This window comes from Mya arenaria, chromosome 16 (assembly GCF_026914265.1).
Source record: "Mya arenaria isolate MELC-2E11 chromosome 16, ASM2691426v1".
NCBI classification, from domain to species: Eukaryota; Metazoa; Mollusca; class Bivalvia; order Myida; family Myidae; genus Mya; species Mya arenaria.
Genome location: NC_069137.1, coordinates 21,938,871 through 22,010,959, shown reverse-complemented (window position 1 = coordinate 22,010,959; position 72,089 = coordinate 21,938,871). Strand labels below are relative to the sequence as shown.

General features: G+C 34.7%; 4 protein-coding genes across 4 annotated transcripts; all 4 read left to right on the top strand.

Annotated features, from left to right (window-relative positions):
• Window positions 1-4,334: 4,334 nt before the first annotated feature.
• On the top strand, window positions 4,335-10,174 carry LOC128222437 (uncharacterized). Its single transcript, XM_052931435.1, has 3 exons — window positions 4,335-4,487; window positions 7,915-8,041; window positions 9,173-10,174. The coding sequence occupies exons 2-3, from the start codon at window positions 7,925-7,927 to the stop codon at window positions 9,836-9,838; spliced, it is 783 nt and encodes a 260-aa protein (XP_052787395.1). The 5' UTR covers window positions 4,335-4,487; window positions 7,915-7,924; the 3' UTR covers window positions 9,839-10,174.
• Window positions 10,175-14,411: 4,237 nt separating this feature from the next.
• LOC128222259 (uncharacterized) lies at window positions 14,412-27,030 on the top strand. Its single transcript, XM_052931217.1, has 3 exons — window positions 14,412-14,470; window positions 24,469-24,595; window positions 24,854-27,030. The coding sequence occupies exons 2-3, from the start codon at window positions 24,479-24,481 to the stop codon at window positions 26,066-26,068; spliced, it is 1,332 nt and encodes a 443-aa protein (XP_052787177.1). The 5' UTR covers window positions 14,412-14,470; window positions 24,469-24,478; the 3' UTR covers window positions 26,069-27,030.
• Window positions 27,031-32,991: 5,961 nt separating this feature from the next.
• On the top strand, window positions 32,992-39,975 carry LOC128222263 (uncharacterized). Its single transcript, XM_052931223.1, has 3 exons — window positions 32,992-33,092; window positions 36,826-36,952; window positions 37,911-39,975. The coding sequence occupies exons 2-3, from the start codon at window positions 36,836-36,838 to the stop codon at window positions 39,078-39,080; spliced, it is 1,287 nt and encodes a 428-aa protein (XP_052787183.1). The 5' UTR covers window positions 32,992-33,092; window positions 36,826-36,835; the 3' UTR covers window positions 39,081-39,975.
• Window positions 39,976-54,198: 14,223 nt separating this feature from the next.
• LOC128222266 (uncharacterized) lies at window positions 54,199-64,440 on the top strand. The gene is made up of 3 exons (XM_052931225.1): window positions 54,199-54,282; window positions 61,235-61,361; window positions 62,455-64,440. The coding sequence occupies exons 2-3, from the start codon at window positions 61,245-61,247 to the stop codon at window positions 63,580-63,582; spliced, it is 1,245 nt and encodes a 414-aa protein (XP_052787185.1). The 5' UTR covers window positions 54,199-54,282; window positions 61,235-61,244; the 3' UTR covers window positions 63,583-64,440.
• The last annotated feature ends 7,649 nt before the right edge of the window (window positions 64,441-72,089 follow it).

Sequence of the window (72,089 nt, the reverse complement as noted above, 5' to 3'; positions counted from 1 at the left end):
GTATGCTAGAAAAAATATCATGTGTGTCCGTTCCGGATAGAAAAATCCGACACTCGGGCACGCTGCGTAGCCGGTAACTCGTCAAGCCTCGTAACCTGGCAACGCAGGTGGTCTCGGGTCGGATTTTTCGATCCGGAACGGGAACACATGACAGATATTATCAATATAGTTCACTAAATACTTCAACTAGGACACACAAGGAATGAAAGGAAAACGTCTGTCCTATGGCCATGCAAATAGTTCACCTTGTGTTAAATATCAAGTAGTTCCGCTACAGTTGACAATGTATTTAATATATTCACAAACATGTACAATAAATTAATAGTGTATATATTATAATATACTAAAGTATGGTTAATAGTGAGATTAAAAAAGCGTGGCATTCATACACAACAGAAATAGCCATTTAACCTATTAGCTTTCAATCGTGTAAATAAGAAAACCAATAAAACTGGCCTGCCAACTCTTCAAGGTTTGTTTCATTCATTAAATCAGCTTAGTTTTAACGTAAAAGTGATATAGTCAGATTGAAACAATTCAATTTGTTAAAATTGTGCTTCTCTGGTCAATTCATAAACATATTTAACAGAACTGATTAATTTTATAGTATGCAAAAGGGGATCTGTTATCATAGTCTATATGCCAAAGTGATTGGCCCTCGCCTCGGAAAAATGGGGCAACAAAAGAAATGGACAACAATCACATATAAACCGAAATATTCATGAAAATATGTTGTGTTTCCATATGTCAGATGACTCCATAATGCTAAAAAGCAGAGAGAAATCACTTTGAGATTTTAAATTTCAGTACCAGTTTAAAGGCTGTTAACTTTGCTGCTATATAATAACTCAGATTGAGTATCTACAAAATGTAGTGGAACAAATCACACAAGACGTGTACACAGTTCAATGGTTTAATAATGGGCTTGTGACCTCAGAAGGTCTTTAGCTCTGCCCTATTTTCTGGGGATCTCATCTCAAGAAAAGCACTGACCTTGGCTGGGTCAGCTTTCAGTCCGTCAGCACTAATGCTGTGACCATAGCATTTGACCTCTGCCACTCCTATTTGACATTTATCGGGGTTAAATCGCAAACAAGTCTGTCTGGCTTTGTCCAGTACATTCTTCAAATTTCGGTCGTGTTCTTTCTTATTGTTTCCCCAAACAAGAATATCGTCAATTATTGACGTCACGCCACATAAACCCTCAAATGTCTCGTCTATTTTTCAATTGAAAATATCTTGACTAGACCGGATTCCCATCGGTTACTTTGTGTAACGGTATCTTGAGAACGGACTATTAAATGTCTTCAAGTAAGATGATTTTTCGTCAAGTTCTATGGACCAATAACCTTTGGTGGCGTCTAATACACTTAAGTACTTAGCGCCGGACAACTTTGACGTTATGTCATCTATTGTTCTCATCGGATAATGAGGTCTTCGTATGTTATCATTGAGAGCATTAGGGTCTAGACATACCCTTTATTTGCCATTTGGTTTTTCAACACATATCAGGGAATTGACCCACTCTGTAGGTTCTGTAACCTTACAAATAATTTCCTTGGCCTCCATGCTATCTAGCTCACTCTTTAATCGGTCCTGTAAACCAAACGGAACTTTCCGCGGGGGGTGGGGGGGGGGGCAGACATCAGGTACAGCATTATCTCTCAGATGCAAGGAGCAATTTCTGGGAATAACACTATGCCCCTGAATAGCTCCCCATATTCTTGCATAACAGCAGATTTGTTAAGAGGCAAACTTGCTGGCCGTTTGTTTACAGAAAATGTCAGTTCAATTAACTACAACAAAGAACTTTGTGTTTACGGACCTGTTTTTGTAATGACATGTCAGGTGAACTTCACCCAGAACCACCAATTTATCACCTGTGTAAGCAGTTAATCTAGTGTTGGAGGGCTCTAAGGGGAATTTCAAGTTCAAGCTTTTGAAAGTTTTGATTGGTATGCAGTTTATTTGCGACCCAGTATCTATTTTGCAATCTATTTTAGTTGTGTTTTTTGAGGTGCCAATTAACAATTTTACAAATGGTCAGGTTGAGAGGTACTCACCGTATGCACATAGAATGCATCACTGTAAAAATCTGAGTAGGCAGCTTCCTCACTGATTTCATGCACATTGAGTCCAGGGGCAGTGATTACGAACAGTCTCAAGTCCGAGTTCGGACTCAAGACTCATTATGGAAAAACTTCATTTCATTGTAATGTTCCTTCTACCAGAGCATTGATGGTAAAATTTGCTAAAATATATTCATATTCGAATGTTTTACTATTATTAACATACATTTTTGTAAAAGAATATGATTTTTTGGTTCTTCATTAAAATGCTTTTCTGAGTCTGAGTCTAGATTTGGACTTGAGACTGTTCGTAATCATGACCCCAGATTTGCACACTTTAGCAAAATGGTCAAGTTTTCCTCATTTATGACATGTCTGTCCTTTTGCAGTGCAATTATTGTTAGATGTGTGTTTATTATTGCCACAGTTCAAACACTTCGACATCCTGTCAGTTCTGTCAGTGTGTTGGTCCCTCCTATCCTGCGTTCGTGCGGTCCTACCTCCAGGGCCTCGTCCGCGAGTACGTTGACGTCCACGGCCACGTGGTCTGCTGACAACGTCCACCTGCTGCGTTGGTTGCTGGCCAATGGCACTAGCCTGTGTCTGGCCAAGCTCGAGCGTGTGCGCTATATCCAAACACCTCTCCAGCGTTAACGCCGATCCTTCCATGATAAGTTTTTCTCTGATGTAATGTTGGCATACATTTAAGAGAACAGCACTTTCCCATTGTTTATATCTTTCTTATTTATAAATGATTTGCTGGCTGCATGTCACTATTTTGATATAGTTTACACGGACTGCTGTTAAAGCTGCGCTCTCACAGATTGAACGTTTTGACAACTTTTTTTATGTTTTGTCTTGGAACGAGCTAATTTTTGCGAAAATCAATGAAGACCAGCTATATAAGACTGCCGACAAAAAAATTAGATCGCAGATTTTAACATTTGAGTTCAAAACTTGATGTTTTATGCATTTTCTTAAACCGTTAGTAACGGTTTAGGCCATAAAACATTAATTTTTGAACGGAAATATGAAAATCTACGAGCTGATGTTTTATCATTAATCTTATATCATTGGTTTGCAAATATTTACGCCAATATTTCCTCTTTCCAAGACAAAAAAAATACGAAAAAGTTGTAAAACTGGTATATCTGTGTGACTGCACCTCTAAGGCGTGAAACTCACTGTCCACCATCAATTGAGTCATATACAACTGTATATGAAGCCACATTTTTGATAATTAGAAGATATTTTTTTTTTTTGCCCTCAAACATTTTGTTATTCAACATTATATATGCATTTTACATTTCATAGTAAATTATTACATAATACAAATCTTACAAGCATGATATACCAAAGCAGTTAATTTATGTACCAGTAATCAGCAATAGTTGAAATACTACGAATGAACATATAAACCAAGAACGACTGAAAAAAGGGAAGAGAAAGAGAGAAAAAATATCAAAGAACATGCATGTAAAAAGTGCAGAAGAATTGATGAATTCAAAGGTTTTAAAGACAAAACACATGACATATATGATGTGCTTAACATATAGTTTTTAACAATATGAAGGTTAAACTGTATTAATTGACTACAAAGAAGCATTTTTGATGAGTCAAAACTACACATGCTTAGAATTTCTTCTTAGATAAAAACCATATTTCTATCTCTGATATCTTGCAATTTACAAATTACCAAAACATGCTCAACATATTTATGCCCTCCCGCCCCGGAAAACAGTTAAATTGGTTAATGTATGTAAGATAGACACTGAGCAATCACGCGTTCTTTATGCAGCCTTGAAGCCAGCTCACGTGAAAACAACTAGCAAAGTTACAAAAGGATCCAACATGCCACAGGAAAAATCCCTCTGAATTAACGTTTAAACGTCTATTAATTAATTTAAGGTCAATAATGATATGAATTTGCATCATCACGTCAATAAACAACGTCACACGCTCATTTTGGTGAAACGTACAAACATTGCCCTTTTGCATTGCACTGTTTCAGTCACTTACACTTACTCACATACAAAAAAAAAAAAGTTTTAGAGAAAACATCATTATTGTGTTTCTGGATATAAGATAATTATTGTTTATTCACAACATCTATTAGTTTTTCTTTCAGTCACTTCATACAAATAAATTAAGGTTTTATTAGAGAAAAGATCATTCTTGTGTTTCTGGATGTTAGATATTATTTGTCCACAACATCTATTAATTTTGCTTTACTCGTTTCTTTCATTTCGTTCATTGCAGCTCAAATCCTACTTTCTTAACCGAATTCTGTCCCAAGGCTGCGTATATACCGAAGGATTTGTTGAAGCCGCTTCATTGCAGAGAAATCTCAGTTTCTTGGACAGACACAGTTATAAGTTTTGCTGGAAATCGGAATTTAGGTGTGAAACCGGTATCCAGGTAAGAGCAACAGAGATGATGATTTTTGTTTTTCATTCAGTTTAAGTTATAATGGAGTTTGTTCTTGCAAGTTCATTTACATGGAATAACATAGGTATAAAATTATTATTTTTTAATGTAAAATTATAAATAACGAACCAAGATTATATTATCAAAGGGTTAACAAACAGCAGGCTAATGGGCTTAATATTCACGATTGATTTGTTTTTCTTTATTTGCATATTTGTACAACGCTCTTTGAGTTAATACTATATACATATTGCATGGATTCCAGTGCGACAGTAATTACAAATAGTGCTTTCACCGTTACTCATTTTACAGGTTAATTAATTTATGCTGTTATTACTGTTGTAACAATTTAAGGGAGTCTAAAATGTAGCAAATACAATATTGATACGCAACAAGTTGCAAACACCGTAATTTACAGATTTACAACACATTTAAATAAGCGCTTTCCAGCGCTTTTAAATAAGCAGACTTTGGAGATCATACTCTTTTCTTATTTTTTAAGGAATTTTCCTTTATTAATTCATGAAAAATATTAAACATTACAAAAGCCAAATCATCTGGTAATATATCAGTTTTATCAATAAAAAAATGGTCATAAAGTACGACAATGTTAATTTGGATACGTCTTGTTTTAGATGATATGAACCAATACCATGATCATTATTACGAAAGTTCCGTCAGTCATAACATAGGTGGAAACATTTGCCACAATTTGGTGAAGTGTTTGCTGGTGTAAAGTATATGTATATAATCAAATTCCTTTACAATTTATAACATGCGTTGTCAATATTTACTGCTAAAGAGACTTGTGTGTTCATGATTTTCCTAAAATAAAATATAGGTGGACATTATATCGGAAATAAATCATTTTACCGGAGAAAAGATCTGAAATCGTGGATAGAGGTTTCGCTTATTCGTTTTTCTAGTAATGTGTCGTGTAGATCTTCGAACAGATAGGGTTTAAACTTGAGATAACCAGGCGTTCACAATGTAGAAATTTGTTTAATTTGAAATGATAACAATTCCGTCAATGAAATCGAGTTCACAGGCTTTAAAAAAATCTCTAAAAAGGCTTTAATGCCCGTTTATTTAATGACCAATTCATAGGGAATTACTCATTTGTCCAGAGCATGATCGGCGACTATGACCTAGTAATAGGTAATAAAACCGCGGTAGATATCTGGCAAAAGTAAGCTAGATATATGTAAGGTCACTTGAATTATGTGACCTACAAATCTGAAAGCTTCATTTTGGAATCCGACCCAAAAGTATTCTTATTTCATTGTGACATCCGATCAACACGTAAGCCAGTTCCATTAAAGCCCCATTAAGGCATCCGACCCACATGTACTCTTGCTCTCTGAAAGCTTTATTGAACCCTCCGACTCACAAGTACGTACGCTAGCTCTCTGACAGCTTCATTGCGGCTTTCGACTCACATGTACGCTAGCTCTCTGAAAGTCCCATTGATGCATCCGATCAACACGTACGCTAGCTGTCTGAAAGCTCCATTGAGGCATCTGATCCATCTGTACGCTAGTTTATCAAAAGCATCATTGAGACATTCGACCCACACGTACGCTAGCTCTCTGAAAACCTCCTTGAGGCATTCAACCCACACGTACGCTAGCTCTCTAAATGTTTCATTGAGGCATCTGACCCACGCGTACACTAGCTCTTTAAAATTTCCATTGAGGCATCCGACACACACGTACGCTAGATCTCTGAATGATTCCTTTAGACCTTCGACCATCTAATAATCGAGTGTGTTTTATTTTCAGAAAACTCAATCACCTCATTGAGTTATCCGACCAACCCACTAGTAAGATATGTCTCTGAAAACCCATTGAGGCATCCATCCCATAAACTATCTAGTTCCCTGAAAGCTCCATTAAGGCATCCGACCAACATGTAAGCTTATTTTTTGAAAGCTTCATTGAGTAAGATCCACAAGAAAGCTAGTTCCCGGAAAGCTCAATTGAGGCATCCGACCCACAAGAAAGCTACTTCCCTTAAACCTCCATTGAGACTTCTGATCCAAAAGAAAGCTAGTTCCCTGAAAGCTCCATTAAGGCATCCGACCCACAAGAAAGCTATTTCCTTAAAAGCTTCATTAAGGTATCCGACACATAAGTAATTAGTTTCCTGAATGCTCCATTGAGGTATCGACCAACAAGTAAGCTTGTTTAAAAAAAACACCCGTTGAGGCATAATATCAACAAGTAAACTACTTCCGTGAAAGCTCCATTGAGGCATCCGATCAACAAGTAAGCTATTTCCCTGAAAGCTTCATTGAGGCATCTAACCCGCATGAAAGCTAGTTCCCTGAATGCTACATTGATGAATACAAACCACAAGTAAGCTAGTTCCCTGAATGCTACATTGATGAATACAAACCAAAAGTAAGCTAGTTCCCTGAACGCTAAATTGATGAATACAAACCACAAGTAAGCTAGTTTCCTGAACGCTAAATTGATGAATACGAACCACAAGTAAGCTAGTTTCTATGAACGCTAAATTGATGAATACGAACAACAAGTATGCTTGTTTCCTGAACGCTACATTGATGAATACGAGCCACAAGTAAAGCTTGTTTCCTGAAAGCTCCAATGAGGCATTCATTACTAAAATAAGCTTGTTCCTTTAAAACTGCACTCTCACAGATATATCGTTTTTACAACGTTTATTTTGATTTTTTGTCTTGAAATGGCCAGATTTTTGCGTAAATATCTGCAAACCAATTATGAAAGATTGCTGACGAAAGATCAGATCGCAGGATTTCATATTTCCGTTCGAAAATTGATCTTTTATGGCTTAAAAATGCATAAAATATCATTGTTTTAACTTAAAACAAAACTCTGTGATCTATTTTTGTCAGCAGTCTTATATTACTGGATTCCATGCATTTTCGCAAACATTGGCTGGCTCCAAGACGAAACATAAAAAGTTGTCAAAACGTGCAATCTGTGGGAGTACAGCTTTAAAGCTTCATTGAGGTATCCGACCCACAAGTAAGCTAGCTACCTGAACGCTACATTGAAATATCCGACCCGCATGTAAGCTAGCTACCTGAACGCTACATTGAAATATCCGACCCGCATGTAAGCTAGCTACCTGAACGCTACATTGAAATATCCGACCCGCATGTAAGCTAGCTTCCTGAACGCTACATTGAAATATCCGACCCGCATGTAAGCTAGCTACCTGAACGCTACATTGAAATATCCGACCCGCATGTAAGCTAGCTACCTGAACGCTACATTGAAATATCCGACCCGCATGTAAGCTAGCTACCTGAACGCTACATTGAAATATCCGACCCGCATGTAAGCTAGCTTCCTGAACACAACATTGAGGTATCCGACCAACATTTTATATTATTTTTATTTTTTATTATGTATTTATTTATTTATTTCAGGCAAATCATCATGAGGCCAACTCTGTTTTACCTGATATTGTGTTTGATTGTCGTAAGGCCCATCCAGGGATCACGTTTGAGCAGACTTGAAGATGATGTCAAAAGTCTTAAAAGCTTTATCTTCAGGGTAATCTTAATGACATTTCAATATTTGGTCTCCATGAACATATTTTTTTTATCTACAACTCAAGACAATTTACGCAAGTACTGTTTCTGACGCTTTACGTTTCAATAAGTAATTATAAAATGAAAAAAAGGATGACGGTATGAGTCCATTTTGCCAACTCAATGAAATAAATTGCTATGTAACTGTATAACAAACATAATTATTCAATCTCGTATACTTCCTTAATCAATTTTAATGACATGAATTGTAAAAATATGCCACATGCTGGAAATGAAGTAAATCGTTTGTCATTCCAATACTGCGATTACATTCGATTTTTCACTGGCCAAAATACGAGATATAAAAACATATTAAGAATACAATCTTTATGTCCAGCCAATGCAATTGCAGATATGAAATCACTAAGTACAAGGCTTGATTGACAATTGCATTGTTCGCGGGTGTTTTAAGATCAGTCCACTGTCAATCATCCGATTCACACTCCCAGTGTCAGATTTTGCGTTGACAATGGGTCAGTCAATGAGATTGTATTCTTAGTCAGTTCGATGACATGAAGTAAAATATGAATGAATAAGAACGGTTCGTTCGCTACGTTCACTCCGCCCGATCTAAATCATCAATATTGTACTTATTATTAATATAATTTTACATCTGTTTATTGTGTAGCATTGAGTTTTATATTTAATTTAGGTTAATTGCATGTTATGTAATTATGTGACATCATTATCTAGTAATAGGAAAACATCGGTAAAAAAAGATCTGCATCCTGATTCAGAAACAATCGCGAATATTACGCTATTTTATAAAATAGATCTGTGTTAATAAAGTGTGTTTATCTTGCTATTATAACCACAAAAAGCATAATCGGAAGCAATAAATATCTATATATCAATATGTAAACATATTACATCTATGACTCCCAAAGAAAATAGAAAATGACTAGCTTTTGCAGCTCAGTCAATGAAATATATTGAATTATAGATAACAAAAATGTCCTCTTTATAGTCCGTTTTTTAAAAACCACCTAAAATAACGAAATGAGGAAATTTGGTAAAAGTCTAACAAACTGTAATCATTGTAATAAACAAACAATGCATAAGTTAATTTAGTACGAGTCACATGATTTTTCAGGAGCTATCATCTATTCGAGATGAGGTCAAAGAAATTTCCAACAGAGTCGACATTTTAGAAAATACCACGGTTACGCACGACCTCAGCAGTTCTAGCAAGGAAATGGACATTACTTCTAACAACCTTGGTGATAGAACTGGAGAAAGTGGCAAGCAACTCGAACGTGCTAGGAACAATGAAGGAAGTCATGCTGTAATAGCAGAGGTTCAAAATATGCGCAAAGCTTACGCAAATGACAAAAAAAACTTACATCAACTGAAGCAAGATGTTAAAGGCAAACTGAGAAAGCTTAAAAAAAAGATAACTAGCCATATGCATAATCTAAATGCAGACGTGCAACACAATATCGAGTACATTCATGAAAATATATCGCTGGCAAACGTTTCTTTGTCCGAGTTCATCAACGGGTCTATTTCAAACGTTAGCATGTTTTCGGACAATATCAAAAAGGAAATAAAAACGTTTCTTGAGAACACCAGGCACGAGCTTACTTTACAATTTAATAAAACGGAATCAAAAATAAAACAAAACATTGTTTCCACATATCGCCAAAATGAAAACAACCTTGAACGTTTCCTGACACTTGCTGATCGTAATGTTAATCAAATGATTCTTAAAGCAGATAAATCTTGCATGTGTTTATGTCACAACCAATTGTCAAAATAGAGATAATATGAAGGTTTGTGGCAATAGTATTAAACACGTTTTTACACTGTCAATATGTGTATATTTATATGCAATTAGCAACAAGTGTAATTTGCATTTTATAAACAGCTCTTATGTTTGTAAAAAGTGTTGTTAGACATACGTCTCTCCCGTTATTGTTTGCTTTGTATATTTCCATATTGCTTGTTTTGTTCTATGAAAAAAGCTTCGTTATTATATCGCCTTTCGTATTTTCTTATGATTTCATGTTATGATGAAGTTATTTTTTAAAAAAGTTGTATAATATACTTGAGAACTTAATTTGTTATTCGGAAGAGTAATTAAAACTAAAATGTATTTTCTGTTCTACACATTTTAACTGTAATGTATGACATTTTAACTGTAAAACTCAGAAGGTTTTTCCGAACACATTTTAAAGGAACACACTATAAATTTTGTCTAACACGTTTACAAGGCATACGCCCTTGACATTTATACAACACGTTCTTAAGACAAATACTCTGAGCATTGGTCCAACATGTTTAAAGGCACACAATGCGGATTGTGAATATATCTCCCATAAAAGTGCAAGTTATATAACCACTATTATAGGAAGTATAATTTTATAAAATTAACCCTTTTTTCGGGAAACACTCCGACAGTCATCACATGCACTAATTCCTTTGAAAAGACTATGGGACCATTTTGGCATCATATATGGGAAACAATGTCGTTCTTGTTGGCGTATTTGGAAATTGAAAATGCCAGACAGCATTTGTATGAATAATAATTTAACCACGAATAATGCCGCTGTATGCATAATATCTCAGGCATGCATATATGGTGAAATCGAAGTTTGCTTTGGGTATTTGGAAACATGATCGATTTATGTATTCATATCAATGATTAAAGCATACTTTTTCACTCCTAAAGGTAACTTTGACCTTGATACCAATACCGTTAGCAGTCATCAATGTTTCTTGGTTATTGATCGGAAACCATTTAACCCATTAACGTTAAAAGTCATGTACGTCTAATGTAATTGATTGAAAACCATTTTATGTTTAAAATTACTTTTACCATGACTCTTGACCTCAATATCATTAAAAATCATCAACGTTTCCTTGTTATTTATTTAAAACCATTTCACAACATAAGATAACAGTGATCTCAAAATCATGAAAAGTCATGTACGTTTTCGGTTATTATTCTAAAACCATTTACCAACCTAAGGTAACTTTGATCTTGACCCAACATTGTTAAGAGTCATATACGTTTCATGGTAATCTAAAACCATTTACTAACTAAAGAGGACTCATTAAGGGTAATCTACGTTTCTTGGATATAGATCGGAAACCATTTCACTACTAGAGGTGACTTTGACCTTGACTCTTAACCCAAATATCATTAAGGGTTATCAACGTGTCTTAGTTATAGATCGGAATCCATTTCAAAACTAAAGGTAATTTTGACCTTGACCCCAATATAGTTAGGAGTCATATACGTTTCTTGGTTATTGATCGGAAACTATTTCACAGCGAAAGTTTACTTTGACCTTGACCCAGAATACGTTAAGGGTCGTCTACGATTCTTTGATATTGATCGAAAACCGTTTTGCTACTAACGATTGCTTCAAACTTGACTTGAATCTTTAAGGGTCATTTACGTTTGTTTTTTTCTAAAACAATTTCACTGCTAAAAGTAACCTCGACCAAGGACTTTAACTTTAAATCGTTTAAGGTCATATACTTGTTGATGCCAACCTTCTTGTGAAATTTCAGACTCTTCGCTTTACCCGAAATATCGGGTGTTTATTCCAAGTCTGGAAAACTACTGATGAAAAACGACAAAAATATTACCATTTATTAAAACAAGCGAGGTACACAGTAAAACATATGGTTCTTATTTACAAATGTTAATAATTAAATGTGAAACAGCATTTAAGATGAAGTTCATTAATTTTATCTTTTAAAGACAAAATTAAATATAGATACAGTATGATTTGCATATTAATACACAATAAAGGATTTACATATTTAGTATTGCTGTTCATTGCTGTACAAAAGGGGTTTACCAGCATACATGCACTGACCAAATGTTTTCTTACACAGATGAACCGAAATTCGTAGTAGTAGTCAATGTTTGTTTTCACACTCACTATCTGCAAATTTTCTCTGCAAATATTATCGATCTTAAACGCTATAAATAATGCCAACATGATTATTGAATTATTCAAACTTCAGTGACGTCACTTGCCCAATCGACGGCATATACACTTTATTGTTATAAAACCTCATTTGACCAATCAAAGCCTCAGTTTTCTAGAATCCGAGGCATTCCGAAGATGCTGCGTTCATTGAAATATGAACTTAATTTAAAAGAGCATGCGTTGATCTAAGGAGTAGCAATAGGGAAGTAAATGTTTAAGCATGACAGGAATCAAGAACAGAGAAAGCAATGGTGAGATAAAACTTAATGATAAAAAAATGATGACAATTTGAATGATGTAAGTTGCAACAAAATAACTTGTATAAGTATTGAAAAAAATCAATAATTGCAAATAATAATTACATTCTAAACTATTAAATGGTTTTAATGATTTTTAACGAAGTTTACAAATTAACATAAAATACACACTTTTCAAAAAACTTTCATGTCAAAATACTAATTACAGGTAAACAATCCACCAATAGGATACAGAGATTTGTTAACGCGTTTTAGATAATAACATCAACATTATTTCTATGTTTATTGTTAAGTGATAAGCCATGATAATATTTTTGCATTGATACATTATTTTAAGAATACCATAATGACGCTACCACAAAGAATTTCAATCGAAGACTTCCTATCCAAGACATTTACTTAAAAGACAAGAAGGACGTACATTAACTGAAGCAATATGTTAAGGATCAACGGAGATAGTTTGAACAAAAGATAACAAACTATATGGAGAATCTGACTGCAGACCCAACATCTTGGTCATTCATGAAAATATATCACCGGTTAAAGTAACTTTGTCAGAGTTCATCAATGGATCTTTTTCAAACGTTAGTATGTTGCCCGACAACATTAAAATTGAAATGACTGAGTTATTTGTTAATAGAAGTGAACAGCTGCTTAATTAAATTGGAGCGAAAATGAAACACAACATAGGTCGACAGAATAAGGGTGAAATTGAAAGATTCATGGCACTCACTGATCGCAATGTAAAAGGAATGTTGTCGTTTTCAGTCTGATCAATTCTTACTATTCGGAAATGCCGAATCATAAAAGCAATTTATCATTAGAAATACAATCATTAAACCAGAAAATAAATCACGTTGAAGTGAAATTATTACGAGACATATCATCAAGCAACTTTTTAAACCAAATTACCCTTGTAAAATCATATATTTTAATTCGGAGATGCTCTTTGTACATGTATGACCTCTTTATTAATCTTATCACTGTTCTGTTCGAAATAGTGTTGGAAGACAAATGATGATGATGTTGTTGTTTTTGTTGTTTTTGTTGTTATTGTTGTTGTTGATGATGATGATGATGATGATGGTGACGATAAGGACTGAAACATTCGTTTTTTTGTTATATGCCTGAAGTCTATGAAAGGACATCAATGTATCCAGTGTACAAGAAACATCGATATATTGGTAATAGTATTAAATTTTGACGCTGGGTGACCCCCATACAATGCACACAAATAATCATTTAATGCCTAAAAAGCCCGTTTGTAATATTTTGTGTTTCATAATAATTGATTTTCCTTCTCTTATTATAATACCCTTTCAACCGAGGCCTAACAAATATTGGGTAACCATGCATCCAAAATTTATAGTATTGTAAAAAGGAAACGTAAATTGTAGTTTCTTCAGAAAAGTTGTCTAATTTCAGTGGTAGATCTTTATAAACTACCGGAACGCATATACTAAACACGTTTTTTTAAAACAGCTGTGCTTATAAACCATACTTTTAAAACAAAATCCTAGAGCTATTATCCGGTCAGGTTTCGAACGAATTCAACACAATAATGTAAGAAAATAAAGTTCTTGATATGCCTGTAACACGAAAATAGTTGGTAAACAAGATATTTCGGTTATTTCGTTCAAGGCTGTAACAGAAACAAACCAGCGTGCAAAATACAGATGATAACTGCGTCTCATGAATCTACCTTGCACGTGTTCATCATTTATTCTTTCTAGCAGTTCTCACGAAGACAACATCCTGGTAAAATTGCAAAAATAATCCAACATTCAAAAAAACCAGCTCACCCTGTATTAACGTTTACAAAATTCAAATATACTTCTGTCTGAGGTCAAGTTTGATATCAAATTAATACACGTGCAGTAATCAACATTTCACGCGCGTTCGGTGTATTCTACGTTCATTTTTACGTAAATGGATATTCTAAGGGTTTTAAAAAACGATATATGTTTCCGAATGATAGATAACATCCACAAAAACACTGTCAACTTTTTGCATTATTCGTTCATTGCAGCCTAAATCCTCCTCGTTAACCGATTTTGTTTGTCTCAAGGCTGCATATATATAATGCAAGATTTGTTGCAGCCGTTTCATTGCAGAGGAATCTCACAAATCAACTGTTCAATTCTCTGGTGCTAGAAATAGGAATCCAGCTGTGCATCCGGCATCAAGGTAAGAGTATAAGTGATGACGAGTGTTATTTTTCAATTACTTTTAGTTTAATGGAAATGTGTTCATGGGGGTGTTTTTTTACTTTGAATAACATATGACATTTTAAAAATATGTTAGTTTAATGTAAAACATTGATAATGAACTGAGACTGTTACAATCACTCTGTTATATGTTCGAAGGGTTAATGCACAAGAGGTTAACGGGCTTAACATTCATATTGTTTTTTATGTATTGAGATGACCAACGCTCTTTCAATAAATATTTTGCAATTAGGCATATTATTATTCTGTACAATACAGCTGTATCCTGCTAATTAACTGACGAACTGAACTGATTATAATATGCTTCCACTTGTTTATTGCCAAAATAAAAACATGACAAAACACACACAAACAAATGCATACTTCTTATGTAATAGTGTTTTCATAAAACATGTATTTATTTCGCGGAAGACTTTACGTCAGTTTTGACATCGTTGATCCAAATAGTGGCCAAGATTTATTTCAAAGTACTTCATGCATCTTAGTGGCGGAATTATTATCCGGGTCTCCCTCTTGTGTGAGTATGCTAAAATCAAAAACCATAAAACAAGCTTTTTACCTAGGCAATATTTCTTTTTATAAAAAAATAAGTTTATTGTTTTCTGTGATAACTCTTGGATGTGTAACTTTAGACATGCACATAGCCTGGTCGGTTTCAATTCAACCGGGTCTGGCCTTTTTCTTTTCTCGGCAGTGGAACATTTCAAAAAAATGAATCGTTTGCACATATCATCGTCGGATACCCCATATACACACTATGCAATGCTTCGTTGTGTACCGTGGGCATTTTGGCTAGGAAAATCTCGTAATTATGAAAAGCTAATAAGGCAGTTACATTAGTTCCGCTAAGTACCAGATGCTTTTTGGTTGAAAAATAATCTGGCGAATGCCGGTGTTGAACCGGGTCCGCCTTCTCAGTACAATAGTAATTGGCAGCAGACAAGACCAGATGGCCACGAAGGCTACTGACACTGACATGTTATTGAACAATATTTGAGTGTAACATGTATATCCATTGGAAGAAGAGTTGTCTCTCCTGCCTCATGCATATTTATTGAAACAAGATTTTGTCATTCGATTGTCCCACGGTATGTATGAAGTGTAGCGGAAGAAAGTATCGTGTTTGCCGACGAATTGTACATATAAACTTCACTGTTTTATTTAGTTCTTTATTGATTTTTATATCTTTCACTAATTTGGGTGATATGTACCTTTGAGCTTTAAGTCTTCATCAAAACAGCCATTTGATTTCTTTGAGTTTAGCTATAACGCAAACAATCGACGCGGGCAGACTTTAAAGCTTCTTAATACAATACCCATAGCCTCCATCATACACAGCCAATGGCATTATTTATAACATACATATAAAATGTATTAAAAAAAATAAGTAAGAGGTACAAAGTGGCTAACATGGTTACAGTAGATACTTACAACTTTATTTAGTCGACGTTTATTGTATTTTCTATTTGCAATAGCCACGGTTCCTACAGTCATTACTTCGAAGTTGGGGCATTTATTAAAGTTACGGTCAAGGCTTTGTTGATATGAAATACATCATTTTTTCATCATTTGATGTGGAAATTATTTTAGAAACAACTTAATATCTCGCTGAAGAAATAATCTGAAATCGTGGATAGTGGCTTTGTATTGTAGATATTTAGATTGTTAGCGATTGACATTGACTTAAAACGAACTAGTCATTATTTTGTGCGTAAATGTATCATTATGTTTTAGTATCCTTAACCTTATTTGAAATGATTCCATTTCCGACAATTGGACGAAATTGAAGACTTTTAAAAGAAAAAGACTGCATGCAAACGTATTTGCTCTTATAAGGAGTCTTCCATTCTCTTAGAATTGTAAACTTATAGTTTTCCCCTAGTTTTATATATTATATATGTATTGTTCAATGTTTCTTGGTTATTATTTTTGTGTGTGTTCTATGTCATTGGCATTGGCCCTGTGCCATTAAACTGGGATTATGTTTAAACTTTCGACTACTGGACTTGTTTCTTGTTTTTCATACAAGTATTGTTGTAAAATGTGTTTCCTTTTTTGTATTGTGAAAGTGGCTGAAGATCCCCATAAACACTTGGTGTGCTAAATTGATCACATGAACGCAATTTACGAAAACTGTCCTCAAACAATTTATTAATAGATAAAGCCTCGCACAAAGGCTGTTACATAAAGGATATTGTTATAGTACCGTGTAACCTTCATCTATTTGGGGGGGGGGTAAGCAATCGGAACACCTCGGCAAGTATTGATGTCCATCTCTAAGCAAATCGGAACACCTCGGTCTGTATTGTAACGATTGTCTCGAAGCTTGACGGAAAAGGCCGAATTGTTACGATAGAGGGAGAGTTGGTATTTAAACTCAAAATTTTCAAAAAATGATAATCATTCTTTATAAAACCCACTGAACTTCACATTTTATCGTACAACGTGAAAAATATTAAAATGATTGTTCTGCAGTTTATGTACGGGTCCCTTAGTTAGAGTAATTCTTGAGTAATATCAAATAACTGGGCGCCGACTAATGAAGTAAAAACAACTGATTAAGTAATATATAGAACTCAACTACCAGATAAAAACAACACATACAATCGAATGAATTAAGCGGTGCAACAATGCTTGCTAAGGAAAACTACCATAAGTCATTTAAAAACAGCCATCTGACATAGTTTGCCTTAAAACGGCAAACACTCGTATTAGCCGACTTTAGTCCGTATTGGCCAATTTTTGGCAAAAATTGTCGTCAATTGTTATATATAAGTACTAAGATTGTTAACATTTATCTATGACGACGAGTGAAATAAAAAACAATATTGCACTGACATCAACAAGTTTTATTTTTGTTTTATACATTTCTTACCCCGCTTGAGACAAATTTTCAATGACAGGGCCTGTGAATAGCATCCCTACGTCGGAAAATGACCGCTTCGAAATACGCGACAGAAGGACCATTAATATAAAAAAAATAACAATCATTGATGTTCATGTTTCCAACGTCCTTTTGATTTCATATTGAATTAAATATTTCAACAAAGTTGAGGGATAAGCACATTTTCTGACAGCAAAAACAAAGATACTTTCCCTTTGTACAACTTAGTTGCGTAGTACTTCATACATTCAACCTTGTACGGAAACATTGGATTTTAAACAACTGAATTAAGTGTTCCTTCATTTAATTAATAATATTTCTAAACATTTTTTGGACACAATGAATAATGCCTTTTAGATATGGTTGTATGTGTCCTTCACCGTATATTATAATAAGAAAAGATGCGACCCTTGTCATAAAGTTAGCACTGTTCTATTGAACAGTAATTTTATCTATAAACGAGCTTCATTCGACAATCAAATTGAAAATTTACCCAAGTGTTTAAGTCTGTTTTCCGGAATGTGCCCAAACTGCTTATATACGCCATAACGTCTTGTTCTACAGTTAAATGAGAGACACGCTGAAATTTAGCGAAAATATAAAAATAATCTGTCAAAATCTGAATTTTAACTGAATGGGTTTTAATTTCCTTTCGAAAAGATATGCTTCATTAGAATGTACAGTGCATGTGGCCTTATGCATAAGTCTATGCTTTGTCTCGATCGTGGATGCATGTCGAAACCAGCAAACTCCCAGGGAAAAACAGAATCCATGAATGAAAACTGTAAATCAGGTCCAATTCTCAAGGTAGTTATTAAAATTTTGTCAGTACGCAAATCTTGTTTCTGCACACACAAAATCATCTTAAGATGAGTTTTAACCCGGAGTTTACCAAATATTGAAACAAAGTAGCTACGCCAGAGTGAATATTATCAAATGTTATAATTTCACTTCAACCATAGTGAATTAATCAAGTTATCATGCACCAATATGTTCAATTCTTTCACTCATACTCATGAACTTTGATTTCATTCTCTGATATGCAAGTGTTGACAAAACCAGTTCATAAGTGTTGCAAAACAAGAAAACATTTAACAATAGTTTGCAAAAACACGCCAAAGACTTTCTCTGCGAACGTTTGCGTTATCTTTCTAAAACAGCTGCTTCAAGTTTCAATAATTACCGGACAAATTCAACAGAACTGATTTGTTTTCGGAACGATGTTGCGTTTGTATCAGACTGAAAGTATCAAATTTAAGTATATATTGATTACAAACAGAACGATGCCAGATTTTCTTCCGATTTGCAAACTGCGTAAAATGGCTCTTTTATTATACAGTCAATGTAGAGTAAAATATTAAGTTTGTAAGTGAAATATCAGACTTAAATACAAGTTAACTAATCAATCATCAACTGAACATTGCGTGGACATTCTGGGTCCAGCTCCTGATATTATGCTTTGTCTAGCGCCTTTAATAAATCTGATCATTGAAGAATTCCAACTATCAGATACATGTTACTTAAAATAAGCATTATGAACAGCTGCTTTATGGTGTGTTTGGTAAAAACGCGACCGTTGATTATTTCTAACCGTTAAATAAAAAATGCCTACAAAATTCCAATTATTAATAATAATAATATAGTATTCATAAAGAAAGGCCTGGTTGACTTGTCGGGGAAAGTTCAGATATTGGAACATTTAAAAATAAACAATGGAATAATAATAATAAGTACATACAATGTAGTTTATATTATATTTATCATATGGTGTTGTTTTTTTATTATTTAACAAAAAGTCTTTCTCTATACATTTAATACATTAGTTATAACGTGTCTAGTGTTAAAATGATGTAAGAGAATACCAAGATGGCCACCATTTCCCTAATAGTGTTATTATATAGTTGTCGTACTGTAGTGCAATGTATTGTAACCGGCATTGTGTAGTGATTTACAATTACTATTTACATGATGATTGCAATGTCAGCAATTAAATAAAGATTGCGTTAATAATAGTAGTTAATTTGGTACATGATGAATGCAATGTCAGCCGTTTAATACAGCTTGAATAAATAGTAATAGTCAATTTAGTATATGATGATGCAATTTCAGCCATTTAATAGAGCTTGCGTTAATAGAAGTAGTCAATTTGGTATATGAGGATGCAATGGCAGCAATTAAATACAGATTGCATAGAGAGAAGTAGACAATTTGGTACATTATTATTGCAATGTCAGCCGTCAAATACACCTTGCATAAATAGTTGAAGTCAATTTAATACATGATGACTCAATGTCAGCCGTTTAATACAGCTTGAATAAATAGTAATAGTCTTTTTGGTATATGATGATGCAATGTCAGCCATTAAATACAGCTTGAATAAATAGTAGTAGTCAATTTGGTACATGGTACAATTCTGATATTGGCGAATTTACATTTATCAACACTAATGGTTCAAGTCTGGTAGATTACTTAATATTGAATCAATCTGATTTCGAAATAGTTAAATTGTTTAAAATATTGATCCCTAATGAGTTGTCAGATCACTCACCGATCAATTTCCATCTCGTACGTAAACCACCAATCGTATTTAATCATCAAAATAATAACTCCGCCCCCGAAATTACTATCAAATGGGATAATTCACGCATCGATGTATTTCGGGACCAATTATTGGGTAAAAGGCCATTACTTGACCAGGTGACTGCTAATTTACATAATAGGTCCATTGATGAAACGGTTACGTCATTTACCTTACTTATGCAAGAAAGTGCTCTTGATGTATTTGGAAAGCCAAAAAATGTTCATAAACAATCAAATCTAAGTACAAATAATATTAAAAAGAAAATATGGTTTAATAAGGAGTGCTATGAGGTGCGCAAAGAATTTAATATATCTAGAAACAAGTTTTTACACAATCGGAATGATGAAAATAAAATGGAATTTCTGAATAAAAAAAGAACATATAATAATATCAAACGTAAACAAAAAAGGCAATTTATGCGCACTGCGGGCAACTGTATCAGTAAACTTGTAAAGGAAGATTCAAAATCATTTTGGAAAATTATTAAAAAGCAATATAAACAAAAGGATAGTGACCCAACTGGAGTGACACTAGATAATGTGTATGATCATTTTGATACTTTATATGGGATACATGTAACCAATAATCATACGACGCCTACAAATACAACTATTTACGATGATGATTTAGATATTGAGTTTACAGAATCAGAAGTAGGACGCTTTTGAAAGAGTAATTCAAAAAGTCCCGAAAGTGATTTACTTATATTTAAAAACTCTTTTGACATAATTTCTCTATTTTTAGTAAGTTTCTATAATAAATTATTCAATGATGGTGTATTCCCAGGGAATTGGGCAGAAGGTATTATAATCCCAATATTTAAAGGCGGGGCTCATGAAGCTAAGAATTTTCGAGGTATTACGCTCAATAACATATTATCGAAAATATACTCAAAATTACTTGTAAATCGACTAATAAAATGGTCGGATAAACATGATACACTTATTGACAACCAGTTCGGTTTCCAAAAAAATAAATCGACAATTGACTGCATATTTGTATTACACGCCCTTATCACAAAATCTCTTGCGAATAAGAATAAATTATATGTTGCATCTTTAGACTGGGAGAAAATCTGACCGGATTGATAGGGTTTTATTATGGAGAAAACTCTTGTCTTCAAATTTAAGTACAAAATTTGTAAAAAAACCTACAATCTATGTATTCTGTTGTCAAATCATACATAAGATACAGAAATGAAAGGTCTCCTCCAATTAATTCTAACATAGGCGTCAAACAAGGGGACCCGGCTGGTAGCATTTTGTGTCTCTTCTTTCTAAACGATATCTTAGAAAGTATAAATAGCAACTTAAATGGCATATTAGAAATTGATGACCTGAAAATATTCATGTTATTATTCGCTGATGACGCGGTGGTTTTTGCAAATGATCCTAAAACCTTACAATCGATGTTAGATGACATCGAAAGATACTGTAACACGTGGGGTTTGCGTCTTAATGTAAATAAAACAAAAGTTTGATTTTTGAAAATGGTCGCCTTTCGTTATACGACTTTAATTTATATAACTCTAAGATCGATGTTGTTTCTTCATTAAAATATTTGGGTGTACATCTTTTTAAACATGGAAACTGGAATCGCACTCAACAAAGAGTCGCCCAACATGCATCGTTTTCACTCCATAATTTATTCGTCGTTTACAATAATCTGGACCTTCCAGTAGGTAATAGGGTTGAATTGTTCGACTCGCTTGTTTTACCAACACTAAATTATGGGGCAGAAGTATGGGGCTACCATGAGGGACCGGATGTAGAAATTTTGCACTTGAAATTTTGTCGGAAAATATTAGGTGTGAGACGCTCTACAAATCGCGAAGCTCTGTATGGTGAAGTTGGTCGAATACCGATGTCAATACACAGAAAAATACTACTAATAAAGGACTGGATAAGATTAGTTACTTTAAACGAGAACTTCTTAATATATAAAACATAAAATATGCTAAAAACGATACTAATAACGAACTTAACTATAAGAAATGTAACTGGGCATTCAGAGTTAAACAGATTCTCTATGAACACGGGCTTGGCTATTTCTGGGAGAACCAGTTTAATATGTTTATCGATTTTAGTGTTATAAAACAGCATATACTAGATAATTATCACCAAAGCTGGTATTCATCTATAAATAACTCAGGACGTCTTGAAACATATTGTCTTTTTAAACATACATTTCGGATAGAAAATTACCTTTATGATGTAAAAGATTCAAAACTTAAAAAGCAATGTCAAAATTTAGAGTTTCATCATATGATCTACAAATTGAACGTGGTAGATACGTTAATACACCTAAATCTCAAAGATTATGCATCTACTGCAACCAAAGAATGATTGAAAATGAATATCACTTTTTACTAATATGTACGAAATACGCAGACTTAAGAGCCAAATATATTAAAAGATATTACTACACGTGGCCAACAAAGCAAAAGTTTATTAATTTGTTATCTAACAATTCAAATAAATCTCTAATTAATCTATCAAAATTTATATACTATGCAAACATCTTATGAAATTAATAAGTATGTCATTGTTTGTATCCATAAACAAATGTTTTGCTCTTCTGTTAAAACAATTTGTGTCTAAATCCATGCCTTGCACATGTATGTATTTTGTTTTTGCTATAAACATGTCTGATATGTTTAATGCAATAAAATGTTGAATTGAATTGAACATGAGGATGCAATGACAGCAATTAAATACAGATTGCATATAAAGAAGTAGACAATTAAGTACATTATTGCAATGTCAGCCGTGAAATATAGCTTGCATGAATAGTAGAAGTCAAATTAGTATATGATGAGTGCAAAGTCATCCATTAAATACAGCTTGCATTAATATTAGTAGTCAATTTCGTACATGATGATTAAAATGTCAACCATTAAATACAGCTTGCGTTTACAGTAGTTGCCAAATTTGTACATGATAATGTCAATGTCAGCCATCAAAACTGCTTGCATTTATTGTAGTAGTCAATTTAGTACAAGATGATTGCAATATCAGCCATTTAATACAGCTTCCGTTAATAGTATTAGTCTATTAAGTACATGATGATTGCAAAGTCAGCTATTAAATACAGCTTGCGTATATAGAAGTAGTCAATTTAGTACATGATGAATGCAATATCAGCCACTAAATACAGCTTGCATAAATTGAAGAAGTCGATTTAGTACGTGACGAATCCAATATCAGCCATTAAATACAGCTTGCATGAATAGAAGTAGTCAATTAAGTACATGATGATTACAATGTAAGCCATTTAATACAGCTTGCATTAATAGTAGTAGTCAATATAGTACATGATGATAGCAATGTCAGCCATTTAATACAGTTTGCATTAATAAAAGTAGTCAATTAAGTCCATGACGATTACAGTGTAAGCCATTAAATACAGCTTGAATTAATAGTAGTAGTATATTTAGGATATGATGTTTGCAGTCAGCAATCAAAACAGATTGTATTAATAGTAGAAATCAATTAAGTACATGCTGGTTACAACATCAACCATTAAATGCAGCTTCCACTAATAGTAATAGTCAATTAAGTACATGACGGTCGCTATCGCAGCCTATCAATACAGATTGCGTTAATAGTAGATGTTAATATAGTTAATGGCGATTGCAATGTCAGCCATTTAATCAAAATTGCATTGGTAGTAATACTTACGTGAAAAACTACAGAAATAAGCTCAGTAGCAAAAGGTTTAAACGTAAACCCCGTTTAATGACACTGGGTAAACGCCAAAGACACAAAAACAAAAACAAAATATAAACAAGAAACATGGAACAACAGCACAAAAATCCACAAACCGCACAGTGCATATATACTTTATCAAAAACTAGGTATATTTATCAAGGGTTGTTAGGTACCGCCTTGGAACGGTCAGTAAAATGTAAATTTACTGGGGGTTTAAACCAGTTTGTGTACACAACCTCATTCTTATTCCAAAAATCCCGAATGAAGTATAAACGTAAATGGTAAATCTTATGGAAGTATGCATTTACTTAAGGAAACATCACCCCCGTTTAATTGCACAGTGTAAACTCCCTAGACATAGAACATATAAACAAAAAATCACAAAACAGAAACATGGAACAACAGCACAAAAACTCCAGAAACAACTCTGTAAATCTTATTCTAGTAATAGTGTTGCAATTCCCAGTAAATGGATGGAAAGTAAACAGTGTTGATCTTACGTATGCACAACTTACAAAGTCGTTATGAAAATTTCTAACGCACGGTTTCACCTTTGTACGGTATGTTTAATTGAGCCAAGTCGACAAAAATATACTACTTATTTATTGAATGTTTTAATACGCCAAAAAGAGAAAAAAGTAATAACAGTATTTGGGAAGGTTTACATTTGCATAACCGTAACAGTTGAATTATATAATATTATGGACCCAATCGGTCTAAAAAATGAATGCATTTAGCTTGTTATATAATAAAAACATCTGTTGTTGATTTTTTTTCTTCAGCAGAACCGCCATGATGCCCATCCCGTTGTGTTTGATGTTCGGCCTAATTGCATTGAGGCCCGTCGCGGCGACACGGCTAAGCAAATTGGAGGAGGACGTCAAAGTTCTTAACAACTTCATAATTAAGGTACACATAATATCATACTTTTGCCGTATTAATTGAATACCCTCTTATCAAAAGAAAAAATACAATTGAAATAAACAACACTATGTAACAGATAAACATAAAGCTATACTTGTATCGATTATCATATTAAGCCACTAAGAAGGATGCCATGATTATATTAAATAACCGGATATGCATTTTTTTTATTTTGGAACACAAATGCAAGCAAAACCAGATTAGATATTGTTCAACAGTGCATTACGTGGAAATGTTTTGCAGGAGTTAAGACACGTTCGAGATGAGGTTGAAGCAATCTCATACAGAGTCGAAATTCTGGAAAAATCCACAGTAAAGCACGACCAGAGAAGCTCTAACCAGGACATGGACATTACTTCTCATTATATTAGGGATAAAACTAAAGAAAGTGGTGTGCAATTTGAAGACGATAGAAATAACGACGCAAGTCATGTTGTACTGGCAATTGCAGGAAATATTCGCGAGGCTTACTCGAATGACAAAAAGGACTTACACAATCTGAAGCATAATGCTAAAGGCCAGCTGAGAGAGCTTGAACAACAGATAACCAATCATATTGAGAACCTGACGACAAACGTACAGGAAAGCATCGAGGACGTTCATGTACACATATCGCTGGCAAACATTACTTTATTAGAGTTCATCAATCGGTCTGCTTCAAACGTAAGCATTTTTGCTGACTTTATAAAACAAGAAATGGCTGAGTTCATTATAAATGCAGGTGAGCAAATTGATTTAAGATTGAGTGAAACTGAGGCAAAATTGAAAGAGAGTGTTTCGTCTACGTATCGTCAGAAGGAGGAGAAACTTCAAAGGTTCATGGCGCTCGCTGATTACAACGTTAGTGAAACAATGCTTAAAGCAGAAAGCATTGTCAGTTTAATCAGTACTAACTTTTCGGAAATGTCGACTCAAGTTACCAATGTATCTTTAGAGCTTCAAACGATCAAAAAAGAAGTAAAAGATGCAGATGAAAGGCTGTGGAATTCATTTGAATTAACTTCTAGAAACTTAGAGAAAGAAATTGCTTCTTTAAAAATATGTATAAGGTCTAACATAGAAATAACATATGATCGTTATTATTACCCATGTGTGAAAGACATCCGTCTGTCTAATGCGCGTCATTACAGTTCCGGCGGTGTCATGGGGCGTCTTGAGGTCCGTCACAATGATACATGGGGCGCAGTGAGCCACGATGGTTATAGATTATTTGGCAATTCGGATAAACCTGTCATATCAAACAACGTAAAAGTGGTGTGTAGGACATTTGGGTTCCAAGAATGTAGCTATGGAGTTCAATTTAGTCCGATAAAGGGCAATGTGAAGGTTTGGATGAATAGCGTGAAGTGTCAGGGCGAAGAGGGTAACTTTCTTGAATGTCCACACGATGGATGGGAGGTTAATGATCGGTATTATCATACCAGCGTTTTGTACTTTTTAAGAAACCGAGTAGTGTGACGTAGTATATTCACTCCCATTACCGACGTTTATAAGATATTCGTCTTGGCGTGAATGTTCTGCTATATATCTTGAATCAGATCACCGTTGTAGTACAATGTTGAACCGACCTTATACAATGAACTCATACTCTAATAGGAAACATGTCAAATATCATCTTTGTAGCATTAATAATTTATTTACTTCAGAGTATCAGTGGTGCTTGACAGTGGTTGTTATTGTAAAGGTAAATATTAAGTCTGTGATAGGTAAAACTAATTGACATCTTAATCAGGACGTTTTTATTATATAATGTTATTAATTAGGTGATTTCGTATTGACCCAGTTATTTGTCCGAGGTTTGTACTAGATAACTTGTTTAGAACTGGAATTCACTTTTATTATCTTAAGACTTTGAACTGTTTGTTGAAAATATGTGAAAGTAGAAAAACTATGTTTACGGATTATGACTGCATGTTGATTAATTTCGATCAACAAATACATCCTGTGTTAATATTATTACTAGTTACTGTATTCATATTATATCTAATATAAATGGTAACCGTTGATTAGTTTCAATCAACAAATACACCCTGTGTTGATATTATTACTAGTTTCAGTATTTATATTGCATCTAATATAAATGTTGACCGTTGATTAATTTCAATCAACAAATACACCTTGTGTAAATATTATTACTAGTTTCTGTATTTATATTGCATCTTATATAAATGGTAACCGATGATTAATTTCAATCAACAAATACACCCTGTGTTGATATTATTACTAATTTCAGTATTTATATTGCATCTAATATAAATGTTAACCGTTGATTAATTTCAATCAACAAATACACCCTGTGTTGATATTATTACTCATTTCAGTATTTATATTGCATCTAACATAAATGTTGACCGTTGATTAATTTCAATCAACAAATACACATTGTGTTGGTATTATTCCTAGTTTCTGTTGGTCACTTGTTTCTAGCATAAATGTTGACCGTTGATTAAATTAAATCAATAAATACACCCTGTGTTGATATTATTACTAATTTCTCTATTTATATTGCATCTAATATAAATGTTGACCGTTGATTAATTTCAATCAACAAATACACATTGTGTTGATAGTATTACTAGTTTCAGTTTTAATATTGCATCTAGCATAAGTATTGAACTTTTATTAATTTCAATCAACATACTCACTCTGTTTTGATATTATTACTAGTTTCTGGTTTTAATTTGTTTTTCATTCAACAAATACACATTGTGCTGATATAATTACTAGGTTCTGTTTTTACATTGCATCTAGCATACATGTTGACCCTTAATTCATTTCAATCAAGAAATACACATTATGTTCATTTTAATATTAGTTTCTGTTTTTAACTGCTTCTAGCATAAATGTTGACCTTTAAATAATTCAACTATAAAATACAAATTGCGGTATAATTATTGCTTGTTTACGGATTTCTGCTCCTTCTAGCATAAATTCGACCCTATATCAAACACAACTATTTTGTGATCAATATTTGCACCGGTCAACATATTGCAACTTGTTGTTAAACTATTGCATACAAGTATATGATATATTAAAAACAGTGATTTTAATTTTATCCATTAATTACAGATTGTGTAAACGATAGTCCTTGTTTTAGTACATGATGATTGCAATGTAAGCCATTCAACATAGGTCGCGTAAGCAGTAGTAGTCATTTTAGTAAATGGCGACTACAATGGTAGCCATTAAATACAAAGAGATTGCAATAATAGTAGTAGCCAATTTAATACATGGTGGTTGCAATTTCAGCCATTAAATACAGGTTGCGTTAATGGTAATGCCAAATAATGGTTTGGTTAGGGTTAAATTCTTTTCAAAAACAGTTCAAGTAGGTAGGCTTTTCTTTTTATATAATCCTTATTATAAGAACGATAATTGTTTTCACTGGGGAATGTTTTTTCCTTCTGTATAAAGCTTTCGTTATTACATGTGTTTATTAGAACACACCCTAAAAATCGTTGGGACAAATGTTTTTTAATAAATCAAAGAGGACGTAAACGTTCCTAATCACTTCATATTTAAGGTTCACATAAATATCATACAATTGCCGTTCTATTTAGTTATTTTTCTGTTAAGAAATAAATGTGAAATGATTGTGACACAAGGTTTTTACAATATTGAATTAATCACTCTGTCTCGTTGGCACGACATTTCGCGAGATTGTCGTGTGTTGTTGGGAAAACCGTAGTAACCGGGGAAAACCGGTTTTGTGACCACAAACCAAACGCACATCGTCTTGAAGCATTTTTTTTTGGTATTGTTTCAAATGCCTCACTTAGCGATAAAGCATCCCGCCTTCTCTTAACCACCCGCGAGTTACACCGGAGGGACAAATTTATCATGATTGGCTCGAAAAAAGAAAGAATTCACCAACGCTCGTTCTTTATCCCGCATGCTAAACGTTATCGATATAAAACACTAGCCTATTGTGTTATTTTTTTATATAAAACGTAGCGTTTGTGTATGATGTGTGAAGACTTCTTTATTGCTAGTGGGCTTGTGAAATGTTCAGTGTAAATACTATGACTCGTCTGATGACTACCGTATAACATATAGACATATTTATGTCGAACTGCTGGCACGATTTGACTTTTGGCCAACACTCTAGTAGTCTCAGGGACGATCAATCAACACACGAACATAAACAGTTATGTGATACAATATCAGATCCAAGAACAATTGTGGGCATTATACTACATGAAACTTAAACATCGCTTCTGTCTAGTAGTTGTATTTTTCCATGAGTTCCTCTGTTTTGCAATAGTTGTGACGAAAGTTCTAAAAATAATACACACTGCATCGTCAGAAACGGTTCCAGGATTTGACGCGAGAGGGGCACTTTTTTTTTTATTTGCGTACCAATAACTCAATCCCCTGGGCGAACAACCCCACCCATTTGAACCACCCCCTTGCGTACTTTGGTCTACCAACTCCCGTTAGCGTACCTTCGCTCGCTTACTTACTACGTTCTCGATGTTTACGTTATACTAGTTTGTGTGCATAATTGTCCTAAAGTGTTAAGGACGAGATTTACCCGTAGGAATAAGTATGATCATGTTATCACAAATACTCTCAGGGGAGAGGGGGGGAGGTTTACGCTCGGTAACTATAATAGGTTTGTTAAAAAAATTCGTGAAGAGAGATATATGGACACATACTCTTTCTTGTCATTGATCAAGTGTCATTTGAGCTATTTTCTTAAGTAATTGTTTTGAATGTTTGAACTGAACTAACTTTATGTTCTGTTCTATGTTCAAGCAGTTCGTGTAACCATTATATGTAGAGAATATACTTTTCAGATGTATAGGTATTTTATATTTTAAAATAATTTTCACCAATTATAAATCACATATCATGGACCCAAGATGTGGTATACCAGGTGTGTCCACGAACATTTCTGACATAACTTATACATCGTACGAATATGAAGATCGTTTCACCCCTGGCAAAATTCACCTAAACTCTTCAAGTATCTAAAAAATAATGACAATGAACTTTCAATTTTATTGCCGAGCTTGGATACGCAGACACTTGTAATGAAACCGTGAAACTTTTTACCACATTCTATTATGATTGTTAAATTGTCTTGATGCATTAACATATAATCATACGCAGCAAAGCATGTTCACCATTGTTTACATAATAGAATATGAAGATTGTTTTACCTCTGTCCCAGTTAACCATCAGAAATGATATATAAACATATAAAAGTATTCATATGCAGCAACCCTTGTTCACCATTGTTTATTGATAGTGCTACCTATGGTAGTATATACAAAGGAAGTACTTGCTACCTCACATTGTTTTGCTAAAAGATAGTCTTGTTTTTAAAATAAATTAAAAACAACAGACTGAAAAGAGCAACATAAAGTTCAGGTCTATCATGAACTAGACAAGCGCGCAAGAATTACAAACTAGTTCATAGTAGATGAATAGGCTATGTCGGTTAAATCGTTCAAGGCTGTAACAACAAAAAAAATGCGCACTGAGCAGACAATAACTTTGTTTTACAAATCTATCTCGCATCCTGGTAGTTAAAATATACAATCAGAGATAAGGGTTAGCGTTGCGATTGTGTTTTTTCGGCGACATTGCAATGAGATCAACAAAATGTTAGCTTGAGAAATTTTGTTTCAAAGCTGCACTTTCACTGATATACCGTTTTGACAACTATTTTTATATCTTGTCTTTAAAAGAGCAAATTTTTTGCGAAAATATCTGCAAACCGATAATAAAAGATTGCTGACAAATGATCGGATCGCAGATTTTATTATTTCCGTTCGAAAATTAATGTTTTATGGCTTAAACCGTTACAACGGTTTAAGAAAAATGCATAAAACATTTTTTTTTTAATTAAATTATAGAGATATCGATCTCATTTTTTGTAAGCAGTTTTATATAACTGGTTTCCATGCATTTTTGCAAAAACTGGCTCGTTCCAAGACAAAAAATAAAAAAGTTGTCAAAACGTTCATTATGTGAGAGTGCAGCTTTAAGACAAATCCTATGCGACCCTCTCGCTAAAAAAATATTACCGCTGCATATAATCCAGAATAATTGCTGATACAAATATAGACAATAGAAAAAAAAACAAATCTGTCAATGCTTAAATCAAATATGTCAATCGGCACTGCTGCTTATATCAATTTTAACTCATTTATAAAGGCAGCGAAATAAGTAAAGACTGCATTGAGGTTTATTTTAGCAAATGATCATATATCTAATTAAGCTCGTCTGATAAAGCAGCGAAATGAGTAAATGCTGTTTTAGGGTATACTGTTGTACTGGTGCTTTTTCAAAGTTAACTTATCTGTAAAAGCAATGAAATAAGTATGGGCTGTTTTGAGTGTTACTCAGAACTGGAGCCTTCCTCCAATGCTGGCTCATTTGCAAAGGCAACGAAATGCATATAGTTTGAATTTGGGTACAAACGCTGGTGCTTATCCAATTTTCTTCTCTAAAGGTATTAAAATGAGAATAGCCTGTGAATGGTGTCACAGAACTGCGGGTGATATCTTTTGCAAGCTCGTCTAAAATGAATATTGTCTGACCTAATGTATCCCTCAGAGATGATACTCATAATATATTTAATCTCGTCTATAAGCAAAAAAGAGTTTGGGGGGAAATTTAGCGCTGTTGCTCATATCAACTATAAGCTCACATTTGAAAGCATAGAAGTAAGTAATTGTTGAGAGGAATAACTAAGCAACCGAGCTTACCTCGTATGTAAAGGCTTTGAAATGAGTACAGACTGTTTTGGAGTATAAACAGCAAAAGTGCTTTTATCCAATTTAGGTCGTCAATTAAGGCAGACAAAAAATATTGGATGTATTGCGGTAATATTTAGCAATAGAGTTTATATCCAGCTTAAACTTGTCTGTAAATGTATCGAAATAAGTAAAGGCTGTTTACGGTTGAAATCAGCATATGTTTACTCTTCTGTAAAGTCAGCTAAATGAGCATCGGGTGTTGGTGAATATTTATCAAGAGTCCAGCATGTAAATTATTAGGACACTGAACATTTAGTCATACATTGGAAGGCTACGGCTCGTATACCATAAGAAAACGTTCCTTAAAAGAATTCCAAAATAAAACTTAAATAAGATTCACACCTATTTCATCACTCAGAAAAAAGTATATTTGTGTACCTTTAAAACATGTTGCTTAATACAAATCGTCTGTGCCTCTAAGTAGAACAAGAAAGAAAAAGAACTTGTTAATACCAATCCCCTAGCTTAGAGATGTCATGTGAATATGACCTTGAAACATTGTCATCAATTATAATTTACTAAGACAAACCACACAAAGATTATTCTCCCAAAGAATAGGTTTGTTGGTAAATGTATTCAATTTTGGCACAGAATAAACACTCGTTTACCATGCATCCCTGCAACCAGCACTCATGAAAACAACATGCTGATAAAGTTACAATAGAAACCCAACAATCCAAAGGAAAGTAAACAACGTCGCACACGCGTTTTGGTGAAATTGAAATGTACAAACAATGTGTTTTTCTACTTTAACTTTTACAAAAATGAAAATTTTAAGGTTTTTAAGACAACATAATAATCATGTGCAGCCATATGATATATCCACAACAACACCCTCAAAGTTTTACGTTATTCTTTCGTTTCATTTACTGCAGATCAAATCCTACTCTTTTAACCGATTTCTGTCTTTTTGTACGTAAAAAACCAAACCAGCTTAAGAAAATATTCTTTTTATAACCTTTTCCCTAACTCAGAGATATTACGTGATCGTTACCTAGCATTGCTGCCATTTACAAATTACCAATATTTATGAGAAAAAATACACAAACAAGATCAGTAGCAAATAGTTTAAACATAAACCCGGTTTAATGGCACTTGGTAAACGCCAAAGACATAGAACATTGTTAACAAACAAGAAACATGGAAGAACAGCACAAAGCTTCACAAGCAGCACAAACTCCATATAAAATAATATCCCAGAAAACAGGTATGTTTGTTAATTTATTGAAGGTCTACACAGAACAAGCACGCGTACATCATGCATCCCTGCAGCCAGCTCTCACAAAAACGACATACTAGCAAAGTGACATTAAGTATCTAACATTCCACAGGAAATGTCCCATTGAAATAGCGTTTACAAATAAAATATTATTACTATTATTTGATGTCAAACTTGATATCCTGAATGGCGTCAATGAACAACGCCGCACGTCCGTTTTTGTCTAATATACAAACAAGGGACATTTCATAAATATATATAAATTATATATAAATTATTTCTCCACAACAAATACTTCAAGTCTTTACTCTATATTTCGTTTCGTTCATTGCAGCTCAAATGCTTTCTATTCAAACCGATTTCGGCTAGGCCCAAGGCTGTATATATATAACGCAATATTTGTTGCAGGCGCTTTGTTGCAGAGGAATCTCACTAAACAAATTGTTTCATTTTGTACTAGAAATAGGAAATTAGCAGTGAAACCGTCATCAAGGTAAGAGTGTTATGTTTCATTTACTGCTTTCATGCTAGTTTAAGTGAATGTATCTGGTTAAACTTTAGGAGAGCTGCAATCAGACTATTACAATCATCAAAATACTAAAATTGAAAGTTATATGTTCAAAGGTTTAAAACACATAATATGCTTGTAGGCTGTGCATTTATGATTTATTTTTATTTATTGATTTCCACAACGCTCGAAATAATATTATAGAACAAAGATATCTATCTATCTATCTATTGGTGAGGTGTTATTGCATTAAGTGCGACCATAATCAATGAATGGTAATTGGATCATGATCGGCCTCCATTTTGCCGGGACTTGCCTCTTTTCTTATCGGGAGTGTAACGTTTTTACAAGATGCTAGGAATAGTTTTTACAATCTTACTGATTTAATTATATTCATTGGATTAACACAAGCTCCGCTGATTGGCATTTATAGTCAATAATACAACAACAACTACAGAGACAGATGCTACAAAGTCTTTAATACTCTAAAACCATCGCCATCTGAGCGTTTCTGCGAGTTATAGTTGTTGAATAATTAAAAGTCAATAGTTTCGCGAAATTTAATTGTACACATACGTAAATTGTATTTATTTATACTATTACGTATTGAACACCCCTTACTTCTGCACTCTATTCGTCTCATGGCAGAATTTTGGAAGGGAATCTTGTATTTTCATGTAAAATGTAAATACCTCAATGTGAAAGAGTGGTATTCATGGTCACAGTAGCCACATTAATTGAGTGTTTTATGTTCCTGTTGCATCAATACAGATAAAGGATAGACCACAGTTTGTCTTTGACACTTTTATCCTTTTTTCCTTTAAAGGAACCCGCTCAAGTTTTCGACCAAAAATTGTTTTCCCGATATTGCATCTAAAACACTTATTTTATCATTATTTTACTCTATGGTACAACAAAATAGTTTGAGTTTAGTGGGGTATGAACCAGCCCCGGTTAAGTCGACAAAAATGTTGAACTCTGAAAGCTCCGTTTAGGCATCAGCCAACAAGTATGTTAGTTCTCTGAAAACTCCATTGAGGTATCAGCCAACAAGTATGTTAGTTCTCTGAAAACTCCACTGAGGCATCAGTCAACAAGTATGTTAGTTCTCTGAAAACTCCATTGAGGTATCAGCCAACAATTATGTTAGTTCTCTGAAAACTCCATTGAGGCATCAGCCAACAAGTATGTTAGTTCTCTGAAAACTCCATTGAGGTATCAGCCAACAAGTATGTTAGTTCTCTGAAAACTCCACTGAGGCATCAGTCAACAAGTATGTTAGTTCCCTGAAAACTCCATTGAGGTATCAGCCAACAAGTATGTTAGTTCTCTGAAAACTCCATTGAGGCATCAGCCAACAAGTATGTTAGTTCTCTGAAAACTCCATTGAGGTATCAGCCAACAAGCATGTTAGTTCTCTGAAAACTCCACTGAGGCATCAGTCAACAAGTATGTTAGTTCTCTGAAAACTCCATTGAGGTATCAGCCAACAAGTATGTTAGTTCTCTGAAAACTCCATTGAGGTATCAGCCAACAAGTATGTTAGTTCTCTGAAAACTCCATTGAGGTATCAGCCAACAATTATGTTAGTTCTCTGAAAACTCCATTGAGGCATCAGCCAACAAGTATGTTAGTTCTCTGAAAACTCCATTGAGGTATCAGCCAACAAGTATGTTAGTTCTCTGAAAACTCCACTGAGGCATCAGTCAACAAGTATGTTAGTTCTCTGAAAACTCCATTGAGGTATCAGCCAACAATTATGTTAGTTCTCTGAAAACTCCATTGAGGCATCAGCCAACAAGTATGTTAGTTCTCTGAAAACTCCATTGAGGTATCAGCCAACAAGTATGTTAGTTCTCTGAAAACTCCATTGAGGTATCAGCCAACAAGTATGTTAGTTCTCTGAAAACTCCACTGAGGCATCAGTCAACAAGTATGTTAGTTCTCTGAAAACTCCATTGAGGTATCAGCCAACAAGTATGTTAGTTCTCTGAAAACTCCATTGAGGTATCAGCCAACAAGTATGTTAGTTCTCTGAAAGATACATTGAGGTATCAGCACAACAATTATGTTAGATCTCTGAAAGCTCCATTGAGGTATCAGGCCAACAAGTATGTTAGTTCTCTGAAAGCTCCATTGAGGTATCAGCCAACAAGTATGTTAGTTCTCTGAAAACTCCATTGAGGCATCAGCCAACAAGTATGTTAGTTTCCTGAAAACTCCATTGAGGTATCAGTCAACAAGTATGTTAGTTCTCTGAAAGCGCCATTGAGGTATCAGCCAACAAGTATGTTAGTTCTCTGAAAACTCCATTGAGGTATCAGTCAACAAGTATGTTAGTTCCCTGAAAACTCCATTGAGGCATCAACCAACAAGTATGTTAGTTCCCTGAAAACTCCATTGAGGTATCAGACCAACAACTATGTTAATTCTCTGAAAGCTCCATTGAGGTATCAGATACACAATTATGTTAGTTCTCTGAAAGCTCCTTTGAGGTGTCAGACTGACAAGTATATTAGTTCTCTGAAATCATCATTGAGGTATCAGACCAACAAGTATGTATATTCTCTGAAAGCTCCATTTAGGTATGAGACCAACAAGTATGTTAGTTCTCTGAAAGCTCCATCGAGGTATAAGACCAACAAGTATGATAGTTCTATTAAAGCTCCATTGAGGTATCAGACCAACAAGTATGTTAGTTCTCTGAAGGCTCTATTGAGGTGTCAGACCAACAAGTATGCTAGTTATATTAAAGCTCTATTGGGGTATTGGGCTTTCAGACTAACAAGTATGTTAGTTCTCTGAAAGTTCCATTGAGGTGTAAGACCACCAAGTATGTTATTTCTCTGTAAGCTCCATTGAGGTATCAGACCAACATAATTGTTAGTTCTCTGAAAGCTCCATTGAGGTAAAACAACAACAAGTTTGTTATTTCTATGACAGATCTATTGAGGTATCAGACCAACAAGAGTATTATTTCTTGAAAACCTCCATTGAGGTATCAGACAGACAAAAAGTATGTTAGTTCTTTAAAAACTCTATTGAGATATCAGACCGACAAGAAGAATTTTAGTTCTATGAAAGGTCTATTGAGGTATCAGACCAACATATATGTAAGTTCTCTGAAAGGGCCATTAAGGTAACAAACCAACAAGTATGTTAGTTCTCTGTTAGCTGCATTCAGGTGTCAGACCAACAAGTATGTTAGTTCTCTCTTAGCTCCATTTTGGTGTCAGACCAAAAGTATGTTTGTGCTCTAAAAGTTCCATTGAGGTATCAGATCCAAAAGTGTGTTTGGTCTCTGTAAGCTCCATTTAGGTATCATCCCGACAAAAATTGTATCATATCAACAAGTTCACTTGCTCTCACAAGTACCCTAGCTCCCTGAACGCTACATTGAGGTATCCGACCCGCATGAAAGAAAGCTATCTGCACGCTACATTGAGATATCCGACCCACACGTAAGCTATCTCACTGAACGCTACATTGAGGTATCCGACCCATAAGTAAGCTAGCTCCATGAATGCTTCATTGAGATATCCAACCCACACGTAAGCTAGCCCCTTGAACGCTAAATTGAGGCATCCGAACCACAATTTATGTAGTACCCTGAACGCTACATTGATGAATACGAACCACAAGTAAGCTAGTTCCCTAAAATCTTCATTTAGGCGTTTTATATTATTTTATTTTGTTATTATTTTTTTATCTATTTCAGGAAAATCGCCATGAGGCCAACCCTGCTTTACCTTATAGTGTGTTTGATTGTCGTAAGGCCCATCCAGGGGTCACGTTTGAGCAGACTTGAAGATGATGTCAAAAGTCTTAAAAGTTTTATCTTCAGGGTAATCATATTGACATTTTAACTCAATCATATGAATTACTATGTTACTGTATAACAACCATATACCGTATACTACCTAAATCAAGTTTAATGACATGAATTGTAAAAATATGCCACATGCTGGAAATAAATTCATTCGATTGTCATTCCAATACTGCGTTTACATTCGATTTTTCACTGGCCAAAATACGGGATACATAAAACATACTAAGAATACAATCTTCATGCCCAGCCAATGAAATTGCAGATATGAAAAAAAAACTAAGTGCTAGTCTTGATAAACAATTGCATCGTTCGCGGGTGTTTAATGTCAGTCCACTGCCAATCATCCGATTCCCACTCCCTGTGTCAGATTTTGCGTTGACAATGGGTCAGTCAATGAAATAATATTCTTAGACACTTCGATGACATGAAGTAAACTATAAATAATTAAGATGGGCTTCTTCGCTACGCTCACTTTGCCCATTCTAGATCATCAATATTGTACTTAGTGTTAATAATACTGTACATCTGTTTAATCTTGCGTTGTTTTTTATATTTAATGTAGGTTAATTTCATGGTATGTAATTTTGCGACATCATTATCTAGTAATAGGTTAACATCGGTAAAATAAGATCTCGATCGAGTTTTGATTGCATCCTGATTCAGAGGAAATCGGTAATATTACGCTATTTTACGAAATAAATTTGTGTTTATTAGGTGTGTTTATCTTGCTTTTATAACCACAAAAATAATGATCGGAAGAAATAAATATTTATATATCAATATGTATACATATTTTTACATCTATATATTCAAAACAAATTGGAGTTGATCATAGCTTTGCAGCTCAGTCAATGAAATATATTGAATTATTTGATCGAAACAAATCCATTGTTTAATAACCTAAAATAATGAAATAATGTAGCTTAGTAAAGTTTAACAAACTGTCATCAAATTAATAAACATTATTTTTTCAGGAGTTATCATCCATTCGAGACGAGGTCAAAGAAATCTCTAACAGAGTCGACATTTTAGAAAACACCACAGTAACGCACGACCCGAGCAGTCCTAACCAAGACATGGCCATTACTTATAACAACCTTGGTGATAAATCTGGAAAAAGTGGCGAGAAACTCGTACATGCTGGGAATAACGAAGCAAATCATGCTGTAATAACAGAGGTTCAAAATATGCGCAAGGCTTACGCAAATGACAAAAAGGTCTTACATCAACTGAAGCAAGATGTTAAGGAACAACTGAGAGAGCTTGAACAAAATATAACTAGCCATATACATAACCTGACTGCAGACGTGCAACAAAATATCGAGTACATTCATGAAAATATATCGCTGGTAAAAGTAACTTTGTCAGAATACATCAATGGGTCAAGAACAAACCTTAGTATTTTTTCGAACAATATCAAACAGGAAATAAAAAAAATCTTTACAAACACGACTGAACAGCTTGCCTTAAGATTCACTGAAACTGAATCGGCAGTTAAACAAAATCTATCGTCCACATATCGTACAAACGAGATTGAATTTCAAGACATTATGTCACTTGCTGTTCGTAATGTTAGTGAAATAATTCTTAAAGCAGAAAGCCTTGTCAGTGTAATCCGTAGTAACTTTTCGAAAATGCCGTCTGAAATTACTAATTTATCTTTGGAACATAAAACAACTAAAAATGAAATAAAAGGTGTAGAAGAAAGGCTAGGGAATATATTTCAGTCAATTTCAAACAATTTAGAAAGAGAAATCGAATTTCTAAAACTTTTACAGTATGGTTATTTTTACCCGAGCACAAAAAACATCCGTCTGGCCAACGCGTCTGTATATGGTTACACCGGCTTCCAGGGGCGACTTGAGGTTCGTCAAGATTTTATATGGGGCACGGTTTGTGATGACAGCTTTCAGAATGGAGAACCTGACTTAACAAACAACGTTAACGTGGTGTGTAGGATGTTCGGGTTCCGGGAATGTGAGTATGTGGAGGGTACGGGTTTGGGTGAGGGCAGTGGGGAGATTTGGATGGACGATGTGAAATGTGGAGGAGGAGAAAGTAGCTTCCTAGGATGCCCTCACCCTGGATGGGGGGTTCACAACTGTGGTCATCACGAGGACGTAGGGTTCCGTATGTGGAATTAACATAGAGTGAACATTATAATACGATCAAAGTGATATAATTTATATTGTGTTTATAAAAAATTGTTCCCCCTCCCCTTGATATTGTGACAATTGAGCATGCATTTAGAATACTGTTTAATGTTTTGTTGTCAATGATGGTTGTTTGATACTGAAAAACAATCCAGCGGAGCCACCAGAAACGTGTTTTTATTTATCGTCATGTTCGTCTTGATTGAGATACAGCTATAACGTTACAAACAATGTCAATGATAATTGTCGTCCTACCAACGAGAACTAATGGGGATTAAGCCACTTTTTCAAATGAATGTATTGTCAATTTTTAAGAACCACGTATTTATGAAACGAAAGACAGCAAAATAAATGTCAAGGAGCATTAGTTCATTTGATGACAAGACGCCCGCTATGAAAAACAATGGACAGCCATGAACTATGCATTTAAGAATAAATCTTACATGTGATTATGTAGCAAACAGACGTCCTTTAAAGATATTTTGCCTGTTGAAAAGAGAAATATTAAACACGTTTTAATACATTAAATACTTTTTAACACTGTGTATATATAAGTATTTCAATGTCATTAGCAATAAAATATACTTTGCATTTTATAAATATCTCACATGTTTGTATAACGCATTGTTTAACGAACTTCTTATAAAACATGTTTTCCTATTAAATTTTGCTTTGTATAAAAGTATCAATTTTACAAGTACTTTTAAAAACAAATAGACGTCCATAAGGGATATTTTAAAAGTCTGTAAAAGAAATACTAAACTCGTTTGAACACATAAATATGTTAACATGCTAACATTTATATGTAATTATTAATAAAATATACTTTGCATCTTATAAATAACTCACATGTTTATATAAAACATTGTTAAACATACTTTTTATACAATAGTTTTTCCCTGTAATAGTTTGCTTTGTTTATTAGCATATTGCTTCTTCTGTTCTTTAAAACAGCCATATCGTTCTGAATTTGAAGTTGGTGTTCATATCGTCACGCTGTCATGTTACTGTGAGCCTAGTTTATATTCTGACCATTGGTCTTCAACGTTTAAAGGCATTTATACTCTGACCATTGGTCTCAAACGTTCAAAGGCAAACACTCTGACCATTGGTCTCAAACGTTTAAAGGCATTTATAATCCGACCATCCGAGGCAAACACTTTGAACATTGGTCTTAAACGTTTAAAGGCAAACACTCTGACCATTGGTCTAAAACGTTTAAAGGCAAACACACAGACTATTGTTCTCAAACGTTTAAAGGCAAACACTCTGACCATGGGCCTGAAACGTTTAAAGGCAAACACTCTAACCATTAGTATCAAACGTTTAAAGGCACACACTCTGACCATTGGTCCCAAACGTTTAAAAGGCAAACACTTTGACCATAGGTCTGAAACGTTTAAAGGCACGCACTCTGACCATTGGCCTCAAACGTTTAAAAGGCAGACACTCTGACCATTGGTCTCAAACGTTTAAAAGGCAAAAACTCTGACCATTGGTCTCAAACGTTTAAAGGCAAACGCTCTGACTATTGGTATCATACGTTTAAAGGCACACACTCTGACCATTGGTCTCAAACGTCTAAAGGCAAACACGCTGACCATTGGTCTCAAACGTTTAATGGCAAACACTCTGACCATTGGTATCACACGTTTAAAGGCAAACACTCTGACCATTGGTCTCAAACGTTTAAAGGCAAACACTCTGACTCTTGGTCTTATACGTTTAAAGGCACACACTCTGACCATTGGTCTCAAACGTTTAAAGGCAAACACTCTGACCATTGATCATAAACGTTTAAAGGCAAATGCTCTGACCATTGGTCTCAAACGTTTAAAGGCAAACGCTCTGACCATTGGTCTCAAACGTTTAAAGGCATTTATACTCTGACCATTGGTATCAAACGTTTAAAGGCAAACACTCTGACCAATGTTCTCAAACGTTTAAAAGCATTTAAACTCTGACCATTGGTCTCAAATATTAAAAGGCAAACGCTCTGACCATTGGTCTCAAACGTTTAAAGGCATTTATACTCTGACCAATGGTCTCAAACGTTCAAAGGCAAACACTCTGACCATTGTTCTCAAACATTTAAAGGCTAACACTCTGACCATTGGTCTCAAACGTTTAAAGGCACACACTCTGACTATTGGTCGCAAACGTTTAAAGGCACACACTCTTACCATTGGTCTCAAACGTTTAAAGGCAAACGTTCTGACTATTGGTCTCAAACGTTTTAAAGGCAAACAATCTGACCATTGCTCTCAAACATTTAAAAGACATATGCTCTTAATAATTCCCCAACCCGTTTAAAGGCACACAATATGAACGTTTGTCCAGTGTTTGTCAATGGCATACACTCTGGACAATAGTCTAACAGTTTGTAAAGGCAGACAATCTAAAGGTTGGTCAATCACATTTTAAATACACACACTCTAAATATTGGTCTAACTTGTTAAATATATACACACACTAAAGATTGGTTCAACACGTTTAAACACACACACTCTAAACATTAGCCCAGCCAATTTTAAAGGCACTCTATGAACATTGGTCCAGCACGTTTCCAAGGCAAAAACTCTACATTGGTCCAGCACGTTTCGAAGGCAGAAACTCTTAACATCGGTCCAGCACGTTTCCAAGGCAGAAACACTTAACATCAGTCCAGCACGTTTCCAAGGCAAAAAACTCTAAACATCGGTCCAGCACGTTTCCAAGGCAAAAACTCTTAACATCGGTCCAGCACATTTTCAAGGCAAAAACTCTTAACATCGGTCCATCACGTTTCTAAGGCAACAACTCTTAACATCGGTCCAGCACGTTTCGAAGGCAAAAACTCTTAACATCGGTCCAGGACGTTTCGAAGGGGAAAACTCTTAACATCGGTCCAGCACGCTTCGAAGGTAAAAACTCTTAACATCGGTCCAGCACGTTTCGAAGGCAGAAACTCTTAACATCGGTCCCGCACGTTTCCAAGGTAAAAACTCTTAACATTTGTCCAGCACGTTTCCAAGGCAGAAACTCTTAACATTTGTCCAGCAGGTTTCGAAGTCACTAACTCTGAACATCGGTCCAGCACGTTTCCAAGGCAAAAACTCTGAAATTCGGTCCAGCACGTTTCTAAGGCAGAAACTGTGAAAATCGGTCCGACACGTTATAAAAGCACACTTGGAACACAAGTCAAAGCCGCTTGAAAGGCTCTCAGTCTGAACATTGGCCCAACACATTTTAAAGGCACACAATCGGAAAAATAGTCAAACACGTTATAAAGGCACAAACTCAGAACTTTAGTCCAGCACGTTTCCAAGACACAAACTCTGAAGATTGGTCCAGCACGAGTCCAGTGCACGTACTCTGAACATTTGTCCAACACGTTTCCAATGCACAAATTCGGAACATCGTCCCAGCACGTTTCTTATGCACACACTCTGAAAAACTTTCAAGCACGTTTTCAAGGCACAAATTCGAAACATCGTTCAAGCACGTTGCCAATTCACAAACTCTTAACATTCGTCCAGCACGTTTCCAATGCAGAAATTCGGAACATCGTTCAAGCACGAATCCAGTGCACAAACTCTAAACATTTGTCAAGCAAGATTCCAATGCAGAAATTTGGAACATCGTTCCTGAACGAGTCCAGTGCACACACTCTGAACATTTGTCCAGCAAGTTTCCAATGCACAAATTCGGAACATCGTTCCAGAACTAGTCCAGTGCACAAACTCTGAACATTGGTCCAGTACGTTTCCAAAGACACAAACTCTGAACAATTTTCCAACACGTTTCCAATGCACAAACTCTGAACATTTGTCCAGCACGCTTCAAAGACACAAACTAGGGATATTGTTCCAGCATGTTTCCAATTCACAAACTAGGAACATTGGTTAAAACACGTTTAAAATGAACCATCTCGGAATATTAGTACAACACGTTTTAATGGCACAAATTTTCAATATTGGCACAGCACGTTTAAAAGTTGAAAACTATCAACATTGACCTGGTGCGTAGCTAGGGCCAATTTGGAATTTTGCAGAACGATAACTAACAGCACATCAATCCCTTAACCCCACTTCTTCCGCCACTTGCGTACAGTCAGCTACGCGCCTGTTGGTCCAACAAGTTTAAAAAGACATCTCAGAACATTGGTCCAGCACGATTTAAAGGCACACACACTGAACATTGGTCCTACACATAATTTAGGACATTCTTTGAACATCGGTCCATCACGGTGAAAGGCATACACTCTGAGCATTGGCCCAACAAATTTAAATGACTCTCTCTGAACATTGGGCCAACACTTTTTAAAGGGATAAACTCTGAACATTGGTCCAACACATTTTAAAGGACTCTTTCTGAACATTGGTCAGACGCGTTTTAATTGCATACACTCTGAACATTGGTCCAACACATTTTGAAGGACTCTTTCTGAACATTGGTCCAACGCGTTTTAAAGGCATACACTCAGAACATTGGTCCAACACGTTTTAAAGGATTCTTTCTGAACATTGGTGCAACATGTTTTAAAGGCAAACACTCTGGGCATTGGTCCAACACATTTTAATGGACTTTTTCTGAACATTAATCCAACACGTTTTAAAGGAGTGTCTCTGAACATTGGTTCAAAACGAAATAAAGGCATACACTCTGAGCATTGGTCCAACACATTTAAAGCGCATACACTCTGAGCATTGGTCCAAAACGCTATAACGGACATTTACGGCATCTTGGTTAAAGACGATGTGAAGGCAAACATTGCAGGGTAGAGTTTCCCACCATTTAAAAGCAATTTAAGTCAAGTCACCATGAACAGTTTTTAGCCACAGTTTTAGAAATTATGTTTTGTATATAATTTATACTTATTTCGGAAAAACTCGAAAACATACTCATTTGTTTCATTTTTATGTAAAGGGGTGTGTGGATTTTCCCCCTCAAATCAACTGGACTATTTCCTTAGAAAAGATATATGTGATCATTTGCCATCATTGTTGGATAAAAAATGCTGTTTTGTTTTGGGGTAGTTGGAATGTTTATTACCAATACGTTTATAGGTAATTAGTCGGAATAAATTTCACTGCGAAAGGTAATTTTTACCTCGATTTCTGACCCCAAAATCATTAAGGGTCATCAACCATTCACGGTCATTGATTGGAAACCATTTAACTACAAAATTTGTGTTCAAAATTTCACTACTAAATGTTACTTTGACCTTCAACCCAATCTACTTTTTTTGTTATTGATCGGACAATATTTCACAGCTGAAGTTTTACTTTGAACTTGACCTCGATCATGTTTAGGTTAGTCTGCGTTTATTAGTTATTGATCGGAAACCATTTCACAACCTACAGTTACTTCGAACTTGACTTGAATGTTTGAGGGTCAGTTACGTTTTTTTTTTCATTTATTGATATGAAACCATTTCACTGCTAAAAGTAACCACGACCATGGACTTTTGCTTCAAATCGTTTAACGTCAAACGCTTCAACGTCGTCATACGATTTATTAAAGTGACTTAATGAGAATGATTATATAGCATTTTAATAATGTATTTCTTAAATAACAAAGTGTTAATATAAAAAAGTCACGGTAAGAACTAAAAACAATATTCAAACTTAACAGTTTGATACTTAAAATTGAATTTTACCAGTAGCCCTTTTGTATAAATGAATGCGAAATTGATATGCACTCACTTTTCTGGTGCTGATATATAACTATGGTTAATTTTGATAGAAAATGCAAAATCAAATCGTTAAGATATGCTTCAATGTCTAACAAACAGTAAATAATACTAAATATGAACTAAGGCGATCCCTGCGGGCTATAGTTCTCTAAATACATAATGTGGGACATACAAGGAATAGAAGGAAAACGTTTGTCCTATGTTAATGCCATTTGTAAATTGTTCACCTAGTTTTATATATCACGACATTTCATGTTTACATATACACAAAAATGTACAATAATATTGGATACATTATAATATACTTAAAAATATTTTTTTAATACTTAAAGAGAGGGGAAAAATCGTGGCATTCATACAAAGCAGAAAAAATCCATTTAGTCAAATGAAAAGCAGTAATTATTTCCTGAAGCATTGCTAAAATTAAATAAGTTAACCTATAAGCTTTCAATCGAGTAAATAAAACAACACACCATAAAACTGGCCTGCTAACTCGTTTTTTTTCATTTGTTAACTTAGCTTAGTTTTAACGTTAAAGTGATATAGTTAGATTGAAATGATTCCATTTGTCAAAATTGTGCTTCTCTGGTCAATACATAACATAACTGATTGATTTTATAATCTGCAAAAAGAGATCTGTGTTCATAGACTATATAGACTCAATGCCAAAGTGATTGGCCCTCGAAAGAATTGCGCAACAAAAGAAATGGACAACAATTACATATAGGCTATAATATTCATGCAAATAGCTTGTGTTTCCATATGACAGATGACTCCATGATGCAAAAAAGCAGAGAGAAATCACTTTGCCGAGTTTATAAATCTAAGTATCAGTTTAAAGGCTAATTTTGGCATACATTTAAGAGAACAGCACTTTCCCATTGTTTATATGTTTCTTATTTTTTATACATGATTTGCTGTCAATGGCACTCTTTTTAAAACTTACAAACAACATGAGTGGCTTACATCTTCATTCTCCTGAAATATTGGACTCATTGCTGCATCTCCAGGTTTATGATAGCTTTACAGTTAATTGGAGAAATACCGTAGCCTCTTGGCACATCAGAAAAGGCAGAGAAGACACAAAAGCAATATTTTAAACGGAATAAAACTACATCAACTACTGTTAAAGTATGAAAATCACTGTACACAATCATTTGATGCATACACAACTAATTTGAAGACAAAATACATGAAATATTTACTATTTTTGACATTTTGCAAAAGGTTTTTAACAATTCCAAGATTAATGCCTATCAATTAGCTACACAGATGTATTTTGGATGAGTCAAAACTACACATACTTAGATTTTTTCTTAGATAAAACCCACATTTCTATCTCGGAAGTTGAAAAGGGACCATTTTTCTTTCTTGCCATTAGAATGTATGGCATGCTGTACAGGATCATTCTTCAACCAAGTTTTTACAGATCAGAAACGTAGCTCCTTTAGAGAACTTCACTTTTGATAATGTGGTCTGTACGTCAAAACAGAACAACGTAGAAAGAAATCATTTTAAGCAACTTCCCCTAACACAGAGATGTAATGTGTTTGTGTTACCTTGAAACAGTGTTGCCATTTACAAATTACCAAAACATACCCAACATATTTATGCTCCCCCCACCCCCGCCCCGGGAAAAAGGTAGGTTGGTTAATGTACGTAATGTAGAAGTAGAGCAATCACGCGTTCTTCGTGCAGCCTTGCAGCCAGCTCTCGTGAAAACAACTAGCAAAGGTACAATATGAATCCAACATGCCACAGGCAAGATCCCTTTGAATAAACTTTTAAAAATCTATTAATAAATTTAACGTCAATTATGATATAAATTCGCATCAATAAACAACGTCACACTCGCAATTTGGTGAAATGTACAAACAATGCGGTTTGTACGTCACTTCTTACAAATGATTTTAAAATGAATAAGAGAATAAATCATTCATGTGTTTCCGGATGCTAGATTATAAGTATCTTTCATAGCTGAGAGTGTAAGATAGGTTTATACCGAGCGTAGGGTGTTTTTGCGGAAACGAGGTTTTCCTGCGAGAGGGTCGGGATGAACCTATCCTACACGACGGCTATGGTAGATGCTTTTTCTCCCACCTCAGTTAAACAAAATTAAGTTAAAATGTATTTTTTTTGCTGGAACTCTTTAGTGAAAATAAATGCGTATGGATATGTGATAATTCGTGGTTGTCATGGATATACGCGCATTGATTCGGGTTAGGTTAACAGTCAAATCGGTCTTTAAATAGTGCTAAGGAGAGGAACATTATTTCTTGAAAGGTACGTGAAAACTGTTTTATGGTGACATTTGAAGCGAGAAATAATTAATTAACGTTCTAAATATTGACACAAAACAAGGTTTCGATAATGCTGCAGACGACAGTCTTCAACGAGGGAGGTAATTACAATGTGGCGACCATTAAAAAGGAGTTTCATTTTCATTTCATCTTCGCCTGTGGGCAAGATAAGAATTTCTAGCATGGTTAAATTATTAGATTTACTTACATGAGGTGGGAGAAAATATTTATCCACAACACTCTCAATTTTGCTTTACTAAAATATATATTTTTAGAAGTGCGTGCTATGTTATGCATATTTTTACATAGTAACTACACAGTCTGTTATTGTTGTTGTTTATTATCTTGTTTACATACCTAACCATGCTTTGTGTGAATTCCTCTTTAGGCTAAAATCAACTTTCAAACATACCTTGGATTCTGTTTGAGTTCAACGGTTACAAATGTATAGCAGCTATTGTGTTTTCGGTTTTGTGTATTGAAGACCACGTCCTTCAGACTTAATTGAACCCAATTATCAGTATGCTGGGAACATATCTAGAATATTTATTGAAGGTGATTTCCACTGTACAGTTGTTATATACTACGGTGACAAGTGTACTCATTTTGTATTTTCTGTTGCCGTGGCAATCAAATCGTTTAAGAGATAAACCCGACTTATTGCGTTAATTAATGTTACTTTATTACTTCATGAACAATGTCAACCTTTTCAAAAGCCTTATCATCAGGAAAAATCCGTTTTGTTTTCAAAAAGACAACAAATGGTTATTAAATACGACAATGTAAAGTTTCAGATGATATGAACAAATACCATGATCATTATTACAGCGGTTCCGTCAGTCATATTTTTTAAGGTGGGAACATTTGCCACCATTTGGTGAAAGTTTTGCTGGTGTAAACTATATGTATAATTTATATTTAACTCCCTTTATACTTTAAAACAAGTGTAAAGAATAGTTACTGCTAAAGAGATTCTAAACATATAATATAGGTGGAAGTTATATCGGGAAACAAATTATACTACTGGGGGAAAGAACTGAAATTGCGAAAAATATTTGATTTGATTTCAAACTATAATATTTCAATTTAATCGAGTTCACAGGCTTTGAAAAACAAACCTCTAAAAATACCTTCATTATTTTGGTGGTACTGCTTAGTTGGGTATAAGAGTGCACTTTCACTATCACTGAAAGAACGCATTATGATTTACCTCGTGGATACTAAAAGAATATATGAGTAAAACACAGCTTTAGATGTTGATTAGATGAAATGCATTGCTATCTTTGACAGTAACAACAGGTGCCCTCTATGTTATCCATTGTTTTATAACCAACAAAACCAGAACTAAAGAGAAATGTTAATGGGTTTAGAAACTCTCATCACTGTAATTAAGAAACAATACATTCCTTAAATTGCACGTGTAACATTTTGTTTTTAGGAGTTGTCATTTATTCGGGAAGACGTCAAAGAACTGTCCAACAGAGTCGACATTTTTAGAAAACACCACGGTTACGCACGACCCAGGCAGTCTTAACCAAGACATGGACATTCCTTCTCACAACCTTGGTGATACAATTGGAGAATTTGACAAGCATCTCGTACATGATGGAAATAACAAAGCAAGTCATGCTGTAAAAATAGAAGTTCAAAATATGCGCAAAGCTTTCTAAAAAGACAAAAAGGACTTATATCAACTTAAGAACGATGTTAAAGGCCAATTGAGAGAGCTTAAACAAAAGATTACTAGTGAAATGCATAACCTAACTGCAGACGTGCAAAACAATATCGAGTGCATTCATGGACATATATCGCTGGCAAACGTTACTTTGAAAGATTTCATCCATAGGTCTTTTTCAAACGTTAGCATGTTTTCGAACAATACAAAAAAGGAAATAAGAGTTTTTTGAAAACAGCAGTCAACAGCTTACTTTCCAATTTAATAAAACGGAATCAAAAATAAAACAAAATATTTCTTCCACAAACCGCCAGAATGAAGACAACCTTGAACGTTTCCTGACACTTGCTGATCGTAATGTTAGTCAAATGATTCTGAAGGAAGAACGCCTTGTAAGTGTAATCCGTACTAACTTTTCGGAAATGCCAAGTGAAATATTCCATATATCATTAGAACTTCAATCAGTAAACCATACAATACGTCACGTTGCAGAGAAGCTAGCACATGAATTAGAGTCAATATCAAATAATTTACAGAAACAAATTTCTATTCTGTTTACATGCAGCAAAGACTTCATTGCTAACAATGGAACAATAAATGATGGTTACTATTACCCATGCGCAAAAGACATCCGTCTGGTCAGTGCGTCTTTCTATGGCTCCACCGGTGTCCAAGGGCGGATAGAGGTCCGTCACGATAATGCTTGGGGCACGGTTTGTGATGACGGCTTTCAGGATTCCCATGTAGGCGCATCTTACATTACAAACAACGTTAACGTGGTGTGTAGGATGTTCGGGTTCCGGGAATGCCACTATGTGGAGAAGGCGGGTCAGGGTAAGGGCAGTGGGGACATCTGGATGGACGATGTGAGATGTGGAGGAGGAGAAAGTAGCTTTTTAGAATGCCTTCATCGTGGATGGGGTCTTCACAACTGTGGTCATGGTGAAGACGTAGGGTTCCGTATGTGGAATTAGTTTAATGTTAATATAATATTACGATCAGATACATATAATTAATAATATGTTAATAAAATAGTGCTATTTTTCCTGGAATATGTTAATAACGTAAGTTTTCAAGTGTTTAACGTTTTGTTTTGCTGGAAATGTCAGTTGTTATTTTGCAATAAATTTGCATCAAGATAAATGGGGTTTCATGAGTGCAGTCATGGTGGGGATGAAGGAATCCGTATGCGGAATTTAAACAATGTTAACATGATGTTGCGATCTAAACGATAACCAAACTAGGGTTGTTTGTTCCTGAATTTTGTGACAATAGGTTATGAATTTTAAATTGCAATGTTGTTTAATGTTTTGATTTGTTGATGCTAACGGTGGAGGGTTTTTTGCAATAAATCTATATTTATATGATTGTATGATTTTGCAAGAAAATTAACATGGCGAATGTATTGTGAATTGAAAGGGAATAATAAACCTACTGTGAAGCACGCTGTTGGTCAAATGATATCACTAACTATTATCTTCTCTTGAACAGAAATGATAAAAAGTCAAGTGGCATTATTTAAATTGATGACAAGACGTCCGCTATTAAACACATGGATGGCCGTGATCTATGGAACCATATCTAAATATTTCATGTGTTTATGTAGCAACCAATTGTCGAAATAGAGAAGAAATCTTGCTTTGTGATATTACTATTAAACACGTTTTAACACTGTTAATACTTGTATAAGTATATGTAATTAGCAATAAAGAGTACTTTGCATCTTAAAATTGACCCCATGTTTGTATAAAGTATTGTTAAGAATATGTCTCTCCGGTTATGTTTTGCTTTATATGTTTCCATATTGCTTGTTCTGCTCTTTTAAATAGCTTGGTTAGTATTATGTATTTCTTTTTTTATATCCTCTTGCTATAATGATAATAAAATATGATAAAGTTAATTATTTTAATGAGATGTAAACTACTATTAAACACATGATCTGTGTTGGTCCAACACGTTTTAAAGGCACACACTCTGAAGATTGGTCTAATACGTTTAAAAGGCACACACAGTGAACATTGGTCGAACACGTTTGAAAGGCACACACAGTGAACATTGGTATACCACGTTTAAAAGGCTCACACAGTGAACATTGGTCTAACACGTTTAAAAGGCACACACTCTGAACATTGATCCAACACGTTTTACAGGCACACACCCTGAACATTGATCTAACACATTTTAAAGGCACACACTCTAAACATTGATCTAATACGTTTTAAAGGCATCCACTTATCTAACACGTTTTAAAGGCCTCCATGCAGAACATTGGTACAACACGTTTGAAAGGCACACACTCTGAAAATTATCTAACACGTTTTAAAGGCACACACTCTGAACATTTTTCCAACTCGTTTGAAAGGCACACACTCTGAACATTAATCCAACAAGTTTGAAAGGCAAACACTCTGAAAATTGATCCAGCACGTTTTCAAAGACACAAACTCTGACATTGGTCCAGCACGTTTTAAAGGCACACTCTCTGAACATCGGCCCAGCACGTTTTAAAGGCATACTCTCTCATCATTGGTCTAGCATGTCTTAAAGGCACACACTCTGAACATTGGTTCAACACGTTTTAAAGACACACACTCCAACGTCCTAAAGGTACACACTCTTAACATTAATCCAGCACGTTTTAAAGACGCACTCTCTGAACATCGGTCCAGCACGTTTTAAAGGCATACTCTCTCAACATTGGTCTAGCACGTTTTAAAGGCACACACTCTGAACATTGGTTAAACACGTTTTAAAGGTACACACTCCAACGTTCTAAAGGTACACACTCTAAACATCGGTCCAGCACGTTTTAAAGGCAAACTCTCTGAACATCGGTCCAGCACGTTTTAATGGCACACTCTCTCAACATTGGTCCAGCACATTTTAAAGGCATACTCTCTCAACATTGGTCTAGCACGTTTTAAAGGCACACTCTCTGAACATCGGCCCAGCACGTTTTAAAGGCATTCTCTCTCAACATTGGTCCAGCACGTTTTAAAGGCACACTCTCTGAACATCGGTCCAGCACGTTTTAAAGGCACACTCTCTGAACATTAATCCAGCACGTTTTAAAGGCACACTCTCTGAACATTGGTCCAGCACATTGTAAATGCACACACTCTTTACATTGGTCAAGCACGTTCTAAAGGTACACACTCGGAACATCGGCACAGCACGTTTTAAAGGAACACGGTCCAGCACGGTTTAAAGGCACACTCTCTGAATATTGGTCCAACACATTGTAAATGCACACACTCTTTACATTGGTCCAGCACGTTCTAAAGGTACACACTCTGAACATCGGCCCAGCACGTTTTAAAGGCACACTCATTGAACATCGGTCCAGCACGGTTTAAAGGCACACACTCTGAACATTGGTCCAGCACATTGTAAATGCACACACTCTTTACATTGGTCCAGCACGTTCTAAAGGTACACACTCTGAACATCGGCACGGCACGTTTTAAAGGAACACGGTCCAGCACGGTTTAAAGGCACACTATCTGAACATTGGTCCAGCACATTGTAAATGCACACACTCTTTACATTGGTCCAGCACGTTCTAAAGGTACACACTCTGATCATCGGCCCAGCACGTTTTAAAGGCACACTCATTGAACATCGGTCCAACACGGTTTAAAGGCACACTCTCTATCAGGAGAGTCGGGCACGTAAACCATTAGAGCTCTTCATGTGAAGTCATTCGTGGGTAGAGTTTGGCAAGTAAACCATCAGAGCACTTCACTTTAGATAATTCATTGATGGAGTCAAGCAGATGTATCATTAGAGCTATTCACTTTAGATAATTCATGGACGGAATTCAGCAGATGTACCATTAGAGGTATTCACTTTCGATCATTGTTTGGGGAAATCGGGCGCGTAAACCATTCGAGTACTTCATTGTAGATCATTCATGGGAAGAGTTGGGCACGTCAACCAGTGGAGCACTTTACTTAAGATCATTCATGGTTAGAGTTGGGCACGTAAACCATTGTGCTACTTCACTGTAGATAATTCAGGGGTAGAGTTGGGCACGTAAAGCATTAGACTACATCACTGTAGATCATTCATTGTAAGAGTTGGGCACGTAAACCAATGGACTACTTCACTGTAGATCATTCATGGGTAGAGTTGGGCACGTACACCAGTGGATCACTTTACTTAAGATCATTCATGGTTAGAATTAGGCACGTAAACCAGTGGAGCACTTTACTTAAGACCATTCATGGGAAGAGTTGGGCACGTTAACCATTGGAGCACTTTACTTAAGATCATTCATGGGTCGAGTCAGGCACGTAAATCATAAAACCACATCAATTTACATCATTTGTGGGGAGATTCGGACACGAACACAATTACATCACTTCACTTAAGATCATTCATGGGGAGAGTCGGGCACGTGAACAATTTCAGCACTTCACTTTAGATCATTCATGCGGAAAATTCGGGCACGTACACAATTACATCACTTCACTATAGATCATTCATGGGGAGAGTCGGACACGTACACCATTTCAGCACTTCACTTTAGATCATTCATGGGGAGAGTCGGGCACGTACACAATTACATCACTTCACTATAGATCATTCATGGGGAGAGTCGGGCACGTAAGCCATCACAGCACTTCACTTAAGATCATTTATGGGGAGAGTCCGGCAGTTGAGTCATTAGAGATTTTCACCTTAGATCATTCATGGGGAGAGTCCGGCACGTGAGTCAATAGATCTTTTCACCTTAGATTATTCATGGGGAGAGTCCGGCACGTGAGTCATTAGAGCTTTCCACCTTAGATCATTTATTGGTATGGACAGGGCTTGTACACGTTCAGAGCACTTTACTTTTGATAATTCAATCGGAACTATAAAACAGAACAAGGTAGAAAGTATTCTTTTTAGGCATCTTCCCCTTACTCACAGATGTAAAGTGTGAGTTACCTTGAAACTTGCTATTTACAAATTACCAACACCTACAAACTATAGCTAAAATTCCCAGTAAACAGGTAAGTTGGTTAATGTATTTAAGGTAGACACAGAGCAATCATGCGTTCTTCATGCATCCTTGCAGCCTGTTTTCATGAAAACAACAAAGTTGCAATAAGAATCAAACATTCCACAGAAAAAATCCCATTGAATTAACGTTTAGAAAAAATGATTTATTTAACGTTAATATTGATACAATTGTATTCGCAACATCACGTCAATAAACAACGTTACACTCGCAATTTGGCGAAATGTACAAACAATGCAGTTTGTACGTCACTTCTTACAAATGATTTTAAAATAAATAAGAGAACATATCATTCATGTGTTTCCGGATGCCAGGTAATACATATCCACAACACCCTCAATTTTACTCTATTCTTTTATTTCGTGCATTGCAGCTCAAATCCTATTACTTTCTTAGCCGAATTCTGTTCCAAGGCTGCATAAATACCGAAGAACATGTTGCAGCCGCTTCATTGCAGAGAAATCTCACTCTTGTGAACAAACAACGTGTGAAAGTACCAGAAAGAGGAATTTATTTGTGAAACCACCATACAGGTAAGAGCTTCTGTGATAATTAATGTTAATTTTCATTTACTGTTAGTCATTACGAACAATGTGCATGCAAGTTAAATTTTACCTGGAATAACTTAGGGTTAAAAGTATTATTATTTTAAACGATTTTTTTAGATAATGAACTATGTCTATAACAATCAACAATAATGTTAGTTTTCATTTTAATATCGCATGGATTCCTATTTGACAATACAGATTGTCAACACTAGGGAAATACTGTTACCCGAGTCGAAGCACCAGTCTTTACCCGGATGATGACAAAATATGCTGTCACACTGCTAGACGTGCAATATTTGTTTTATTACTCTCAATCAACTCTAAAGAGTATACCATCATTAACATATACGGACCAAATACAGACGATATAAAAGTTTTCAAAAGTCTGCAAGAATTTATACATATTGACTCTGACAAACGCATTATAATAGGTGGCGATTTTAACACCACTATTGTTTCAGGATTAGATAAGAAGAACGGCAACCAAAATAGACATAATCGATGTCGAACTTTTATTAAAAGTATGAACGAAACTTATAATTTAATTGATATATGGCGTATAAAACACCCCGACAAAATCAATTTACATGGCACTCAAACTCAAAACCAAGTATATATTGTCGATTAGATTACTTTTTGATATCGGATTCCATTCAAAATCTTGTTACTGATTGTCGTATACGCACAAGGTTCAGAACTGATCATGCATTTGTTAATCTACGACTTTGTACAATTGAAAACAAACGTGGACCAGGATATTTTAAATTTAACAATAGTTTACTGTTCATGCCTGACTACAAAGAAATAATTGAAAATACAATCACAGATACTTTGAATACAAATGAAGACGCAAACCCAGTAACTTTATGGGACATTTTAAAAGGAAATATCAGAAACGCTACGATAACATATTCATCAAAACTAAAAAAAACTACAAATGCAAAAGAAAAAGAAATAATTGACAGCATCGCAAAACTCGAATTCAAACTGGAATTACAAAAAATAAAGGTTGATGAAATAACAGAACAAATATCGTCCTTAAAAGCCGAGCTTAACGAAATTATATCAAAATGTGTCAATGGTTCAATTCTTAGATCAAAAGCAGTTCATATAGAAAACAATGAAAAAAATACAGCATACTTTTCAAACCTCGAAAAGAGAAGAGCAGAATTGAAAACAATGCATAAACTTAACATCAATAATAAAGTTACAATATGTAAAAATGAAATAGTTAATGAACAATATGAATTTTATTCTAATTTATATAAGAAAAATACCCTTATTAGACCTGATTCATCTTTATTAGACTACCCAACAACCAAATTAAACAACGAACACATGTTATCTTGTGAAGGCCTCTTAACAGAACATGAATGTTTTAAAGCACTTAACGAAATGAAAAACAACAAAAGTCCAGGATCAGACGGATTTTCAGTTGAGTTTTATAAAACTTTTTGGAACAACTTAAAACACAAACTCAATTAATACGTTGTTTACATCAGGACATTTATCTCTACTCCAAAAACAAGGTATTATTTCTCTCATTCCAAAACCTGGTAAAGACTCAGATTTTTTTTATCTAACTGGAAACCGATCAGCTTATTGAATGTAGACTACAAAGTTGCCACAAAAGCCATAGCGAACAGAATAAAATGTATACTGCCATCAATAATAAGCCCATTCCAAACTCGTTTCATAAAATCTAGATATATAGGAGAAAACGTTAGACTGATAAATGAATGTATATCTTACTTAAACAAAACAAACACACCAGGAATTGTTTTTTTGCTGACTTTGAGAAGGCTTTCGATAGCCTAGACCATTCGTTCATGTTATATTGTTTACGTCATTTTAATTTTGGTGCCGAATTGATTAAATAGGTTAAATTGTTTTATAATGATATCAGTAGTATAATCATCAACAATGGATATTTTTCTGAGGAATTGGAAATTGAAAGAGGAGTACGACAAGGTTTCCCTCTCTCTTCTTATCTATTTATTATTTGTATCGATATACTCTCCAACGCTATACAGAACAAAACGGACATTGTAGGCCTAAATATATACAATATTGAGATAAAACAAGCACTGTTTGCCGATGACGCGACTTATATAAATGAAAGTACCGAAAAATCTTTACCGCTCTAGTCAATACAATAGATGAGTTCGGACCTATATCTGGTTTAAAACTGAACACTAAAAAGTCAATCATATTAAGAGAAGGAAAATTGCAAGACTCGAATTTAACTTACTTGCCAGAAAATAAATTCATATGGACATCGAACCAAGCAAAAATACTTGGTATAAATTTCACAAATGTTGAAAATAGTTTCCTAGACCTCAATTTTCTCCCTAAATTACAAAACTTCAAAAATTATCTCAAAGGTTATGCCACAGAAAACTCACTCTTCTTGGCAAGGTGACAGTTATAAAAACATTTGCACTGCCAAAAAATATATATCCATTAACTGTTCTACCAAACCCGCAAAAACATATTCTTGACGATATAAACAAAGATATATTTAACTTTACATGGGATCACAAACCTGATAAAATAAAACGAAATTTACTGATACAAGATTACGAACATGGAGGTCTGAAAGTACCTGACATATATATATACTTGTAAATTCAATTAAAGCGTCTTGGGTAAAGAGAATATAAAACCGCTCTAACAAAAGCCAATATAAAACGTTTTATTCAAATCTTATTGACAAATACTGTGGAAACCTTGGTTTTGAGTGTAATTTAAACGATACCTTGATTAACAAAAATTCTTGTGGAAATAAGTTCTTATTTGACATAATTCATTCCTGGACAGAAGTAAATCAGTTGTACCCAAAGATACCGACAAATAAAATCATAATATGGAACAACAAACACATTAATAGCAACGGTAACACTTTTTATTACGGAGATTGGTATGATAAAGGTGTACAATTCATACAACACATATTTGATTATCGTTCAAAATACTTTTACAAATTTGAAGATATTAAATATTTATAAAATATAAAAAACAACGATTACCTTTAATATTATCAACTAGTAGCCTGTTTGCCATAGTCAGTGAAAGATCAAATGAGAGCTGCCATGCCAATAAACGACTCTCAAGACACGCTAAAACACAAAATCGAAACAAGCAAAGTAAAACCAAACACATTACTATACTCACTCCAGTTTTATAAAGAAACTTACAGCCAAATAGATAAAAAATGGAAACGGGTCATACCAGATGAACATATAGATAACACTTTATGGAAATTTATCTACACATCTTACTATAAATGCACCAATGATGTTACCCTGAGAAGTTTTCAATACAAATTTATAAACAGAATTATACCTACTAACAAATTCTTATACAAGTGTGGAATCTCAAATTCAAGTTTATGTGACTTTTGCGGGGAATACATCGAAACACAGGAACATTTATTCTGGGAATGTAGAATTACACAAAATCTTTGTTCTCAGTTAAAAAGAATAATTGATCATAATCCAAACTCGATCAATTTAAACGTAAAAACCATAAGCTTTGGCATCTTTGAACAATTACAACATAAAACAAAAATAAGCTTTTTAATACTGCTAATGAAGTTTTTTATATTTAGCATGAAAAACAGAAACACTATACCAACCTTTACATCCTTTTTGAACTATGTAAAACTTAGAGAAAAAAATAAAGCGCGAAACAGCTCTAGTCAACAACAAAATAAACTTCCATGAAAACAAATGGCATCTGTTGAATAACTACATAAATGCATAAACACCTCCTATCTATTATATTTCTATTCTATTCTTTCTATCCTTTCTATCCGTCCTTCCCTCCTCCATTATTTTCTTACTCTTTTTTTTATTTAAACACTAAAATATTGAAATATTAAAAAACTGATTCCTGCATTGGCAGTCACCTATATAGACCTTTTTGTACAATATGTTTTTGCATGTGATATCACTCATACACCAATACTTAAAAAACAAATATTATGTAATACAGAAAACAAGTACGCTATATAAATGTCTCAATGATATGTATATATATATATATATATATATATATATATATATATATATATATATATATATATATATATATATATATATATATATGTGTGTGTGTTTGAAATGTGCTGTGTTGTATAATATTTGTCAATCTTGAATAATAATTAAAAACAAATATGTATTTGTATTATTATACCACACATAATTACATATAGTCCTTTCAACATTACTCAACTTTCAAGTTTAATCAATTTATTCTGTGATACTTCCTGTAACAATTGATAGAAGTCTAAACCGTAACAAAGATAATATCGATTTCTAAAGAGTTGCAAACACGTACGCACACGTAGGCTAGTTCCCTAATAGCTCAATTGAGGCATTCAACCCGCAAGGAAGCTAGCTCTTTGACAGCTTCATTCAGGCATCCGACCCACACGCACACTACCTCCCTGACAGCTCCATTGAGGCATCCGACATACACGTAAGTTAGTTCCTTTACAGCTTTATTGAGGCATCCGACCCACACAGACGCTAGCCCTCTGAAATCTCCATTGAGGCATCCGACCCACACGTACGATAGTTACATGAAAGCTCCAGTGAGGCATCCGACCAACACAGACGCTAGTTCCATGAAAGCGCCATTGAGGCATCCAACCCACACGTACACTAGTTCACTGAAAGCTCCATTAAGGCATTCGTCCACACGTACCCTTGTTCCCTTAAAGCTCCAATTAGGCATCCGACCCACACAGACGCTAGTTCTCTGAAAGCTCATTTGAGGCATCCGACCAACACGTACACTAGTTCTCTGAAAGCTCATTTAAGGCATCCGACCAACATGTACGCTAGCTCTCTGAACGCTCCATTGAGGCATCCAACCCACACAGACGCTAGTTCTCTAAAAGCTCATTTGAGGCATCCGACCAACAAGTACGCTAGTTCCCTGAAAGCTCCATTGAGTCATCCGACCATCACGTACCCTTGTTCCCTTAAAGCTTCATTGAGGCATCCGACCCACACGAACGCTAGTTTTGTGATAGCTCGATTGAGGCATCCTATCCACAAGGAAGCTTGCTCCCTGAAAGCTCCATTGAGGCATTCCACCAACACGTACGCTAGCTTTCTGCGGCTCCATTAAGGCAACACTGCGCTAGTTCCCTAAAAGCTTCATTGAGGCATCCGACCCACACTTACGCTAGTTCTCTGAAAGCTCATTTGAGACATTCGACTCAAAAGTAAGCTAGCTCCCTGAAAGCTCAATTGAGGCATCCGACCCACACGTACGCTAGCCCTCTAAAATTTCCAATGTGGCATCCGGCGCACACGTACGCCAGTTCTCTGAAAGCTTCATTAGGCATCCGGCGCACACGCTATCTCCCTGAAAGCTCCATTGAGGCATCAGTTCAGCCATTAGCTAGCGCTCTGAAAGCTCCATGTGGGCATCCGACCCACAAGTACGCTAGCTCCCTGAAAGCTTCATTGAGACGTCCGAACAACACGTATGCGAGCTTTTTTAAATGACAATTGAGGCATCCGACCCACACGCACGCTAGCTCTCAAATATTGCCATTGAGGCATCCTGCGCACACGTACGCTAGCTTTCTGAATGATTTCTGTATGCTTTCGGCCAACAACTTGTAATCAATTGTGTTTTTTTCTGAAAGCTCAATTGAGGCTTTTACCCAACACATACGCTAGTTCCATTGAAGCTCCATTGAGGCATACAACCCACAAGTAAGCTAGTTCCGTTGAAGCTCCATTGAGACATCCAACACACAAGTAAGCTAGTTCCATTGAAGCTCCATTGAGGCATACAACCCACAAGTAAGCTAGTTGTCATGCAGCCTATAAATAAGCCTGTTCCCTAAATGCACCATTCATCCGACCCACAATAAAGGTAGTTCCTTGAACGCTACATTGAGGCATCCAGTCCACAAATAAGTCCGTTCCCTAAAAGCTCCATTGAATCGTTCGACGCACAAGAAAGGTAGTTCCCTGAATGCTACATTGAGGCATACAGCCCACAAATAAGCCTTTTCTCAGAAGATTACATTATAGTATCAGACCAACAAGTAAACTAATGCACTGAAAGCATATTGACTCTTTGTAGCACATGTCGAACAGATGATTCATGGAGAAACATATCATGTCGTTTACAATCGTAAGTATAATTTAACCTCCATTTATCTAACTATGTTTTCATAATATAATAAAAGAACAATAAACATAGTTTTACACGTTTGTAAACCTTAATACTTGAGGACTGATTCTCGTACATTCATACAGTATGAATTCTCAACCGCGATTTTGCAACCCCATAAAGTTCTTCAAAGTATCGGCTAATCGTTTATACGGCATTAACTCATTAAAATACAATGATGAATCCTTTCATTTAGTTTTCATCTCCGTTTTATTTTATTTCTTGTTTATAAAATATTATTTCAGGTAAAAGTTAGCTGAGACTTCTGTTTCTGTAAAAAAAATGATATTCGAAACGTCGTTAACCATTGGTCGAATGACGACGCGCTTGTCCAGTCGGAGTGTTATAAAACAATGACATCCTTACGTCGACCAGTTCATGTAGAATGAACTATGAATTTTCAAGATGATCAAATACTAGGGAAATATTAATTTATTGATTGATTTATTTGTTGGCTGATTGATTGATTTTTTGATTGATTAATTTATTGATTTTTCGTATTTATTTATTTATTTATTTATTTATTTATTTATTTATTTATTTTTTTATTTTTTTATTTTTTATTTTATTTTATTTATTTATTTATTTATTTATTTATTTATTTATTTATTTATTTATTTATTTATTGATTTATTTATTTATTTATTTATTTATTCATTTATTTTATTTATTTTTCTTACTTATTTATTCACTCAATCACGCACTCAATCTCAAACTCAATCACTCATTATTTCAGATTAGGCGTCATGAGGCCCGTCTTGCTTTGTCTGATGTTTTGCTCAACCGTTTTAAGGCCGACCAAGGGATCACGGCTGGGAAGACTTGAAGATGAAGTCAAACATCTTAAAACCTTCATATTCAGGGTAATCGTTTGAAATTTTAAAAGTTGGCCTCTACGAAAATAGCTCTGTTATCTAATACTCAAGAGCATTCACCATTATTATATTGGACGTTTTGCTATTTCATTATATATCATATAACGTAAAAAAAGAGCTAAAATTATTAATTATTATTTCAACTCAGTGTAATATTGCTACGTTTCTATTAGCTTGTTTACTATAAATGACGTCAACCGTTTCAATAAAGTGTACATGTATTCAATGAATTAAGCTTAATTTTATTCAAAAATAACAGGCGATTATATATTAATAAAATAAAGTTTAATATTGGGAGATAATCAATAATTACTCAGAGTTACTTGTATGTTAGTCATTTTCTCTTAGTTGTGTCCCTTTCTTTTATTTTAGCCCCGTTGTCTTATGTAAATCCCTTTCTTTTTTATAGTCCCTTTCTCTTATTTCTGTCCTTTTCCCTTATTTTAGTCCCTCTCTAATTTAAGTCCCTTTATTTGTTTTAAAGTCTTTTTCTCTTAGTTCAGTCCCTTTTTCTTATTTTAGTATCTTTCTCTTGGTTTAGTCCCTTTCTCTTTAATAGTTCCTTTCTCTTAAATCAGCTCTATTGCTCCTATTTTAACCCCTTTCTCTTATTTTAGTCTCTTTCTTTTATTAAAGGCACTTTCTCTTATGCCTTTAATAAAATAAAACATAGCGTGAACATAGCTGGTTAGAATAATCAATGATGTCACTTCCCGTATCGGGTTATTCTCAATTATATTTAATTAATTTATTTCATAAAATATTTCTCATTAAATATTAACTTCTTATTGTTTACAATACAATATAGCAATAAAATAAACAACCATCAATGTAAAATAACAATATATTGCACTTCGTGAATTTATAGTAAATTCGTGTAGATTACAGTTTTAGATGCTGATTCAGTGAAATGTATTACTATCTTTGACAGTAACAAACAGATGTTCTCTATATAGTCCATTGATTTACAACCAAAGAAACAGGATCTAAAAACAAGTTTAATAAGTTTAAGAAACTATCAGCACTGTTATTAGGAAACAATGCTTTTCTAATCTTGCACGGGTAACATTATGTATTTCAGGAGTTATCAATTATTCGAGATGACGTCAAAGAAGTATCCAACAGAGTCGACATTTTGGAAAACGCCACGGTTACGCACGACCAGACCTTTCTTAACCAAAACATGGACCTCACTTCTTACAACCTTGTTGAGGAAACTGTAAATAGTGGCAAGCAACTCGTACGTGCTGAGAATAACGAAGCAAGTCATGTTGTAACAGCAGAGGTTCAAACTATGCGCAAGGCTTACTCCAATGACAAAAAGGACTTACATCAACTGAAGCAAGATGTTAAGGGGCAACTGAGAGAGCTGGAACATAAGATATCTAGCCATATGCATAACCTGGCTGCAGACGTGCAACACAATATCGTGTACATTCATGCAAATATATCGCTGGCAAACGTTGCTTTGTCGGAGTTCCTCAATGGGTCTATTTCAAAGGTTAGCATGTTTTCGGACAATATAAAAAAGGAAATAAAAACTGATTTAGAAACCATCAGTCAACAGCTTACTTTACATTTTAATAAAACGGAATCAAAAATAAAACAAAATATTTCTTCCACATTCCGCCATAATGAAGACAACCTTGAACGTTTCCTGACACTTGCTGATCGCAATGTTAGTGAAATGATGCTAAAAGCAGATAACATTTTTAGTTGGATCCGTACTAATATTTCGGAAATGCCAAGTCAAATCACTAATTTATCTTTGGAAATACAAACAACGAAACATGAAATAAAAGGTGTTGTGAAAAGGCTGGGTGATAAATTTGATTCAACTTTAGGCGACTTGGAAAAGGAAATTGGTTATTATTACCCGAGCGCAAAAGACATTCGTCTAGCCAACGCGTCTGTATATGGATCCAACGGCTTACAGGGGCGACTAGAGGTCCGTCATAATAGTATATGGGGCACGGTGTGTGATGACTACTTTCAAACAAACAACGTTAATGTGGTGTGTAGAATGTTCGGTTTCCGGGAATGTGACTATTTGGGGAGTGCGGGTCTGGGTAGGGGCAGATGGAAAATCTGGATGGACAATGTGGCATGTGGAGGAAGAGAAAGTAGTTTCATTGAATGCCCTCACAATGGGTGGGGGAGCCATGACTGTAGTCATCATGAGGACGTAGGGATTCGTATGTGGAATTAATATAGTGATAATATAATACTATATTTCATTGATGGAATAGGGCTCTTTGTTCCTAGATTATGAATATAGTAACACTAGGTTATGAATTTTAAATTGACATGTTGTGTATTTTTTGTTTATTATAACGGTGGTATATTTTCAATAATTTTGCATTTAAATGAGTGTTTATCAAGGAAATGAAAATGGTGAATTATTGGCATATTAAAAAGTTGATGATAGACATCTTGTGGAGCACGCATTGTATTAACCGCAATGTTCTTGATGAAGACACAACTTTAATGTAATATGAAGAAACTGCATGCTCCTGAGAAATCTCTACTTAAATTATACTATCGTCCTATCAATAAGGTTTTTTGGAGATAAAACAATTTAATACTTTTTAAGTGAATGCCTATTCGTTTGTTACAATATTTTAAAATACCACCTATATCCTTGCTGCCAAAGACAACGCTAAAATAATGCCAAGCGGCTTTATTTTATTTGATGACTGGACGTCCGCTATAAAAACACGAACAGCTGTGATCTAAACAACCAAATCCAAATCTTTAATGTGTTTATGTTGTTACCAATTGTCGAAATAGATAGAAAAAAAATCCTGGTTCATGACACTAATATAAAACACATTTTAGCACTGTCAATAAGTGTATATTTATATGTATTTTGCAATAAAGAATACTTTGTATCTTAAAAAAGCTTTCATGTTTGTATAAAGGATTGTTTATAATATGTCTCTCCCATTATTGTTTGCTTTGTGTATTTGTATATTGCATGTTCTGTTCTTTAAGAAAGCATCGTTAATTTTTTCTAGCATCCTCATACTGCCGTGTCATCATGAAGTTACTTGTTAGAATAAATTGTAATCTGCCTTGAAAACTTGATCCGTTAACCGTACGAGTTCGCAAAGTAAAAAAAAATATTTCCTTTCCTACACGTTTAAAATGAACAAACACTTGGTCCAACGCCTTCTAAAGGCACACACACTAAACATTGGCCGTACACGTTTTAAAGGCACACACACTGAACATTGGCCCAACATGTTTTAAAGGCAGCTAAACAAAACATTGGCTCAACACGTCTGAAAGGCACAAACTCTGTAAATTATTCAAACACGATTATAAGACACACAATCTAAACATTGTTCCAACACGTTCTATAAACACGCATATTGAAAATTGGCCCATCATTTTTTAAAAGGCACACTCTTGTACATCGCATTTTACCGGCACATACTTCAAACGTTTGTCTAGCTCGTTTAAAGGGCACACACACTAAACATTGGTTTAACACTATCTGAACATTGGTCCACACGTGTTTCATGTATACAACGTAAACATTGGTCTAACACGTTTTTTAATGTATACAACCTGAACATTGGTCTTACACGTTTTTAATGTACACAACCTGAACATTGGTCGAACACGTTTTTAATGTACACAACCTGAACATTGGTCAAACACGTGTTTAATGTATACAACCTGAACATTGGTCAAACACGTTTTTTATGTACACAACCTGAACATTAGTCCAACACGTTTTTAATGTATTCAACCTGAACATTGGTCAAACACGTATTTGACTCGTTTTGAAGGTAATAAAGGCTTGAAGTCAGGCGCAGCTTTACGTAAAGTCCAAGTACGTTATTTGCGTAAAAAGAACTACTTTTTTCTTTGCCGGAGTGATGAGTATATGAATTTATTTATTTTTTTGGGAGGGGAGGGGACCTCTGAACCATAAAATACGAACCAGAAAGGGCTTGTCATCCATTGCTCATATAATGAGCGTGCAGGCCGGTAAACAAATTGTACATGTTTTAAGCGTGGTCTGACCTCCGTTAGCCAATGGAAACTAACATATAATCCCCGGAGGTATATGTACATTTTTAAATCAGTACTTCCATATATGGATATTTTAAGTTATGCGTTCAAAATAATTCTAAATTTCATAGGAAAGTATGTTTTATCACAGTGCAATACAGTATAAAGCAAACTTGTATGTGTCATTTAAACTAGTATTGCTACTTACACATGCACATACTTTCGCTGAAATAAAGTATTTATGGAATGAAATATAAATGTATTTATCCGCATTTCACGCTACAATTAACATGAAAAAGATTTCTGGGTACCATTGGACGCCATGTTTTAGAGTATTAAACCGGATCAAGTCGGCTATTGAAAATAAATCGGATATTTATTGTAAAGGTGTGTTGCACTTAGATGCAAGCATTTGCTTTTTTGTTCAATAAATCATACTCGAACACTGCGACAGAACGTATTTTTTATCTTTACGTTACAACCGTGAATCTGATAGTGAAGTACGTCTTCTGACACAGTGTGAATATGTGACTCTTGAGAACTTAATATTTACAAACGTTTTGGAGATGCACAATATATTTCAATAACTTGATCATTTGTTGTTAGAAATCATCAGTTGAAACGGTTGAATAACGTTTTCTAGGAGTAATAAGTTGATAAAATGTTTTCATGATCAGTTTTTGTTATGCCGATGGGCACTGTTATTTTGAATATTCTGAACAATCGGCAATATGACCCATAACACACAAAACTATAACAGTACTTAGTGTGTACTATAAATGAAAATTAAACAAAAAATAACTCGACTTTCAGCATAGCCAGTCATATACTTAAAGGGACTAGAAACCAGATGATACAATTGCAAGAAAAAAAGAGAATTGTCATAAACTTACATAAAATTGATATCGTTGTGTATAACGCATTGAATATTACACACTGATATATCACATCGCTTACTGCACATGTAGTTTCGAATTCTATGTGCAGTTTTTCGATTCGAAATTTTCTGGGTGGGGTTATCTTTCACGTAACTGCCAGTAAATTTAAAGATATTGTCTATATATTTATATATGTACATGCGCCTAGTCCTTTGTATAGCAAGGCGTTAAACGTCATTGTTTGCTTAAATGTTGCGTTCCGATTGAATAAGCAAATTGTCATTTAACCAATGCTTTAGGACGTTACAATAGTCAGCTATCCTTCTGTTAAAACAATGTTATTTATATTTCAGAACAAATACTCAAATGCAGAAAAAACTACTAATTTTTAATCGTTATAAATAATCATTTAACATGTTAAATGTGAGAAAAAAAAATGATCGCAGTAGGGCAAGCGAGCAAATCATCACAAAGCGCTAGTGCGCTTCATGAAATTTGCTCGCGTGCCCTACTGTAAATTTGTAAATAATCATTTTTTTCTCAATCATTTTCCGTTTACGAAAACCCTAGAGGAAATGTCTAGGATGTTACCGAAGATGCTTTTGAGAAGGATGGAGCCCTTTAAAAGTTTTCTCGACAAGATGTCTGAAAACACCATGGCCTAGTAAGGCTAATTGGTTTTCAATCTGCTTTATTTGTTCAGGTTTTATGGCCGATGATCTGAGCTATTTGATATGGCTGTACTCATTTATCGTTTAGCTTTTGGACAAGCCTTTCTGAGCATCTTTTTAAAAAGAAAAATGAATTGTTGAACTGAAGAAAGTAAACAATTGAAGGAAATTTGTCAAATTAAAAATGCTTGTGCAAACATGTATGCGATTAGAGTTTGTAGGAAGAAAAGATCTATCAACTCTATGACTAGCAAATGTGGCCAAGTAAATATTCAACCGATACCTACCAACGGGTTAATTGTAACAGTATATTCCATGAAATAGTTAAATACATAAATTGGTAAATTTGTTCTTTTTTTATAGTTACTGTATAATCAATCGCAAAAATGTTTATTTTATTTAAACTATTACACAATTTGATTTTGAAAATTCTATACGATTCAGCCAATGTGTCTATTACTGCACTACAGACGACAACAAACATGTACTCAACTTGTTACATACATGTACATTTCCATGTCAAGGAAACCAAATCTTATAAAAGATGGAACAAAATAGTCAGTTCTCAGTACAGAGTGGAATGACCAAATGTTATCATTTCACTCGAGCCAGAGTAAAATGATCAAGTTATAATTCACCAATATTATTCATTATTTCACCGATATGCATGAAATAAAACAAAATCATCCAAAATCCGATCACCTAGACTAATAATCAGCTTTCTAATTTTTCGACTTAGGTAACCATTGCATTTCAAGTCAAATGTAGTTTGTTATGCAAAGCTAAAAATACTTAACGCAATGTCCTGCTATTCTATTTGTATTAAACCCTTTACTACAAGGGATTTTAAACTTCGGTTATCGGTATACCATTTCACCTTTAGTGCATAACACTTTGTTTCAAAGACAAAACAACTCTAAACATATCAACTAAATATATCCAAGTGGAGGAAATATGGTCTCTTCCTTCCACCAATTACCATGCGAAACATCCCAGGACTGACCTCATACCCCTATAGCCAATGTAACTTGCATCTGAATATATTACTTTAGTACATATTAGTGACTGCTCAAAATCTTTCGTACTCATTAGTGCTAAATTCAGATCCCAAATAGCAACTGCTCTTTGCTCTCAAAACTCAAATATATATATTTGAGTCCCAATGACGAGCATTCAAAATATCTGCACTCATATATATAATCATCGTTTAAGAAATATTTCCGATGACTACCGCTATTGACCTACAATACTAGCAATTTTCCTTACATGAACACTATTCCTTTGGTTTGCAGAAACAATAGTATCTGGAATTATAGTTGAATAGTAACATATTTTGTATCACTGAGACCCATATACATTTCATAGTATTTGGAATGAAGCAAGATTCCAATAATTCACACGTTTTTGGAGAACTCAACGCTAACGAACTTTCCTTCAAGTTTTCAAATAACCAAAGCAATCATCTTAAAACATTGTACCAAGCAACTCTTTACCTCGCCATTTCTTAACCCGAGGCCTACACAAAATTTTAACAAATAACAAAAGGAAGATAATCCGAACGGCATAGCTACACATTTTAGTATACGGGATACCACCATTGTCGTACCACGGGAATCCGAAACACTTTGTATGTAGCCGCTTAATCTGTACACAGTAATTTGCACAGGTAAGATCAAATGTTATCATGAAAAAGTATCCCTGAATTAAAGCTTATCGAATTTCAAAGTCTTTATATCGGACAGACTGCTTCCAAAACTGTTTGTTAATCTCTCGTATATCTATTATCAACGTTTTATTTACTTAAACTCTGAACTTGTACGGTCAAGGGATTAACAACATATGGAGGTTTTGAACAATTCTCTATCAAACGTCGATCTTAAAAATCTTGAATAGCCAAAACAACACCATTTTCCCACATTTGGCAGACTTTTGGGTTTTTTACGAAATGTTTCTAGCGTATCTAAATATGAATTGATATTGTTAGAACTTTCAATAACATATAAAATGAAATAATGTATATTAAAATACTACATTAAGCTCTACCTTTAATAATCATATGTTTCTGTCGTAATCGTAAAAACATAAGTGAAACGTCTAAAATCATCATTAGTCATTTTAACAATTCTGTACCGCATTGCTGGTCACTGGGGGTAACCTGCATGGATAGTAAGAGACCTTCTCCGACAGTTGGTAGATTCCCCACATGCGAAACATGGAACGGCGATGCAGATTTTTTAACAAGCATTGATACCGTAGCTTGAGCGTTGTTAAAAGGCCTTTTTGCTGAATGATCAAAAGCACGATATTATCGTGTTAACTTTAAACAAGGAAATTTATTTTCATTTTATTTATAAATTCAGACTGAAAATGTAGCATTATTGTTCAGTAAATCAGTTGACAGTTAGTTCCACACATAATCATACAACAGTCTACCTATTATTCTCCATCCGATTAATGAAAACACTACTGAATGCGAATGATAAACCATTTTACTAAGTTTATAAATCATTCCATTTTCAGGTATTGACATATTGATTTCATTTTCATTAACGGTATTAACGACTGTGCTGATGGACATTGTGCGATTCATTAATTTAAATCTACATTATACATAATTAAAAAACCTCATGAAATCTCAAAATATTAATAACATCAATATGTGCTTAACTAAAACAATTAGAAGGACAAAAACACGCCATCCAACCAGAACACGACGACGTCCATCCGTATGCATGTTATTGCTACCATATACTTAAATTATTTTCACTCCAAAATCATTAAATTACATACCACTGGGTTTTCCATCAAAGCGTCATTGTGCGCCACAAAGCTTTCTCATTGCAAATACCCTTAACATTCAAACGTTTCGGAATAAAGATATAAGATCATTCATCGAAAGTTGCTCACTTTGACGTCGGTTACGCTGACTATAACGATTCTTTATTAAAATATCCAAACAAAATTGCAACATATTGATACAATTATTAAGATATGAAGAGATCTTGTTGAGATGACCTGCGGGATTTTGTGATCTAAGTTAACAGTACAACTTAATCATAAAAAGCAATACAAACATTTAGATGGGCAATCAAATGTGGTAAATCACTTATCTTTACGAATATATGTTAAACACATGTATAAAACAAACCAAACTTTATAGCCGTTTGGTCAATAGAGGAGTAGTATTACAAAAAAAGTTATTTGTTAACACAGTTATGTGGATAATTAGTTAAGATCCTGCATGGCTGCGGGAAAGATTGTGACCTTAACCTGGTCTTTCCTTTGGCGGTGAAATCATTAGGCTGACATCTAACCTTAACTCCGGTCTGTGTCTGCATAAAGTAGATCCCGCGATAAACATATACTGGAGGCTAACCTGTAAAAATGAATGAAAAAGTCATACAAACAAAACGCCGGTTGTGCGTGAAAATTTAGTAGGTGTTATTCCTCTTCAAAATGAGGATGATGTATATTGGTAACACCTATATATAATTTGACCTATAAACTATGACCCGAATTATGGCGATACATGTATCCTGTTAATTCTATTATTCATTTTTTTATAAAATTAAATGTTTGCATTACGTATTTGATCATTTTTGTTGTTGTTTAATGTTAGTGGCTGGTTTCTCTTTCTCTATTGCGTTTGGTCGTAAGAAATAAAAAAAGCAAATGTCAATGTTAACACAAAATTATAAACTCAGTTCTAACGCAAAATAAGAACTCTGTTCTGTTACATATTTCAGACCCTTCTCATATCATTTCTCGTGCACATTTCAACTAAGTGCAATGTTAGGAATGATACGTCAAATAAATACGCTGCTCAGTGCAGTTCGAAGATTGAACGGGAAAATGTTATAAGACAGTTTATACTAAATGATATAACCTTTTTTCCATCCAGGAACTGTTGCACGTTTTAGACACTTGGCATTTTGATCAGGCATATGGTTTGGATTTAAAGAACAACCTAACATGCATTCCCTGCGGACAATATAAGACATTCCCTGAAACTATTGATTTATTTTGATACTGCGACACGTTCAATTCCATATCATGGTGTAGAATAGTTAGAATGCTTAGCAATTTTTAGGTATATAATATAGTTCCATGTCCTATTGTGTTTTATTTGTTATAACATAACTTACGGCGTAGGAGTGATATAACCCCATGCAATATTTTTCATATAGAACTAGTGTAATAACTATGCAAATTAGGTAACGGCATCACAGAAAAATATATTCATACGCGCTGTCAAAATACGTAAACAAACATGGCGTCGGCCGAATGTTTCGTCGACAACAAAGTGTCAATAGATGGCAAAGGGTCTTGTGTTGTTATCGAAATTGTTTTCCATGGCTTTGGAACATTGTACATGGTAAAAATAGACGGCACTGAGTTTAGAACATGAGCGTTTAACATTTTTGCCTGAAAATGGCCCAGCGTCCCCTATTGTTGAACAGCAGATGAATCATCATAAACATCGATTTTCAATTGCTTCTGAGGCCGAAGTTGATTAATTTAACACAAAGCAAATAAACAGAAACACCCTTGTAAAAACTGTTCATGATCTCAAGATAATAAAGGCATTCTGTGACCAGCCAGAAATAAATGAATCCCCAGAAATCCACGGCATTCCGACTCAAGAACTGTCCACTCTGCTATGTCGCTTTATAATTAGCGTAAAAAAGCAAAATGGTAATGATTACGAGCCTTCCTGTCTCAAGGGGATGATCACTAGTTTCGATAGGCAGTTGAAGAGAAAAGGGTACAGGGAGAGTATTAACACTGGGCAAGGGTTTGTGAAAGTTCGTGAGACACTGGCGATGAAGCAACGGCAGTTGAAAGGTGAGGGTAAGGGTAATTTGCCAAGAAAAAGCGATCCACTGACTGAACGATTTTGGCAAACTGATCAAATCGGACCAGCTACACCAGACAGTATTTTGCAAACACTGTGGCTTTATAATACCGTCTACTTTGGCCTTAGGGGGTTTCAGGAGCATAGGGATATGTGTTGGGGAGACGTAGAACTGAAAAGTGAGGACAGTGGTCATGAATTTTTGGAGTATTCCGAGAGGCAAACAAAAACCAGGTCGGGAGAAAATCCAAGGGACGTGCGACTAGTCAAGCCTAAACTATGGACAAAC

What these genes read in the sequence shown, in the direction of transcription:
- LOC128222437 (XM_052931435.1), top strand. Translation starts at nt 7,925, where the DNA reads ATGAGGCCAACTCTGTTTTACCTGATATTGTGTTTGATTGTCGTAAGG. An exon ending in TTAAAAGCTTTATCTTCAGG is followed by an intron (nt 8,042 to 9,172) that starts GTAATCTTAATG and finishes ATGATTTTTCAG; the next exon opens with GAGCTATCATCTATTCGAGA.
- LOC128222266 (XM_052931225.1), top strand. Translation starts at nt 61,245, where the DNA reads ATGAGGCCCGTCTTGCTTTGTCTGATGTTTTGCTCAACCGTTTTAAGG. An exon ending in TTAAAACCTTCATATTCAGG is followed by an intron (nt 61,362 to 62,454) that starts GTAATCGTTTGA and finishes TATGTATTTCAG; the next exon opens with GAGTTATCAATTATTCGAGA.
- LOC128222263 (XM_052931223.1), top strand. Translation starts at nt 36,836, where the DNA reads ATGAGGCCAACCCTGCTTTACCTTATAGTGTGTTTGATTGTCGTAAGG. An exon ending in TTAAAAGTTTTATCTTCAGG is followed by an intron (nt 36,953 to 37,910) that starts GTAATCATATTG and finishes TTATTTTTTCAG; the next exon opens with GAGTTATCATCCATTCGAGA.
- LOC128222259 (XM_052931217.1), top strand. Translation starts at nt 24,479, where the DNA reads ATGATGCCCATCCCGTTGTGTTTGATGTTCGGCCTAATTGCATTGAGG. An exon ending in TTAACAACTTCATAATTAAG is followed by an intron (nt 24,596 to 24,853) that starts GTACACATAATA and finishes AATGTTTTGCAG; the next exon opens with GAGTTAAGACACGTTCGAGA.